Source organism: Crocuta crocuta, unplaced genomic scaffold, assembly GCF_008692635.1.
Source record: "Crocuta crocuta isolate KB4526 unplaced genomic scaffold, BGI_CrCroc_1.0 scaffold1177, whole genome shotgun sequence".
Classification (NCBI taxonomy): Eukaryota; Metazoa; Chordata; class Mammalia; order Carnivora; family Hyaenidae; genus Crocuta; species Crocuta crocuta.
The window spans coordinates 252,397-313,518 of record NW_027527921.1 but is presented as its reverse complement, the minus strand read 5'-3'; the positions used below and the strand labels follow the sequence as shown (position 1 = coordinate 313,518).

Below are 61,122 nucleotides of genomic sequence, written 5' to 3'. Positions count from 1 at the left end.
TCTTTTGTGGTTCCATACACATTTTAGGAAAGTTTGTTCTAGTTTTGAGAAGAATGCTGGTGGCCTGCTTCACCAAACAGGAGTGACGACCACCATTCACTAACCAATGGGAAAGTTTTCATTCTTGGTCCCCCCCTACCCAGCCTAAGCTTTCATGCCCAAGTGACTTTTGGGACATTTCACCAGGTTATGAGCCAAATCTTACTTTGCAGAATCTCGCCTTTCTCCATGTGTAGCAACATGGATGGATCTTGAGGGTGTTATGCTGAGCGAAATAAGTCATGCCGAGAAGGACAAATATCATATGTTTGCATTCATAGGAGGATTAGGAGGAACTGAACGGAGGAACAAGGGGGAGAAGAAGGGGGGAAATGGTGGGGGAAAGGGAGGAGGCAAACCATGAGACTCTTGAATGTTGACAAAAACTGAGAACTGATGGATGTGAGGGGGAGGGGGGATGAGCAAGGTGGAGCACACTTGTGGGGATGAGCACTGGGTGTTATGTGGAGACTAATTTGACAATAAACTATTTGTAAATAAATAAATAAATAAATATGAAGAAAAAACTAATCTGACCTTTCAAAGTGCGATCATTTGTCACTCTTTTTGAGGGCTTACAGTAAGTCACTATGCTGCTAGTAAGCAGAGAGAGTAATGGAAACATGGTCTCTATCGTATTAGAGAATTTTGTCCCAGAAGAGAAAATATAGGAATTTATTCTAAACATAAAGGAGAAATCTGGGGTGGTTATCCAGATCATTCAAACTAAAGATTTTTTTAATTGGCCTCAATTATGAGAAACATCCTTCTAAGTGCCCAAGGATGCAGGGTCTCTGAGTAATGAGTACATATTTTGGGATTCTTCCTGTAGTGCTCTCATTGAATTGGGAAGTCCTCACCCAGTTTTGTCCCAGGATTAGTTGGGACCTAAGTTTAGCCAAGGTCAGAGGACTGGTAAGGCGTCTGGTCATTCCTAAAGAAACCCACTGTTCCTTCTGTTCTGGGAGCCATACAACATGCAAAGTTATCCAGGATGCTTTGATCTTTTTCCTTCTTTATATTTTCTTTCCATTTGTTCTTTTGGATAATTTTATATTGTTTTTAATTAGGAAAGTGTTACATAAATAAAGAATAAGTTACTATTCTTCCCCCACCCATTGCCATCCCTCTAAGTCGTGTATCCCTCCCTTTTCTCAGTGCTTAATCAAACATGCAGACACTGTAGAGTTTTGTGTTTTGTCTTTATAGAAGATGTGATCATATTGTACACATTACTTTGCAGCCTGCCTTTTCCCTTACTTACTGTATATGGAGCGAGTCCTTCAGGTCAATAGAGATCCAGTTTATGTTGTTATTAACTCCCTAGTACTCCCACAAATATATAGTATCCAGCTCTTCCTTACTAATCTATGACTGTTGCCAGGTATTGGTTTTGATGCCAGATATTGTTGTGTTGGTACTTTTAATCTGCTAATCTGTGTAGCATGGATTCCCAAATTTGGAACTACTGGGTCAGAAGTATACATTTACTTGAAATTTTAGTGGTTATTACTAAACTTGTTGAGATTTACTTTTTTCACAAGCAGAATAGGATCATGCTCTTTTCCCCAAGACATGCTCATTACTCGTGTGTGTTTGTGTGTGTGTGTGTGTGTGTGTTGCTAGCCTGATGGGTGGACAGTGGTATGTTTTTTAGCTTTGATTTGTACTTCCTAGACTACTAGTGAGCTTGAGCATCTTTTTATGAGTTTATCATCCATTGATTTTCTTCTTTTGTGAATAGCGAGTTTATTTGCCAATTTTTAATCTGTGTTCTTTGCTTTTATCAACTTCTTGGTCATTTGACTTGCTCTTATGTTTTCCCCAAGCTATCATTTATCTAAATCAGTGTTTACTTACTGATTTTTGGGACCAGATGATTCATTGTGGGCATCTGTTCTGTGCATCATAGGATGCTCAGAAGTATATACCCATCTATAACTGAAATTTTCCCAGACATTGCCAAATATCCCCTGGGTGTTTAGGGAAAAAAATCACCTTTGGTCAAGAACCACCGGTATAAACTGTTAATGGTATCTTTCTATCATTTGAGTTTTTGTTCACTTTAAAGAAGTCAACTATTTCTTTTTTCAAGAGCATCTTCTATATTTTCTGCCTTAAGAAAGTTTTCTCCCATCCAAGTTTGTACAAATAATATCCTAGATTTTATTCTAATAGTTTGTAATTTTTTCATAAGGAAAGTCATTTCATTAGAGTTTGCTTAAGTGTTAAGCAGTTTCTTCCCAAAATGTTTCCATTAACTAATTCACTAACCATTTATTAGGTAACGGGTATATACAGAGTGTTGTTCTAGGTTCCAGGACACAAGTGGGGAATAGACAGGCTTGCCCTCTGGAAACCCACCATCTAGAAAGGGAGTTAGATGTATATCCAGCCAATTTCATCATGTTACAGTGCAAGACAACAGTGAGTCTGGTAGGTGGTGCACAGACCAGATACTGATGAAAGGTAAGTTCAGGCTTGCTAGGTGGAAGTGGTAAAAGACAGGGAGTCTTCTAGAGGTAGGGTTATCTAAGCAGGATTTGGAGGTGGAGTAGGTGTTTGCAGGGAGAGTGTGAGGCCATCCCAGGCAGAAGGAGCAGCATATGCCAAAGCTTGGAGGTGTGGGACAGCATGATGGTAGATGCAGGGAGGCAGGGTAGAAATATTTCGTGTCTTTTATGTATTATTCATTATTCAAAGTGATTCCATCCAAAAAGAGTGCCTCAAAACCCCCACAGCAGAAAAGGCAGCTTCCTGTCTTTGACCCTGTACCCAGGATAGAATGGGTAGGAGTGCCCCAGGAGGAGGAAGATGTCGGTCACTAGAAGGGCCCATCCTCTGAAGACCCAAGCCAAGCCTGAACCAGGCCTGCTTTATAACTTATTTTGTAAAAATGGGGGCACCTGGGTGGCTCAGTCGGTTAAGTGTCCAACTTTGGTTCAGGCCGTGATCTCACAGCTAGTGAGTTCAAGACCTGCTTTGGGCTCTGTGCTGACAGCTTGAAGCCTGGAGCTTCCTTCAGATTCTGTGTCTTCCTCTCTCTCTGACCTTCCCCAGCTCATGCTTTGTCTCTCTCTGTCTCTCTCTCTATCTCTCTCTCAAAAAAAAATTAAATAAAAATTAAAAAATTATATAAAAAATGTACATGCATTTCTAGCATGGGAACACAAAATACGTTTAGGGAATTCTATAAGAAGCAGCACTTACTAATATTCTTTGCCCCCAAATGTTACCAAGTCTTATAGCAAGATTTGTTTTTTCACACTGAGGTAGCATTTCAAAGAGAGAAATCTTGTCTCAGGAGGAGAAACTGCCTTTATTCAAAGGGAAAAAGAAACTACACTTACTTACTTTAATGGATCCAACAACTTAGCAGTAATGTCTTTGCTTCTTAGCTGAGAGATTTGGGGAAAAGCATTTTCCTGGTATTTAACTCTCTGAATTATACTTGAATCTTCTACTTTTTGTATACCTGCTTTAGAAAGAGATTGAAAGCAGCAAGAAGATATTTGCAATGCCTCTCCCACCTTAGTTTATTTTTCTGCAGAAGATTCCAACAGCATAACCTATTCCTGGGTTGTGTCTTTTGCCTGAGCCACTTAGACCTGAAGTCGTGTTTTATGTACCCAGAGAAATGGCAATCCGCTTCCCACATTCCCTTGTAAAACTGACACTTGTGGTGGTTTTCAAAAGACAGAAACCTCCTTTAGCCTCGCAATGTTTATGTATGTTATGATTTATTAATTTCTTTGCTGTGACTTCTCTTTTCATTGTTAGGGTTATTGCTTCATGAAGAAAATATTTTATGGTATTAGTAAAGGAAACTAAAAGAATGATTTTTGCCACTTTGGTTTTCTTTCCTCTTCTATATTCTTATTAGCAGATACGTGATGGGTATTGATTGCTCTTGTTGAGGCCTTCCATGTGACTGACTGACCTTTCTTTCTCTCTCTCTCTTTTTAATTTTACATGGCTTATTCTTTTTTTTTAATGTTTTTATTTATTTCTAGGGGAGAGAGAGAGAGACAGCATGAGCAGGGGAGGGTCAGAGACAGGGAAACACAGAATCTGAAACAGGCTCCAGGCTATGAACTAGCTGTCAGCACATAGCCCGACGTGGGGCTCGAACCCACAAACCATGAGATTATGACCTGAGCTGAAGTTGGACACTTAACCAACTGAGCCCCCCAGATGCCTGCTTTTGGTCTTTTTTTTTTTTTTTAGTTTATTTATTTATTTTGAGTGAGAGAGCGAGCAGAGTAGGGGGGAGAGAGGGCGGGGGAGAGAGAGAGAGAGGAAAAGAGAGAGGGGAGGGGGGAAAGAATTCCAAGCGGGCTCTACACTGCCAGCACAGAGCCTGACACAAGGCTTGAACCCATGAACCATGAGATCATGATCTGAGCTAAAATCAAGAGTGGATACCTAACTGACTGAGCCACCCAGGTGTCTGTAATGCTTTGATCTTGCCTGCTTCTTTATCTTATGTCAATATTGTCAATGCTGGGGTGTCTGTACATAAAAGGCTTCATTATTTTCAATCTCTTTTGATAATTTGGTTTTAAATCTAGCTCATGTCAAAAGCATAATAGTTGGATTTTGGTTTTGAATGGAGTGGCTATCTCTACTCAATTAAAAAACTTACTAATGTAGGAGGGATTTTGTTCATTTTCATACCTTCAGGAACTTTTTCTTTTGAAAGAAACTGATGCTGAATGTAAAAAGCCCAAAAGTTATCATCTAAGTATAGAACTTGAAATTTTCTCCTCATTCCATCTCTATAACCATAATTCCAGAAATATTTTGTTATATATATATTTCCAGAACCACTCCCATGCATATATAACCATATATCTGTGCAAGCATAAGATACATATGTAAATTTTTAATGTGATTATATTATACATACTGCTTACCTTATTGTTTAATGAAAATCTCCTTTATTATTTCTGTATGCTACTTTGTATTTCACCACATTCATGCACTTTAGTATTTTAACCAGTCTCTTGCAGCCAATCAGTTAACTTATTGATATTTTAAAATTACTTAGAAAATGTTGAACTTGCACTCTGCTAATATTTATGCATTTAGGGAATTGCAAGTAAGCTGGTAGAGCATCTGAAAGGTGGCAAAATAAAAATGGCCATTCTTCCTTTTTTATATTCTCCTTTCTCACTTGGCTTCTAACTTGTAGGTAGGGTGTTTGTGTACAAGAAACACAAATGGGAAATCTGCCCAGGGAATAATCCCTTTTGAGAAAATGGAAAATTCAGTTTACATTTGTGAAAATGAATTCTTGGAGCTGGACTGATAGTTCTGCTAAGTAATCACCTTTTGATTTTCAGATAGGCGCTTCTTTTTTTGCCTCCAGTATTGTCAGTGGCCACTTCATAGGCCTGGCTGGCATAGCAGTGATATCAGGGATTGCTGTTGGGACCTTTGAGTGGAATGTAAGTAATACCCTGTGCAGCAACTAACCTCCCTCTTTATCATTGTCCAAATAAAACTGCTACACATAAAACTTGTTTTCTCTCTCTGGTAAATAATGAAAACTTCTCGAGAAGTCATGGAAAAAAGAACCAAGTCTTTGACTTTCAAAATTGTGCTAGTTTGCATTCTTCTTAGTTAATGAAGTTAATGAAAAGACAGAGAATGTTACATCCCAAAGGCCATAAGAATACAATGAACAAAGAACTTTTTGGAGACTAGCCAGGGAGCGAAAAGATAAAAGACCATATTAATATTTAAATATATGCATACATACACATTGATGTTTAGATATGCATACAGATATATACGTTTTTATGTGTATACACACATATGTCTCCATATGTACATGTGAATATGCACGTGTATATATATGTATATGCCTATGTATGTATTGCAGTATGTATTGAGAGTGGGCTCTACTGTACTCTTCAAGATATTCAACTAATTACTACAAAACTCTTAATTGACCTACTAAGGTATACAAGATTTCAACCATAAAACCTATGAAATGGATTATTTATTTAATCTGTGGAACACATTTGTTGTAAGACCTAGAATTTGGTCACCTAAATATAAGTGAACTTATAGTCTTGGGCTTATTAACTTATCTCTATAAAAATCATCTGACTTTTCTGGATAAATCAGAAAGCTCCCTACCTTCTGAGTCTCATCTTTCTTCTTGTAGACCACAAAAATAAAGGCTACTTCTAGCAGAGATGATTTCAAACCAAGCCAAAAGCCCTGGCCTTTACCACCATTTACCTCTCAGAATTTACTAGCATCTCCTTTATAAATTCAATTTCCCTTACCCTTTCTTTGTAAGAAAGCCAGAGCCAAATTTATTACTTAATTTTAATAACTTTAATATGAAATTTTGGTAGTATTTCGTCTTCATTTTTCTGAATGGTTTCTGATATTCTTTTCTTTTTTTAGCTATAATTTATATATTAGCCACCTTTATTTCTATCTGGAAGTAGCTAAACAATAAATTAAAAATAATTATGTGACAACTTGCTCAGCTAAACCTCACCCCACCAAATTAAGAAAACACTTTTCCATAGGCAAAGATCATGTGCCTGTAAGTAATTCATTGTACTGGAAGGTATGTGCTTGGGCTATTTATAAGGTTCCCAGTACTGATACATTTGTTAGTCTCAAAACAGAAGTCACTGAGCTTGCATCTCATATAAGAGCTTGCCCTAGATGGAACTCTGACATAATTCTCTTTCTTGGTTTCAGGCTCCATTTCTGCTCTGTGCTCTTGGTTGGATATTTTCTCCTATTTACATTAAGGCTGGGGTGAGTAGCCATTATCAGTTTTCTATAGAATTTTTTTCTTAAAAATATTGCATATGTACATAAAAATACATGTAGAGGCAAGTTAAACTTCTCAGTCTTTTGATCCTTTTACTGACTTCCCTAAACCCTGAGAAATGCCTAAAATAACATCACTCAGCCTTGGATACACAGAGGTCGGTAACTGCTTGCTCTTTCCCTCTAGACCTTATTCAAAGGTTCACTTTTTAGGGCTTTTACAGAAAACGTTTGAAAAATTTATTTAAAAATAAAACCTAAATAAACGAAGAGCACAACTATGTTAATGACTAGAAGACAATATCTTTAAAATGTTAGTTCTCTCCAAATTAGTCTGTACTTGGAATGAAATTCAAAACAGAATTTTTTTTAGAAACTTGACTTGCTGATTCCAAACTATATGTAGGGTATCCAAAATCTATAAAGAACTCACCAAACTCCACACCCGAAAAAGAAACAACCTCGTGAAGAAATGGGCAAAAGATATGAACAGACACTTCTCCAAAGAGGACATCCAGATGGCCAACAAACACATGAAACGATGCTAGCATCCCTCCTCATCAAGGAAATTCAAATAAAACCACACTGAGATACCACCTCATGCCAGTCACAGTGGCTATACTGAGCAAATCAGAGAATCTAGATGTTGGCGAGGATGTGGAGAAACGGGCACCCTCATACACTGTTGGTGGGAATGTAAACTGGTGCAGCCCCTCTGGAAAACAGTGTGGAGGTTCCTCAAAAAATTAACAACAGAACTCCCCTATGACCCAGCAATAGCACTGCTAGGAATTTTCCCAAGCGATACAAGAGTGCTGATGCATAGGAACACATAGACCCCAATGTTCATAGCAGCACTCTCAACAATAGCCAAAACATGGAAAGAGCCTAAGTGTCCATCAATGGATCAAGAAGATGTGGTTTCACTGAGATACCACCTCACACCAGTCAGAGTGGCTAAAATGAGCAAATCAGAGAACTCTAGACGCTGGCGAGGATGTGGAGAAACGGGCACCCTCCTACACTGTTGGTGGGAATGTCAACTGGTACAGCCCCTCTGGAAAACAGTGTGGAGGTTCCTCAGGAAACTAACAATAGAACTCCCCTATGACTCAGCAATAGCACTGCTAGGCATTTACCCAAGGGATACAGAAATGCTGAGGCATAGGAGCACATGTACCCCAATGTTCATAGCAGCACTCTCCACAATAGCTAAAACATGGAAAGAGCCTAAGTGTCCATCAACAGATGAATGGATCAAGAAGATGTGGTTTATCTATACCATGGAATACTACATGGCAATGAGAAACAATGAAATCTGGCCATGTGTAGCAACATGGATGGACCTTGAGGGTGTTATGCTGAGCGAAATAAGTCAGGCAGAGAAGGACAAATACCATATGTTTGCAAGTATAAAAGGATTAGGAGGAACTTAACGGAAGACCAAGAGGGAGAAGAATGGGGGAAATAGTGGAGGAGAGGGAGAGAGGTAAACCATGAAATACTCTTGAATACTGAGAACAAACTGAGGACTGATGGGTGTGGGGAGGAGTGGGGAGACGGACATGGAGGAGGGCACTTGTGGGGATGAGCTCTGGGTGTTATATGGAAACCCACTTGACAATAAACTATTTGTAAAAGAAAAAAAGAAAAGAATGAAGGAGAAGGAAAGAAAAAAGAAATGAAAGAAAACAAGCACAACCTTAACAGCTTAAAACAAAAAAAATTTTTTAATTAAAAAAATAAAAAAGATAAATAAATACATGTTTAAAAAAGTAAAAATAAATAAATAAAATGTATGTAAGGGACAGCTGGGTGGCTCAGTTGGTTAAGTGTCCGACTCTTGATTTCAGCTCAGGCCATGATCTCATGGTTTGTGAGTTTGAGCCCTGCATCAGGCTCTATGCTGACATTGCAGGGCCTGCTTGGAATTCCCTCTCTTCCTCTCATTCTACTTCTCTCTCTGCCCTTCTGCTGCTCATGCTCAGGGTCTCTCTTTCTCTCCAAAATATATAAATTTAAAAAATATTTTAAATAAAATGTATGTAGGAAATAAGGGGGTAAAGACATGCCAGTGTCCAGCTGAGAGAGAACAGAGACCGTCTAGCCTGTACATCTGTGAAAAATGTGCAGTAACATCATCAACATGGTGGAAAAAGAGCTTTCTACCATCTTTCCTCAAAGAAAACCAATTTAGTAATCACCCACAGGTAAGCTGGCCTTTGTGGAAGACCAGAAATCCACTGGAGAAGTTCTAGCACATGTTCTGGGAAAAGAAAATCCAAGATTGGATGTAATGAAGAGAGTGAAAAGAAGAGTTTCAGTGTACTTATGTCCCACCCCTTCCCCAAGGTGGCACAGCTAAGTGCCAAGAGAGACCTTCTCAGCCTGAAATTGCTCCCACAGGGGAAATTGAGAGCATGGGAGTAAGTGCTCAGCTCTCCAGTTGTGCAGAAGTCTGCCAAGAAGACCCACTGCTTTCTCACCCCATCTAGAAAATGGAGGTGTGCTGCACATTCTGGGGGGCTGGGGAGTGGCTGAGAGAACAGCAGCCATGGCTCTCAGATGGCGTTAGAAGAACATGAATCCTACTAAGAGATTTGCAGACTTAGGAAACCTACCAGTGAGCCACTGGGGTCTCCTCACCTACATATCCCCTCAATTGGCCCAAAGGGACCCCAACATGCCACACATCTCACCCACATACACCTTCACCCACTGGCCAGCTCCCTTTATGCACCTCTGATGGTGGCAAGAGCAAGTTTTGTGTGGTTTTTGTTTGTTTGTTTGTTTTTGTTTGTTTTTTTTTTTGCAGAAAGTTAGTATTCACAGAAAGCCAGACTGACTCTGAGATTGGCAGAAAGCACAGAAACTAGAGCATTCAGCCTTGCCCTAGGTAAAGCAAGCAAAGGGAAGGCTGTCAGAACCTGGCCTGGCTTTGCAGGATCAAGAGAAGACATATAATCTTAAAAAGGATTCCCCCAAAAAAGGAACAAGAAGTGTGGAGCAGGTATATGCATAGAATAGGTCTGAAAAATCCTCAGAATTTCTAGCAGGGCTTACAAATGTATTTTTCTCCAAAAGCCAGTCAGTAAAGATGAAGAGACGACTACTACCTGAAAGACAGCAATACACAATTTGAGAAACATGGGGCCACCTAGGTGGCTCAGTCAATTAAGCATCCAACTCTTGATCTCGGTTCAGTTCTTGATTGCAGTTCAAGCCCCAGATTGGGCTCCACACTGGTCATGGAACCAACTTTAAAAAAATATTTTTTGAGGAACATGAAAAATCAAGAAAACATGGCACCACCAGAGGAGTACAGGTTTCCAGTAACCAACTCCAAAGAAGTGGAGATCTGAGATTTGTTTGATAAAGAATGCAAAATAGTTGTTTGAAAGAAGCTTGGTGACGTACAAAACACAGAAAAACATTAAATAAAGTAAGGAAAGCAATACATGGAGGAAAGAGAAGTTTAAAAGAGATCATGAAAATAATCAAACAGAAATTCTGGGGCTGGAGTATATAAAGAATGAAATGAAAAGTGCAATAGAGAGCATGAATATCAGACTGCAACCAGTAGAAGAATCTGTGAAGTAGAAAACGGTTCATTTGAAATAATTCAGTCAAGGGAGCCAATGAAAAAGAGATAAGAAAGGGTATGAGACTATGGGATACCATTAAGAGAAACAACCTACACATCAGGGGCTCCCGGAAGGACAAGAGAGAAAGAAAGGGACAAAAAGCTTATTTCAATAAATAGTGGCTGAGAACTTCCCAACTCTGGGAAGAGATTTAGATTTCCAAGATTATGAAGCCTCTAGGTCCCCCTACCAAATTTCAACCCCAAACTATATTCTCTTTCTTATAATGAAATTGTCTAAAATCAAAGAGAAAAAAATTTAAACAAGAGAAAAATCTGCACGTACATGGGAACCCCCCATAATGCTATCTGCAGATTTCTTAGCAGAAGCCTTGCAGGTCAAGAGAGAGAGATGATATAGTTAAAGTGATTTAAAAAAACCTGTCTACCAAGTATACTTTACCTGGTAAAGTTATCCTTTAGAAATGGAGAGGAGTGTTTAGGTGGCTTAGTTGGTTAAGTATCTGACTCGATTTTGGCTCAGGTCACAATCTCACGGTCATGAGATTAAGACCCGCATTGGGCTATGTGCTGGGCATGGAGCCTGTTTAAGATTCTCTCTCTCCTCTGCCTCTCCACCACTTGCTTGCTTTCTCTTTCTTGCTATCTCTGTCAAATTAATAAATAGTAAAAAAATAAAAATAAGATGAGGGGCAAGATGAAGTAGAAGTAGGGAGCTCCGTACATTGCACTCGCCCTCATATCTCTCATGGAGAAGGCCTGAAGCCATAGGAACCCTTACAGAATCCAGGACTTTGGGAGGAAAAGGAGACAGAGTCTGCTGAGAAAACCTTCTAGTGTGAGTGTGAACTGGTGAAGATAAAATCAGGCCAGGATCAGAGACACAGAGGGATGAAGCAATCCCCCTCTGCGGGGAGTCTAGAGGTGAAAGAGAGAAGCCAAAACTGTTCAAGACAATGTCCCTGTCGCTGGAGAAGAGAAAAACCTCCACTTGGGACACAGAGGGATCCAGTTACCTGCTTTCCAGCTGACCCAAGGCGGGACACACTCGTCCCAGGTGATCCCCAGGGAAACTGATGCGCCGCGGCCGCGCCTTTGTGCTTCTGGTTGGGCTGGATCCCCAGAGGGGAGGCGAAGGGCTTAAAACTGGGAGATTTGCCCGCGAGTTCGTGTTTTGGGAGATGGGACACAAGGGACCCGGTTTCCTGCTCTCCAGCTGACCCTAGGCGGGATGCACTCGTCCCAGGCGACACCCAGATGAAACGACTCCTCGCTCACCAACCCGACCTGGAGGAGAGAGGAGCACCGGCTTCTGGCTCAATCCCCAGGGGGAAGGCAAGAGGCTTTGGACTGCCCTGAGGAGATCACATGCGAGTTTGTGTTTCCAGCAATTTCAGTGAGATTCGTGGACTGGTATCTGGAAACGAGGCCTGGCCTGGGATATATAGCACAGCCCACCGTGGCTGTGCCCCCGGCACAGAGAGTTTACACACTCAAAAAAGTGAGTTGCAGCCCTTGTTCAAGAAGGGACTGGAGCACACCCAGTCTTCTCCCCACAACCGCCAAGGCAGGACTCCCTAAGGACGCATTGGACCAAACCATGCCCATTCCTGCTAGAGAGCTGCCCNAAGCCACCCAGGCGCCCCCCCCCCTTTTTTTTAACCGGACCAGGGGCAAGACCAATATGGATGCATTTCCCTGATTAATTCTGGTCACTGGCTTGCTTAAACAGTCACATTTAATCCATTCTCTACATGTAAATTCTACTCCTACCTACCTTTTCATATCTTTTTCTCTGGAGTAATCAGACTATATAGTTTCTCTGGATAACACCAGCGTCCTTTCTTTCACCTCTTCTTCAACCATATTCCACTCCTTCACTCTTTGAAAAAAGCTTCTTATTTCTTCTGCCTCCTCATTTCATTTCCAATTTCGCCTCATCCCCACCCTGTCATTTCTCTCTTTCTCTATGCTCTTCAACCAACACTGCATACACTGGCTATTTATTTGTCGCTGGGAAATCTGATTATATGCTATAAACTGTTCTTTGTCTGTTGGGTTTCTTCTTTTTTCCTCTTCTCTTTTTCTTTTTTGTGTATTTTTAGTTTTTATTATTCGCCTTCCCTCCTCCCTCTTTTTTCTTTTTCATTTTCTCCTTTGGTTTGCGTGTTTGTTGGATTTGTGTGTGCGTTTGTGTGCCTTTGTTCACTGCGTGTTTGTCTGTTTCCTTTTCCAGGGCTACCGCAAGAAACAAGCCAAAGTACACATGGTGGAGAGTCCCAAAAACCACTACCAGTAGGAAAATAAAATAACCAAGGTCTCAACAAGAGAGACCAAGAGATACCATTCAAAGAACACTTTCTGAAAGGACAGGACCTGGACAGTAAAAGAGCATTCTTTGGTACAAGAGCGCTCACAGGTGCAGAGAGCATAACAAGCTTTTAAAACTAATAAGAGATAGAAAGCTAACCAAAATGACTAAAAGGAAGAACTCTCCTCCAAAGAAATTCCAGGAAGAATTGACAGCTAAAGAACCGCTCAAAACAGATATAAGCAAAATAACTGATTAAGAATTTAGAACTATAATCATAAAATTAATCGCTGGGCTTGAAAAAAGCATGGAGGACATCAAAGAAACTATGGCTACAAACACTATGGAGCTTAAAAATAGTTATGATGAATTAAAAAATGTGATAAATGAGATACATAATAAACTGGAGGCGTCTAATGCACGGATTGAAGAGGGAGAAAAGAGACTAAGTGATTTAGAAGACACAATTATAGGAAAAGAAGAAACTAGAAAAAAAAGATAAACTGTTCCAGGAACATAAAAGAAGAGTTCGAGAGCTCAGTGATACAATCAAACGGAACAATATCCATATCATAAGAATCCCAGAAGAGGAAGAGAGAGGGAAAGATGCTGAAGGAGTCCTGGAACAAATTATAGCAGAGAACTTTCCCAACCGGGGAAGGAACTAGACGTTGAAATTCAAGAGGCACAGAAAACTCCCTTCAGACGTAACTTGAATCGATCGTAACTTGAAACGACATATCATAGTGAAACTGTCAAAATATAAGGAAAAAGAGAGTATTTTGAAAGGAGCTAGGGAGAAAAGGGCGCTAACATACAAAGGGAAACCTATCAGAGTGGTGACAGACCTATCTACAGAAACTTGGCAGGCCAGAAAGGAATGGCAGGAGGTCTTCAATGTGATGAACAGAAAATATGCAGCCAAGAATCCTCCATCCAGAAGCCTGTCATTTAGAATAGAAGGAGAGATAAAAGTGTTTCCAGATAAACAAAAATGGAAAGAATTTGTCACCACCAAACCAGCTCTACAAGAAATTCTGAGGGGAACTCTCTGAGAGAAATGTTGCAAGGAATGCAAGATACCAGAGACTCCACCACAAGTATGGATCCCACAAAGGACACAATGAATCTAAACCCATATATTTCAATAATAACACTGAATGTAAACGAACTAAATGCCCCCAATCAAAACAGATAGTGTAGCAGAATGGATAAAAAACCAAAATCCATCTATTTTCTGTCTACAAGAAACTCATTTTAGACAGGAGGACACCCTCAGATTGAAAGTAAGGGGATGGAGACATATCTATCATGCTACAGGAAGTAAAAAAAAAAAAAGTTGGAGTAGCTATACTTATGTCAGACAGACTTAACTTTAAAGACAGTAACAATGGATGAAGAAGGGCATTATATAATAATTAAGGAGTCTATCCATCAAGAAGAGCTAACAATTATAAATGTCTACACACCAAATGTGGGAGCACCTAAATACGTAAAAGAACTAATCACAAATAGAAACAGGAACACGACAGGGATATCCACTCTCACCACTGCTGTCTAACATAGTGCTGGAAGTCCTAGCATCAGCCATTAGACAACAAAAGGAAATCAAAGGCATCGGAATTGGCAAAGAAGTCAAACTTTCACTTTTCGCAGGCGACATGATACTCTACATAGAGAACCCAACAGACTCCACCAGAAGCCTACTAGAACTGATCCAAGAATCAGCAAAGTTGCAGGGTACAAAATCAACATACAGAAATAGGTTGCATTTTTATACACCAACAATGAAGCAACAGAAAGAGAAATCAAGAAACTGATCCCATTCCATGAGAGACTCTTGAATGCTGAGAAACAAACTGAGGACTGATGGATGTGGGGGGAGGGGGGAGATGGGTATGGAGGAGGGCACTTGGGATGAGCACTATGTTATGGAAACCAATTTGACAACAAACTATTTGTAAAAAAAAAAAAAAAAGAAAGAAAAAAGAAAAAGAATGAAACTGATCCCACTCACAATTGCACAAAAAAACATAAAATATCTAGGAATAAACCTAACCAAGGATACAAGAGATCTGTATGATAAAACTATAGAAAACTTATGAAGGAAAATCAAGAAGACACAAAGAAATGGAAAAATATTCCATGCTCATGGATTGGAAAAATAAATATAGTTAAAACGTCATTACTACCCAAAGCAATCTACACATTCCATACAATCCCAATCAAAATTTCACCAGCATACTTTTCAAAACTAGAACAAACTGTCCTAAAATTTGTATGGAACCACAAAAGACCCCGAATAGCCAAAGTAATATTGAATAAGAAAAACAAAACAGGAGGCATCANATAAGTCAGGCAGAGAAGGACAGCTACCATATGTTTGCACGTATAGGAGGATTAAGAGGAACTAAACGGAGGACCTTAGGGGAGAAGAAGAGGGGGCATAGTGTGGGAGAGAGAGGGAGGGAAACGATGAGAGACTCTTGAATGCTGAGAACAAACTGAGGACTGATGGGTGTGGGAGAAGGTGGTGTGGTGGGCATGGAGGAGGGCACTTGTGGGGATGAGCACTGTGTGTTCTATGGAAACCAACTTGACAATAAACTATTTATACAAAAAAAATATAACTTGTGGTGCCTGTGAGGCTCAGTTCATTAAGTGTCCAACATTGGCTCAGGTCATGACCTCGCAGTTTGTGGTTTGGAGCCACATGTCAGGCTCTGTGCTGACAACTCAGAGCCTGGAATCTGCTTCAGATTCTGTGTGTGTGTGTCTTTGTCCCTCTTCTGCTTATGCTCTCTGCCTCTCTCAAAATTAAACATTTAAAAATAATAAAAAATAAAATATAAAATATAGTTATAATTATTAATGGATACATAGTATAAAAAATATAAATTGTGATATCAAAACATAAAATGTTGAGGTGGTGAATAAAAGGTACTGTTTTTGTGTGTGATCAAATTTATCATCTTAAAATAAACAATTATATCTATGAGAAATTTTATGTAAATCCCATGGTAACAAAAAGCATAAGGTTGCAGTAGATACAGAAAAGATAAATAGAAAATGAAGGTATACTTCTATGGAAAATCATCAATTTGCAAAGGAAGACTGCATGAGGAAGAAAATTACAAGGGAACTATAAAGCTACCAGAAAGCAATGAGTAAGATAGCATTTGTAGTCCTTACCTTTCAATAATTATTTTAAATATAAATGAATTAAATTCTCTAATCAAAAGGCACAGAATGGCTACATGGATTTTTTTAAGTAGTATGGTGACTACCATTAACAATGGTGTATTATAGGGGCGCCTGGGTGGCTTAGTCAGTTAAGCGTCCGACTTTCGCTTAGGTCATGATCTCATAGTTCGTGGGTTCAAGCCCCACGTCGGGCTCTGTGCTGACTGCCAGCTCAGAGCCTGGAGCCTGTTTCAGAGTCTGTGTCTCCCTTTCTCTCTGACCCTCTCCTGCTCACGCTGTCTCTCTCTCTCTCTCTCCTAGAAATGGAGAAAACATTTACAAAAAATTTTTTAAAATGGTGTATTATATACTTAAAAGTTGTGAGAGGGTAATTCTTGAAAGTTCTCATCATTAAAAAAAAAGGTAATTATATAAGGTGATGCAGAAGTTAACTAACCTTACTGTGATAATCATTTTGCAAGTATATGTATATCAAATTGTGTTGTATACCTTAAACTTACACAATGTTAAATGTTATTATATGTCCATAAAGGTGGAAAAATGAAAATGTATGTAAAAAAGCAAAAGCATAAGAATAGCAAACAGTCTCCTATCAAAGAAAAATAAGGATTTGCCTTTAAATATGAATACTTACTATAAAGCTATAGTAATTAAGAAAATATGGTATTGACACAAGAATAAAAACATTAACAAGTGGAAAAGAGAAAAAACTCAAGAACACTCATGTACATGGACCTGATTTGTCATATCGATGGCACTATAGATCACTGAGGAAAGGAGGGTCAGTTGATTACCATATGAAAAAAATCATATTGGAATCTTATTCTACACAAAAATAATTTTAAATTGATAAAAGACTTAAATAGGAAAGGCAAAAGATTTTAAACTTTTATAAGGAAGTATAGATTATCTTTATGTCTTTGAGGTAGAGAGGGATTTTAAAGTAAGATAGAAAAAGCTCAAATCCCTGGCTGACCACCAAAGTACACATGCAATTATGAGAACACAGGGAGCCAAAAAATATATATATATATACAAACTAGAGGGAGCTCTATCTTACAGAGACAGAGCTACACCTGTGAGATCTGTGACTTTATAGTGCCTAGGACTGAGTACATTCCCCAACGCACACAATGTAGGTAGTGGAGGGCGTCTTACTCATAACAGAGGAGAGAAAAGGGGGCTAAGAAAGCAACAGGAAATTTATATGGAGCTCCAAAAAACAAGAGAGCCAAAGAGGTGATTATCCTTGAATATAAATCTGTGCAAAAATTCTGCATGAAACCTTAATGGACTGTGAGACTACTCAAGTGCAAGGAAAACTTCTAGAGGACCAGGCTAAATTAGCAGCAACTAGAAGCTGAAGAAACAAGCAGAGCAGCTATACACTGCAGGGTGGGAGTGGGAGGTGGGATGGCATAACAGAAAGATGTTACAGTTTGAGTCCAGGCAAGTTAATTGCCTACAAAAACCCCCCAATAAAAAAAAATGAAAATTACCCCCCCCCAAGAAACAGCAATCCTCAGAAGAACAAATCAGATTCTGGAATAGATCATCATATGATCTATCATGGCCAGTCTGCAACCAAGAATTATTAGACATACGAAGAAGTGGGAATATAAATATGACCCACACTCCACATTCTAGGAGAAAAAGCAGTAAATGGAAACTGACTCTGAGCAGGCCCAGATGTTGATTTAACAAACAAAAGACATCAAATCTACTATTATAAATATGTTCAAAGAAATAAAGGAAAATGTGATACTAATGAAAGAGCAAATAGAGTGTCTCAACAGAGAAACTGAAACTATTATAGAAGAGAACCAAATGGAAATTCTAGACAAAGCACAGTAGCTGAAATGAAAAATACACAAGAGGTGCTCTACAGCACAAACAAAATGACAAAAGTGAAAGTCCGTGAACTTGAAGATAATAAGAATTACCCAGGAGAAAGAACAAAAGGGGAAATTTTTGAAGAAAAAGAAACAAAACCTCAGAGACCTGTGATACAATATCAAGTAGTCAAACATACATGTATTCCTATACCAGAAAGGAGAGAGAGAAAGAGGCAGAAAAAAATTTTTTTTTAAGAAATAGCAACTGAAAGTATCCCAAGTGTGGTGGAAAATGTTAATGTACAGATGCAAAAAGCTTAACAAACACCAATGAACACAAAGAAAGCTACACCTAGTTTAACATCATAGTCAAACTCCTAAAGGCAAAGATAAAGAGGACATTTTGAGAGAACTAAAAGAAAAACAATTCATTATATGCAGGGAGGAAATGATAGAGTTAATAAATGAATTCTTATCAGATACAGAGGAAGCCAGAAAACATTCGAAAGGCATATTTAAATGCTGAAAGTAATAAAAATAGGCCAATCACAAATTCCATATCCAGAAAAAGTACTGTTCAAAAATGTAGATGAAATATATACAAATATCAAATAATTATTTGTACACCTAAAGCTAATTTTTAAAAACCTCATTGCAGAAGGAAGGGGGAAATAGTGGGGGAGAGGGAGGGAGGCAAACCATGAGAGACTCTTGAATGCTGAGAATAAACTGAGGACTGATGGGGGGAAGGGGGGTGATGGGTATGGAGGAGGGCACTTGTGGGGATGAGCACTGGGTGTTATATGGAAACCAAATTGACAATAAAATATTTAAGAAAAAAAACCTTATTGCAAAACAAAATAAAGAAGAAAGTGATTAAGTAGGGAAAGATTTCTTAGCCAGGACACTAAAAGCCTAAAACCATAAAGGAGGAAATTGATATATGGAACTTCAAAATAAAACTTTATTTTTTTAAGTTTATTTTTTTACTTTTAGGGGCACCTGGGTGACTCAGTTGGTTAAGCATCATACTTCAAATCAGGTCATGATCTTGTGGTTCATGAGTTCAAGCCCTGCATGGGGCTCTGTGCTGACAGCTCAGAACCTGGACTTTGCTTTAGATTTTGTGTCTCCCTCTTTGTGCCTTCCCCCACTCGTGCTCTGTCTCTCTAAGTTTATTTTTAGAGAGAGAGACAGACAGAGCACGAGTAGGGGGAGGGATAGAAAGAGAGAGGGAGAGAGGGAATCCCAAGTAGGCTGCCTATTGACAGCACGGAGCCTGATGTGGGGCTCAAACTCACAAACCATGAGATCATGACCTGAGCCAGTCAAGAGCTGAATGATTAACCGACTTAGCTACCCAGGCACACCTAAAAATTTTTTTAAGTTTAATTATTTTGAGAGAGGGAGAGAGAATGCATGTGAGCAGGAAGGGGGAGAGAGAGAGTCCAAAGCAGGTTCTGCACCATCACCCTGCAGCCCATCATGCAGCTCAGTTTCACAAACCGCAAGATCATGACCTGAGACAAGATCAAGAGTTGGAGGCGTAACCACTCAGCCACCCAGGTGCCCCATAACCTTTAACTCTGAAAGAGTTTTTAAAAAGAATCTTGTTTTTCTTTTTTAATTTTTAAATGTTTATTTCTTTCTGAAAGAGAGAAAGACAGAGAGCAAGCAGGGGAAGGGCAGCAAGAGAGAGAAGAGACAGACAGACAGAATCTGAAGTAAGCTCCAGGCTCTGAGTTGTCAACACAGAGCCCAATGTGGGGTTCAAACCCACAAACCATGAGATCATGACCTGAGCTGAATTCGGACACTTAACCAACTGAGCCACCTAGGCTTCCTGAAAGACTTTTTAAAAATATTTTTATTTATTTCTAGGAGACAGAGAGAGACAGCGTGAGCGGGGAGGGTCAGAGAGAGAGGGAGACACAGACTCTGAAATAGGCTCCAGGCTCTGAGCTGGCAGTCAGCACAGTGCCCGACGCGGGGCTCGAACCCACGAACCGCAAGATCATGACCTAAGCGAAAGTTGGAAGCTTAACCGACTAAGCCACCCAGGCACCCCTCCTGAAAGATATTTTTAAGAAAATGAAAAGTCGGGGCGCCTGTTTGAGTCTGTGACTCCCTCTCTCTCTGACCCTCCCCTTCTCACGCTGTCTCTCTCTCTCTCTCTCCTAGAAATAAATAAAAAACATAAAAACAAAACAAAACAAAACTGAAAAGTCAAGCTAGAGACTGGAAGGAAATATTTCTAGAATATATTTACATTAAAAGATTTATATCCACAGTATGTATTTTGTTTAAAAAAAACTCTTAAAACTCAGTAGCAAGAACGTTTGAGTATCTCTTTCACCAAAAAAATTACACAAATGGCAAATAATCACCTGAAAAGACGTCCAGTACAACTGATCACTAGGAAAATGGTACTTAACATACCACTGTACCAGAATGGCTAAGAGGAGAAAAGCTGGGGAGGGTGTGGGGCAACTGGGACTCATACATTTCTTGAGGGAATGCAGAATCACTTGACCATGTCAGTTTGGCAGTTTATTCATAAATTAAACCTGACCACCCAGTCAGTAGTATTAATACACTACTAGATATAGATCTTTACCAACCCAGAGAGATGAAAACAGATGTACACACACAAATTTGTACATGAAGCTTCACAGCAGTTGTGTTCCTAATAGCCAAATCTAAAAATAATCTAACTTGCAGTAGCAGAGTAGACAAACAACATGTGATATTGTATACTACTCAGTATGAAAGAGGGGTCATGCAACAGTGTGGTTGAATCTCAAGAGCATCAGGCCAGTGAAAGAAGCAGGACTTTAAAAAGTTATATAGCATATGATTCTATTTACTTAAAATTCTAGAAAAGCAAATCTGTGGGGACAACTGGGACCAAGGGTGTGTTGAAGGCCTCAACTGCAAACCCTAGGGGATTTTGTGCAGGGCATTATGAATAATTAATATTTTGTGAGGCACCTGGGTAGAGCAGTTGGTTAAGGATCCAACTTTTTTTTTTTGGTTCAAAGGCATTTATATTTTATTTTTTATTAATAATTTATTTATTTTTTAAATTCACATCCAAGTTAGTTGGCATATGGTGCAACAATGATTTCAGGAGTAGACTCTTTACTGCCCCTTACCCATGTAGCCCATCCCCGCTCCCACAACCCCTCCAGGAACCTTCTGTTTGTTCTCTATATTTCAGAGTCTCTTATGTTTTGTCTCCCTCCCTGTTTTTATATTATTTTTGCTTCCCTTCCTTTAAGTTCATCTGTTTTGTATCTTAAAGTCCTCATATGAGTGAAGTCATATGATATTTGTGTTTCTCCAACTTGCTAATTTCTCTTACCATAATACCCTCTAGTTCATCCATGTAGTTGCAAATGGCAAGATTTCATTCTTTTTTATTGCTAATATTCCATAGTAATATTCCATTGTGTATCTATACCACATCTTCTTTATAAACCACTCATCTGTCAATGGACATTTGGGCTCTTTCCATACTTTGGCTATTGTCAATAGTGCTGCTATAAACATTGGGGTGCATGTGCCCCTTTGAAACAGCATACCTATATCCCTTGGATAAACACCCAGTAGTGCAATTGCTGGGTCGTAGGTTTAGTTTTTTGAGAAACCTCCATATTGTTTTCCACTGTGGCTGCACCAGCTTGCATTCCCACCAGCAGTGCAAAAGAGATCCCCTTTCTCCACATCCTTGCCAACATCTGTTGTTGCCTGAGTTGTTATATTAGCCATTTTGACAGTTGTGAGGTGGTATCTTATTGTGGTTTTGATTTGTATTTCCCTGATAATGAGTGATGTTGAGCATTTTTTCATGTGTCTGATAACATGGATGTCTTGAGAAGTTTCTATTCATCTCTTTTGCCCATTTCTTCACTGGATTATTTGCTTTTTGGGTGTTGAGTTTGATTAGTTCTTTATAGATTTTGGATACTAACCCCTTATCTGATATGTCATTGGCAAATATCTTCTCCCATTACATCAGTTGCCTTTTACTTTTGCTGATTGTTTCCTTCGCTGTGCAGAAGCTTTTTTTTTTGGTGAGGTCCCAATTGTTCATTTTTGCTTTTGTTTCCTTTGCCCCCAGAGAAGCATTGAGTAAGAAGTTGCTCCAGCAAAGGTCAAAGAGGTTTTTGCCTGCTTTATCCTCTAGGATTTTGATGGCTTATGTTTAGGTCTTTCATCCATTTTGAGTATATTTTTGTATGTAATGTTAGAAAGTGGTCCAGGTTCATTCCACTTTTCCTTCTTGGAGAAGTGAGAGGGAAGGGATGCCGTCTGAGTGGTTTCTGAAAAAAAAAAAAAAAAGTAGTCCAGGTTAGGTTTTCTGCATGTCGCTGTCCAGTTTTCCCAGCACCATTTGCTGAAGAGACTGTCTTTATTCCATTGGATAGTCTTTCCTGCTTTGTCAAAGATTAGTTGGCCATACGTTTGTGGGTCCATTTCTGGGTTCTCTATTCTGTTCCATTGATCTGAGTGTCTGTTTTTGTGCCAGCATCCAACTCTTGATTTCAGTTTAGGTCATGATCTTACAGTGATGGGATCAAGATCCATGTTGGGCTCCACGCTAAGCATGGAGCCTGCTTGGGATTCTGTCTCTCTGCTCCTCCCCCCATAATAAATAAATAAACCCATCTTTTAAAAAAGAATGATTAATACTTTTAGTATGGGGGTGATTACATAACTGGATACATTTTCCTAAACTCATCAAACTTCACACTTAAAATGGGAGTGTTTTACTCTGCATAAATTATGCCTTATAAAACTGTTAACATTTTAAAATATTTGTAGAGAGGCATTAAAAATCTGAAAAGCTTATTTGCCATGTTATCTAACATCTGTAGTGGTGAAGCCATAATCCCAAGAAAATTACCTCAGATTATGACTGTATTTGGGGATGAGACCTTCAAAGAAGTAATTAAAATGAGAGATTAGGGTGGGCCCTAATCCAGTATGACTATAGGAAGAGGAAATTTGGACACAGACGTGTACAAAGGAAAGAGAATAGGAAGACACAGCGAGATGACAGCCATCAACAAGACAAGAAGAGAGGCCTCAACAGATCCTTCCTTCACGGCCCCTAGAAGGAACCAAGCCTGCTGTCACCTTGAATTTATAGCCTTCAGAACTGAGAGACAATAACATTTCTGTTGCTTAAGCTACTCTGTCACCCTCTGTGATGGCAGCCCACATGAGAATACTTGGGACAGAAGTGGGGATGGTATACATTTAACAAACATTTATTTACCTACCATGAGCCTGGCACTGTGCATAGGCCCAGGAATCTAATAAACAAAGAGACACACTCCCTTTCGTGGGGGTGCACACAGACTGAGACCGTGGAAGTCAAAATGAACAGAATTATTTGGAGCAGCAGCACACACATGAGAGCATGGGCACAGAGGACCAGGTTGAAGAGCTGTTGAGTCAAGTTCTGTCTCTCCTGAGTACTTGTTATATTTGTAGCATGTGATAAGGCATTTGAATTTGTTCTATGATTATTTCATGAAAGTGATTTGTCATCGTTACACATCTTCAAATAGCTAGATTTCCTTCTACTTTTGGGAGATTGCTTCTTGAAGACAATACTATTGCTTCCCCCATCTTAAGAGGTGGCATGGAATCCAAAGCCAGAGTGCATGACCTTGCTGCTCCTTCTATCCCTGCCCCCTCCCCCCCATCAGCTGTGTCTCTATGATGACCAGCACATTGTGATCAAGACACATCCCTGTGGGTCTGCCTCTTCTGGGACTCTGTCTGGTGGTGACTTCTCTTGTTACTTGTACAGGTAATGACATTGCCAGAATATTTGAAAAAGAGGTTTGGTGGTTTCCGGATCCAGCTCCTCCTTGCTATCTTGTACTTATTCCTTTATATCTTCAGTAGAATCTTGGTGAGTTGTGTAAAAGCCAGCCCAAGAAACAAATAGGAAAAAAATAGTTTAATAACACTTTGGAAAAAATAAAAGCAGGGGCATCTTATTTGTCTCCCAAGCCTAGGTTACAGGTCCCTCCTTTGAATTTCTAGAGAACCTTGGGCTTAGGTGATGTCATTCCTCTGCTTAAAACAATCCAGGAATTTCCACCTCCATTTCAAGAAAACCTAAGCCCCTTGGTATGACCTGTGAGCATGTCCTGTTCTAGTCCCTGCCTCTGCAGCTTTGTCTCCTGGTCTCCTCCCTTGCTCTCACCAGGCTCTGGCCACACTGCCTGCTTTCTGTTTCTCAAACCTGCCAACCTTATTTCCACTGGAAGCCCTTGACACTTGTTTTACACTGTGTCTAGAATGTCCACCCCCACCCCCAAATTTTCCAAATATCACCTCCTTGGAGAGGTCTTCCATGGACATACCTAGTCAATCTGTGCTCCATTACTATGTTTGGGGGGTTTTTGGTAATACTTGTTACCATGTGAGAGTAATTTATCTGTTTCCTTTCTGATTATCTGCCGTCTCCACTTGAGTGCAAGCTTGTTGAGGCCCTGAGCCTTGCCTGGCTTGTTCACTGCATTACCCACTGTGCTGAGAAAATTATTAGCACCTAAGGAACTTGATAATTTTTTTTTTAAAACCAGCTGAATGAAAGGCGCCTGGGTGGCTCACTCGGTTGAGTGTCCATCTTGATTTTAGCTCAGGTCATGATCCCAGGGTCATGGAATCGAGCTCTGTGCTGAGTGTGGAGCCTGCTTAAGATCCCCTCTCTCTCTCTTCCTCTGCCCCTGTCCCTCACTCACACTCTCTAAAATAAAAAATATAAATAAATACATGCATACATACATACATAGAAACTGAGTGAGTGTCACTTATCACACTACATAGAAATTGCCTATTTAGTTTCTGTCACTAAATATAAGCTTCTTGGGGACAGCAACTGAGTTTTAGTAATCCTGTGTCTTCTGAACCTTGTCGGCTATCTGCTATGCTGGTGCACAGTAAACATTTGGTGAGTAAATGGATAGGTGAATAATGGGAGGATCTCTGCCCATTGCATCCCTACATTGGAGATCAGAATAACAAGGCAAGAGATTAACCAATTAAATGATATACAGATGCTTTAAAATCAGTGCCAGCCAAACCAGGGATCAATAAATCCAGCCTACAGGCCAATCAACCTAATGTTCTGCTTTGTACAGTCCTTGAGCTAAGAATGGCTTATTATAGTTCTCAGTGGTTATGGAAAGCAGTGACAGTATGTGGCCTGCAAAGCCTATAGTATTTATCATCTGGTCTTTAAGAGAAAAAACTTACCAGCACCTGTTGAGCTGTCCCCTTTGCCTTTTTCTAATGGCAGAACTGTAGGAACAGCTAACTCTCTGAGCACACTCCCTGTTCTAAGGGTCTAGAGAGGAATAGGCTAAGTGTTGTATGAACTGAATTCATTGGATTGACCCAAGCCTTAAAGGTGCTGACCTTGGTTGAACTCATGGGGCATAAGCCTTTTTTCCCAACAGAATTTGCGTAGTCCTCACCCCGTGTCCTTTAGTGGGGGAGTGTATGTGCTAACCATAGGCCACTTCCTGAATATGGCTTCTAGGGTCTTTATGGTATTGCTGTTGATTGAACTGGAAATGAAAATGCAGCCTGTCTCCTTTGTATTTATTTCAGGTAGAGATCTGTACAGGTGCCATGCTCATGAGACTGGTTTTGGGGTTAGGTGTCTATCTGGCCACCATAGTCTTGCTGACAATCACTGGCATTTATACCATCACAGGTGAGGTTACTGTAACAACACAGATATTTATACTAACACAAAAGCTCTCTTTCTTATAGTGGAGTGCTACTAGACATTGAGGCAGATGGTCTCAGCTTTTGCATTTTCCCTAAGTCTCTAGATCATATTGCTAGGCCTGAGGGGATGAAGCAGTGAAAAGAATGGAGGCAGAGTGCCTAAGTGAGATACAACCTCTAGAAATCAGATAAGACCAGTGGGAGATTTCCAAGGGCACTGGCAAGAAAGGCTGTTATCATGTTTGGAATGGGCCTTGGTCTGACACTGCTGGTTGCCAGGTATAAGAATAGAAAGAGAAAAGGAATAAGGGGGAGGCAGCAACTTCAGTCATCCTGGTTACCTGGTAACCTGGTCAGGCCATAAGATGGGATCTTTTATGTAGGTAATTCTGTCCCAGAGTCTCTGCCTAGGTTTTGAGAGTGGGGGGCCCTCATCACTTTTTTTTTTCCAGCCACACTGCAAATCTTGGATGTTGGTGAGTGTCCTTGGCAGTTCATCACTGTCTGAGCGAGGAGGATCAGGATGGGGAATGGAATGCAATCAATTAATGGCTCTCAATGCACAAGGGAGTGGGATTGGGGGTTTCTTCCTAGGGGACATTTGGTAATGTCTGGAGACATTTTGGGTTGTCCCAACTGGGGAGGAACGGGGTGTGGTGCTACTGGCATTTAACAGGTAGAGACCAAAGATGCTGCTAACTTGCTTCCAAACTGAGATTTTGTGATTAAAGATGTACTTTTTTACTTAGGAAAACTACCAGCTTTTCATTCATCCAAAAAGTGGGAAGTACAGGGAAATTGGGACATAGAAGGGCAAGATAAGAATCCCACAAAAGATCATGAGGGATGTTAAAGAGAGAACACAGGATGTACCAAGACTAAGCATGTTATTGTAATAACTACTGACTTAAAGGTACAAAAGGTGTGAATGGAGAGATCTGGGAGGAGACAAGCATGTAGAATAGGCATACAGAAGTGACTTTCAACAGAGAGTCTCAAATGTTGGTTTTGTTTCTCTTTCTCCTACCTATTCAGGTGGTTTGACAGCTGTGGTTTATACCAATACCTTACATGCTGCTGTTATGGCTCTGGGATCAATCTTGTTAATGGGCTTTGGTAAGTCAGTCTTCGAAGACTGGACACCATGGGTGGAATCTTTCAGCCTGATTGCCATCTGGGGCCATTTCAGCACCTTCATCTTGCAGATGAGTAGACTGAGACCCTCAGAAACTTAGAGCATTGTCTCAGGTCACACAAAAAGTTGGGAGGTAAACCTCTGCTCACTTCAGAAGACATAGGAGTGACGATGACAAACTATAGTGCTTTAGGACAGTGGTCAACTGGCCCACCACACTCATCCCCCCACCCCCCGTGCCTCTGTCAGTGCTCTTCCTCTGCAGTTAGAAGCCTGTCTTCTTTTCATCCACACAGTTAAATCTACCTATCAAGGTCAACAGAAGACCCACCTCCAAAGATGTGATTCTGTTCTTATTCCATCTACATGTCCTTTGTTCCTCTGTGGATTCACATCACTACCACACACACCTTAATATTTTTGTGATGCATACCTTGATTGTTCATTTATTGTGTCACATAAATAAATCATATCCCTCAACTCTAAAACTTCTTAAGAACCAAAACCATTGTATCCTGCACACAGTATGCAGTCTGAGGCATATGTAGGCGCTTATTAAGTAGTAAGAATGAAAATAATATCTAGTAGGAATCGAGTATCAGGTACCATGTAGGCATTTATCCATATTAATCATCACATCATCGTGATGCATAACTACTATTTTTATCCCCATTTTGTAGATGAGGAAACTGAGTTATGCGGTTAAGTAACTTGCTCATGAGACACACCAAGAGCAGAGCTCATAGCTGAGTCTCTAAACACCAAATCCCAATATGTGAACTAACACATTACAATCCCTATAATGGCAAGTACATTTAACCTTAAAATGATAGTTTTCTTCCACTAGCTAAGATAATGACCTCAGCGAGGTTGGTGTTACCCACTGCTCCATGGATCAGAGATTGGTCTTACATAAATCTAGAAGGAAAAACTTTGGCTCAGTTATTGAAAAATTATTGAAATGGTATGTGAATACAGTTGAAGGACTATGGTTCCATAGAGTGTGTTGTTGAGCCCTGTTGAATGAGAAATGATAGAATCAAACAATCACATAGGCCTCAGTCTTACCATTCAGTAAGCATTAGTGTGGCATGAGGTGTACTCATAGCTATACTCAGATAAATTTTTTTAATGAATTGGGAAGCAATGACTAATTTGAATGACAAAACTCTAAACTATAGAACACACTAAGCCACTGTGTTTAGTTGTGTACTAGTGTTAAATATCAACATTTTTGAAATCTGCCACCCTCACCCCAATAGTTGAAAATGACATCCAACTAAATTTTAGTAGCAGGTGGAATATTCCATTTAATGTTAGCAATTATATCTCTAAGTAATTATATATTCTTTACTCTTATAGACTGAATGTTCGTCTCTCTCCCAAAATTCATATGTTGGAATCCTAACCCCCAAGGTGAAGCCATTGGGAAGTGATTAGGTCATAAGAGCAGAACACTCATGAATGGCATTAGTATCCTTATAAAAGAGACCCCAGAGAACCCCCTCACTTTTTCCACCATTTGAGGACACATTGAGAAGATAGTCTTCTATGAGCCAGGAAGGGGATCCTCACTAGACACCCAATCGACCAGCACTTGACCTCAGACTTCCTAACCTCCAAAGCCATGGGAAGTAAATATTTACAGTTTATAAGTCATTCAACCTATGGCATTTTCTTATATCTGCCTCAACAGACTAAGACATTTTCTGAGTAATGTAAAGAGATTTTTTTAAATTAGGGCATTCATGTTGGTAAGTAAACTATTTTAAACTAATGGAGTAATTGTTTTCTTTTAAAAATATATAACATCTTATACATTCAAATGAGTGTTGTCCAAACTAGTCGTCATGAGACCCCATGTACATCCATTTGCAATTTTTTATTTTTAATTTTTAGGTAGTGCACACATAAGGTAAACAAAAGAAAAAGATACACAGTGAACTACTCATTGCCTTCAGTTTCTCAGTTCAACTCCCCAGAGACTAGTATTATAAATTTTGTATATATCCTTCCAGATATATTCTTCATATATACAATCTTTTTTTAATCTATGAGATAAATATTTTAACAGAATCAAAACAAAATTTTGCAGCCTGTTATTCTACTGCAGGTATATCTTAGGCAAATTTCTATGTACATGAATAGAAATTCACAAAATCTTTTTGGTTTTGTATTTGTCGTAAACTTTATCAAAAAGTGCAAAGTNGACATTTGTGGGGATGAGCACTGAGTGTTATGTGGAAACTAATTTGACAATAAACTATTTGTAAAAAAAAAAAATATGTAGCTAGATGAAATTTCACAAAAGTGAACACATTCTGGTAACCAGTGCCCAGGTCAAGAAGTTATCTTTTTGTTCCCTTGCTTCCCAAACCTTATACCTTTTTTTTTTTTTAATGTTTTATTTATTTCTAGGAGAGAGAGAGAGAGACAGCGTGAGCAAGGGAGGGTCAGAGAGAGAGGGAGTCACAGATTCTGAAACAGGCTCTGAGCTGGCAGTCAGCACAGAGCCCGACGCGGGGCTCGAACCCACGAATCGCGAGATCATGACCTAAGCGAAAGTCGGACGCTTAACCGACTAAGCCACCCAGGCGCCCCAAACCTTATACCTTTTGTTTCTTTTTCTTGCCTTACTGTATTGGCCAGGGCCATTAGTACAGTGCTGAATAGAAGTAGAGACAACAGGCATCCTTGTCTCATTGCCAATTTAGAGAGAAAGCTTTGGCTATTTCACCATTAAATAAATCATTTGCTGTCAATTTTTGGTAAATATTCTTTGCCAGACTAACAAATTCCCTTCCAGTGCTAGTTTGCTAGAATTATTTATAATGAACAGGTTTTTTTTTTAAGTTATTTACTTTGAGAGAGAGGAGGAGAGAGCAAAAGCAAGAGTGCACCAGTGGGGGAGGGGCAGAGAGAGAGGGAGAGAGAGAATTGTAAGCAGGCTCCGTGCTGTTGGCACAGAGCCCGACATGGGGCTCAAATTCATGAACTCTGAGACCCAAATCTGGGTTGAAATAAAGAGTTAGATGCCTAACTGACTGAGGCACCCAGGTACCCCTATCACTAACACGTTTTTAATTGTACCAAGTGTTTCTTCCACATTTACTGAGATGATTATATTATTTTTCTCCCTTATTCTGTTAACATGGTGAATTATATTGAATTGGTTTTCAATGTTAACTCAATCTTGAATTCCTGAAATAAATCCAGCTTTGTTGAGACATACCCTAAATTCTTCTCCAAAGTGGCTGTATTAACTTCTAGTCTCAGCAATATATGTCAGTTTATGTGTTCCCTACCCTTATAGCCAATAATTGATGTTTTAAGACTTTTTAAAATTTTTCCAAAAAGGGGAAGGGAACTCAAGTTCATGAATATATTCTGTTTTTTTCCTAATAACTTTGTAGTTTTGTATTTTACTTTCTTTTAATCCACATGGAATTCATTTATAGAAGTGCCATGAGGTGTTTTACTCATTTTATAGTCACTCAGTATTCTTTTATTGACTACTTTCAACCCTAAATTATTCTGAATGCATTTCAATAATCAAGTCTATATCAAAGGAACATGTTTTAATATGCCAAAATAAAATGATTTTAGTGAAGTAAGTGGAAGTACGAGTGTTTTGTGCCTTTTAAAAATATTTTAATGTTAATATTGTATACTACTTAAGATATTGACAGATGAATGCCATAGACTGAGGATAATTTCAAACATGACATTTTATAAATGAAAATTTATAAATGAAAATAAAAGTGAATTGGGGGCGCCTGGGTGGCTTAGTCAGTTAAGCGTCTGACTTTCGCTTAGGTCATGATCTCACGGTTCGGGGGTTCGGGCCCCGCGTCGGGCTCTGTGCTTACTGCCAGCTCGGAGCCTGGAGCCTATTTCAGAGTATGTGTCTCCCTCTCTCTCTGACCCTCCCCTGCTCACTCTGTCTCTGTCTCTGTCTCTGTCTCTCTCTCCTAGAGATAAATAAAAATATTTTTAAAAAAAGAAAATAAAAGTGAATGTTAATATCTAGTCTAGCCAAGAGTTTTAGAAAGCTTGTGATAAAACTTTAGCTTAAAACTAGCTAAGCAAGTAAGTACCTTTTTGGCTCATGTAGGTAAAAATTCTAGGAGCACAGTATCTTCAGTGATGCCTAGATCTAGGGTTCTGAATGAACCAGGTAGACAAAGGAGTTTCAAACTGCCAGACTAGCTCAGAACCCCAAAGAAAGGAAGCAGGCTTTTTGGTTCCTTTAAGCAGAAGATTCTTGGGACAGATTCTAATTAGCCCAGTTTGGGTCTCATATCTATTCCTGACACATCAGCTATTGCCCATGGGACAGAGAGCATTAGCCAGGCCTGGGGCACATGCCATATTGGAATGGTGGACAGTTTGATGATGCCCACCTAAGCCAGATAGAATGGAATGCAACTGGAAAGAGAGGTTCTGCTACCAGAAGCTGGAGTGGGGGGTTGTGGGCACACAACCAGCAATGTCCACTGTACTCTTATTTCTCTTTGAAAGAGATGATGTNATAAGTCAGGCAGAGAAGGACAAATAACATATGTTTGCATGTATAGGAGGACTAGGAAGAACTTAATGGAGGACCATGGGGGAGGGGAAGGGGAAAAATAGTTGGGGAGAGGGAGGGAGGCAAACCCTGAGAGACTCTTGAATGCCTAGAACAAACTGAGGACTGATGGGTATGGGGCGGAGAGGACGGGGGGTGATGGGCATGGAGGAGGGCACTTTTGGGATGAGCACTAGGTGTTATATGGAAACCAACTTGAAAATAAACTATTTAAGAAAAAAAAAGAAAAAGACTGTCTTTTCTTAGGCACATACAGTCTTGACTATACTTTAGTCCATTGTGCTTTTTATACTGGATACAGTCAATGAAACTGTGTCTTACTTTGTAATCTTAGGTCTTCAAACATATGTTATTGTGTATTTTAAGGTACTGATAAATTTTATGGTGTTTTAAGCCTTTCAGGAAGTGGGAGGACACCAGGAGCTAATGGATAAATACCCAGTGAATTAATGAACAAAATGTATATCCATTCATTGGAATATTATTCAGCCATAAAAAGGAATGAAGTACGGATACATACTACAACTTGAATGGTTCTTGACAAACATTTTACTAAGTGCAAGAAGCCAGACACAAAGATCACCTAGTGTAGGATTCCTTTTATAGAAATGTTGGAATAGGCAAATCCACAGATCTGGAAATCCAGTTAGTGCTTGCCAGGGCCTGGGAGAGAAGGAATGGAGGGAGACAGTTTAATGGATGTGGATGTTCTTCTGGGGTGATGAAAACATTTTGAAAGTAGAGAGAGGTGGTAATTGCCTAAGATTGGGAATGCACAGTAAGTGTTACTGAACTGTTCACTTTAAAATGGTTAACTATATATTATGTGAATTTTACCTCAATTTTGGGGGGGGAAAGCCACAGAGAGGCTTCTGGGGTACCTACAATGTTCTACCTCATTTTGGATGATTGTTATATCGTACGCTGTTAACGTGCTACAGTGTACTTCATATGTTATATCACAAGTTAAAAAAAAAGGTTTAAACATTTTATGGATGATGAAGAAGAAATGCTACAAATCACTAACCCAAGTATGAAACTGAACAACAAAGGGAGAGAACTTGCCAAACCAGATATTTAAACATCTACAAGGTAGCAATAATAAAAATAGTTAGAAATATACAAGAATAGACACACAGACTAATGGAACAGAATAAAGAGGTCAGGCAGATTTATATACTTCAAGGAATTTAATATGTATCTAAGGAGGCTTCAGAAATCAACAGGGGTGTGGGGTACCTGGCTGACCCAGTCAAGAGAGCATGCAAATTGTTGATCTCAGGGTCATGAATTCAAGCCCCAAGTTGGGCATGAAGCCTAACTTAAAATATAGGGAGGGAGGGAAGGAGGAAGGGAGGGAGGGAAGGAAGGAGGAAGAAAAGAAAGAAAGAAAGAAAGAAAGAAAGAAAGAAAGAAAGAAAGAAAGAAAGAAAGAAAGAAAGAAAGAAAGAAAGGAAGGAAGAAGAAAGAAAGAAAGAAAGAAAGAAAGAAAGAAAGAAAGAAAGAAAGGAAGAAGAAAGAAAGAAAGAAAGAAAGAAAGAAAGAAAGAAAGAAAGGAAGGAAGGAAGAAGAAAGAAAGGAAGAAAGGAAGAAAGGAAGAAAGGAAGAAAGGAAGGAAGAAAGAAAGAAAGAAAGAAAGAAAGAAAGAAAGAAAGAAAGAAAGAAAGAAAGAAAGAAAGAAAGAAAGAAAGGAGATACATGCTCTTTGTTAGAAAATTTGGTTGTTAGGGGTGCCTGGGTGGCTTAGCCAGTTAAGCATCTGACTTCGGCTCAGGTCATGAGCTTACAGTTCGTGAGTTCAAGACTGGCGTGGGGCTTTGTGCTGACAGCTCAGCGCCTGGAGCCTGATTCAGATTCTCTATCTCCCTCTCTCTCTGCCTCTTCCCTTCTCATGCTCTCTCTCTCTCTCTCAAAAATAAACATTAATTTTTTTAAAAAAATCTTAATTGTTAGAAAACCAATGGACTATCTGAAGTAACAAAACTCCCCCTAGCCCAGCACTTAGTACAAAGGTAGACTTCAGTCTTAATAGTTTATTGTCAAGTTGGTTTCCATATAACACCCAGTGCTCATCCCCATAAGTGCCTTCCTCCATGCCCATCACCCCTCTTCCCCTCTCCCCCACCCCCATCAGTCCTTAGTTTATTCTCAGCAATCAAGAGTCTCTTATGGTTTGCTTCCCTCCCTCTCCTCCACTATTTTCCCCCTTTCTTCTCCCCCATGGTCTTCCATTAAGTTCCTCCTAATCCTCCTATATGTACAAACATATGGCATTTGTCCTTCTCTGCCTGAGTTTTTTCGCTCAGCATAACACCCTCAAGGTCCATCCATGTTGCTATACATGGCCAGATTTCATATAAGTACTTTTTAATTTATTTTTTACTTTTTTAAAGTTTATTTTTGAGAGAGAGAAAGAGTGAGCAGGGAAGGGGCAGAGAGAGAGGAAGGGAGAGAGAATCCCAAAGGAGAGAGAGAGAATCTGGTCAGCATAGAGCCCAACAGAGATCTCAAAGATCATGACTTAAGCCAAAACCAAGAGTTGGATGCTTAACCAACTAAGCCACCCAGGGGCCCACACATATAAGCACTTTTTAACCAAGAGTACCGCAGACAAAGTTGACAGATGACAGATTAAGGAATATTATTGGATTTATCATGAATAAGAGACAATAGCAAATCCACAAGAGAAAGGAGCTCCAATAGAAATGTGGGCAAAAGATGACAGGCAATTTATAAAAAAGGAAATTCAAATATAAATTCTAACAAGCATATAACCCAGAGTTATCAGGTAAGCACAAGTTAAAACCACAAGGAGACTGGCCAAATTAGAAAGATTGGTAATGCCAAGTGTCAGGGAGGATGTGGATGTTTAAGAACCCTCATGCAGGGGCTCCTGGGTGGCTCAGCCGGTTAAGCACCCAGCTCTTGGTATAAACTCAGGTCATGATCTCATGGTTTCATGAATTCAAGCCCTGAGTTGGGCTCCATGTTGACAGTGTGGAGCCTGCTTGGGATTCTCTGTCTCCCTCTCTCTTGGCCCTTCCCCCACTCACACTGTATCTGTCTGTCTGTCTCTCTCAAAAAAAAAAAAAAACAACAAAAACAAAAACACAGAAGTTAAATACATAACTTCTAACTAGTAAAGAAAGTGACTTAAGAAAACGTTTACATAAAAGGAAGCCAACAATCTGAGGGAAGGAAAATTGTTAACTTTGGCCCACTACCATTTTTAAACAATAGTCCTCTCCTTGCCCCACTTTGTAACATATGACAATGTACAAAAGTGCTTAGGACTTCCTATATGGATGATGTACTGCCTTTCTGATCACTCTTGCTTCAGAATGAGAGCTGAATTTCTGTCCTTGCCCTCCTCCTTCATCCCCTCCCTTGAGAAATTGGCTCTTCTGTGTGTGGAGCTAAGCAAAGACCAGGAACCCACACGTGCTCAGCGGAAGCCCATGTTCACTGAGAGGCCAGCAACAGGATGTTAGTGGACCTCCTGAGAAACAGTACCTGTTGCGTACCTGAGCAGCTGGGGCTCTTCCTCCAATTACTAAAATGATGCATTTGGAAGGAAGGAAGGAAGGAAGGAAGGAAGGAAGGAAGGAAGGAAGGAAGGAAGAAAGAAAGAAAGAAAGAAAGAAAGAAAGAAAGAAAGAAAGAAAGAAAGAAAGAAAGAAAGAAAGAAAGAAAGAAAGGGAAAGGAAAGGAAAGAAAGAAGGAAAGGAAAGGAAAGGAAAGGAAAGGGAAGGGAAGGGAAGGGAAGGGAAGAAAAGGAAGGAAGGAAGGAAGGAAGGAAGGAAGGAAGGAAACATAAAGAAGAAGATGACTATCTTGTCTGCTAATTTTACCATGCCAGGATTAAACACTATTACCATGTCAGTTTATTCCTGTGCAGCTTTTTTGCGGTATAGAGTCATGGTGTACAGCCTGCTGTTGGATCTTGAATGCCTTTTATTTACCATCACACTGTAAGCAGTTTTCCCATTATCTAAATGCTCTTCAGAAACGTACTTTGAGCACATACATAATTGTATGTTGTTGTGATGCACTGGACCATGTCTTTATGTACTTCTTTAAGTCCTTCTCTGTCTGCCAGCTCTAGCATTCTGTTTGCCCTGAGTGCACACTGTTTCTTATGGCAGGAGCACTATGAAATGGGTTGTGAAGCATCTCCGAGGAGATTTTGCATTTTAAAGGTATATACTGGTTCATTTCAATTTAGACAAGTGAAGTCGGTCCCAGTTCTGAAAATTTGTTTGGTGCCAGAGACCCTTTGCTTTGATTGATGTCACAAGGGCCCTCTTCCTTCTGCTTGGCAGGGACAGTCTGTGGCCTCTAGGAGGGAGTCTCGTCCTTGCCAGGGGACAGTTCGTAAGCACTGTGCCTCCATAATTGGTTTACAGTACTAACAATGAGGCCAAGGTCATGCACACCATTCCTGTCCCCTGAGGCAAATGTGCACTGAGCAAAACATGCTCAATGGTCACATGCATCTCCTCTGGCCCTGCCTGCCCTGAAGATGCCTGGATGACTTGGGGGAACAGCTTATCAAAAACCCACCAGAGGGCACATCCTGCTGCTGCAGCAGGTCACTGTTATCCTGTCTGTGCTGCTGTGGCCCGGGCTTGATACACTCTGATAGAGCCATCACCCCCCTCACCCATCTGTGTTTCCTTGGCAGATTTGTGTACAGCGATGCTTGGCAGGGGAGAACATGTCTCATGTGAGAGGCGGCTGCATCCTTTGTGGGTACCTGAAGCTGCTGCCCATGTTCAGCATAGTGATGCCGGGAATGATCAGCCGCATCTTGTTCCCGGGTAAATTCTGAATTCTGATGTATTCACACTGCTCATCTTCTGTTTTCTTAGAGATCTAGAGGAAATTTGGGGTCATCAGGGCTCCCACACGATTGGGAGGTGTTGAGATGCCCCCAGATTCCTTTCTAGGGAGCTAAGGGGTTTGGATTAGGGATGGTGCTGAACAGAAGTCGGGCAGAGACCATGGATATAGGTGGCAAGAGAGATACCACCAGAGGAGTTCAGGCAGGGAAGAGATGACCAATGCTTCATGCAGCCAGAGCCCAGTCTCTGCCAGCACTTGGGGGCACAATCTGCAGGGATACTTACTTGCTCCCTTTGCACTGATGCATCATCATGGCATGCACGCCTGTGTGCCAGGCACTGTGTTGGGGATCTGAAAGATGCTGTCACCGCTCACTCAGACCTTGAGGAGGGCTTGTCAGAGGGGGAGCTTGATGTAATCCCCCAAAGTGGGTCTGACTCAGGCCCACTCTTTCCACTAAAATGCTCTTAAAGCATCTGTTTCCCTTAATGAGCTATCATAGTTCTGATGATGTATCTCATTCCCATTTCAACCTAGTTTTACTAGCTGTACTATCTCTCAAGGTACCAGGTTTGTTTATTCAGTAACCTTCGTGGAGCAATTTCTCTAATAGGTGCAGCCACTGTGGCAAAGCAGGTGGCTTCCACAGGAGTCTTCTGCTGCTGAGCTTTGACAGACCAAACAGAATGTAAAACACTTTTTATTGCTAAGTAACATGTGCAGGAGGCATCTCTAATCCTAATTCATCCTTAATTCCCTAATGAGGCATGTCTCTTTTTATTTATTTATTTATATATTTATATATTTATTTATTTATTATTTTTAATAGTTTTTTGTCAAGTTGGTTTCCATATAACACCCAGTGCTCATCCCAACAAGTGCCCTCCTCCTGCCCATCACCCCCCTAGCCCTCCATCAGTCCTCAGTTTGTTCTCAGCATTCAAGAGTCTCTCATGGTTTCCCTCCCTCCCTCTCCCCCATTATTTACCCCCTTCTTCTTCCCCACGGTCCTCCGGTAAGTTCCTCCAACTCCTCCTATACGTGCAAACATATAGTAGCTGTCCTTCTCTGCCTGACTTATTTCACTCAGCATAACACCCTCAAGTTCCACCCATGTTGCTAGACATGGCCAGATTTCATTCTTTTTCATTGTCATGTAGTATTCCATCGTATGGATAAACCATATCTTCTTGATCCATTCGTCCATTGGTGGACAATTAGGCTCTTTCCATGTTTTGGCTATTGTTGAGAGTGCTGCAATGAACATTGGGGTACAGGTGCCCCTATGCGTCAGCACTCCTGTATCCCTTGGGTAAATTGCTAGCAGTGCTATTGCTGGGCCATAGAGGAGTTCTATTGTTAATTTTTTGAGGAACCTCCACACTAGTTTCTATAGGGGTTCTACCAGTTTACATTTCCAACAGTGTAGGAGGGTGCCCGTTTCTCCACATCCTCGCCAGCATCTAGAGTTCTCTGATTTGCTCATTGTAGCCACTCTGACTGGCGTGAGGTGATATCTCAGTGTGGTTTTGATTTGTATTTCCCTGATGAGGAGGGATGCTGAGCATCGTTTCATGTGTCTGTTGGCCATCTGGATGTCCTCTTTGGAGAAGTGTCTGTTCATATCTTCTGCCCATTTCTTCACTGGGTTGTTTGTTTTTCGGGCGTGTAGTTTGGTGAGTTCCTTATAGATTCTGGATATTAACCCTTTATCTGATATGTCATTTGCAACTATCTTTTCCCATTCCATCCGTTGCCTATTAGTTTTATGGATGGTTTCCTTTACCGTGCAGAAGCTTTTAATCTTGATGAGGTACAAGGCATTTATTTTTGCTCTTGATTCCCTTGCTTTTGGGGATGTGTCAAGTAAGAAGTTGCTGCGGTGGAGGTCAAGGAGGCTGTTTCCTGCTTTCTCCTCTAGGGTGTTGATAGTTTCCTGTCTCACGTTCAGGTCCTTTATCCATTTTGAGTTTATTTTTGTGCATGGTGTGAGAAAATGATCTAGTTTCATTCTTCTGCATGTTGCTGTCCAATTCTCCCAACACCATCTGTTAAAAAGGCTGTCTTTTTTCCATTGGATATTCTTTCCTGCTTTGTCAAAGATCAGTTGGCTGTATACTTTTGGGTCCACTTCTGAGTTCTCAATTCTGTTCCATTGGTCTATGTGTCTGTTTTTGTGCCAATACCATACTGTCTTGATGACGACAGCTTTGTAGTAGAGGCTAAAGTCTGGGATGGTGATACCTCCCGTTTTGGTTTTATTTTTCAGTATTACTTTGGCTATTCGGGGTCTTTTGTGGTTCCATACAAATTTTTGGATAGTTTGTTCTAGTTTTGAGAAGTATGCTGGTGCAATTTTGATTGGAATTGCATTGAATGTGTAGAGTGCTTTAGGTAGTAATGACATCTTAACTATATTTATTCTTCCTATCCATGAACATGGAATGTTTTTCCATTTCTTTGTGTCTTCTTCTATTTCTTTCCTAAGTGTTCTATAGTTTTCATCATACAGATCTCTTATATCGTTGGTTAGGTTTATTCCTCGATATTTTATGGGTTTTTGTGCAATTGTGAATGGTATCAGTTTCTTGATTTCTCTTTCTGTTGCTTCATTGTTGGTGTATAAAAATGCAACCGATTTCTGTACGTTGATTTTGTACCCTGCAACTTGGCTGAATTCTTGGATCAGTTCTAGTAGGCTTCTGGTGGAGTCTATCCGGTTCTTTATGTAGAGTATCATGTCGTCTGCAAAAAGTGAAAGTTTGACTTCTTCTTTGCCAAATCTGATACCTTTTATTTCCTTTTGTTGTCTGATGGCTGATGCTAGGACTTCCAGCACTATGTTAAACAGCGGTGGTAAGAGTGGACATCCCTGTCATGTTCCTGATCTCAGGGGGAAAGCTCTTAGTTTTTTCCCAGTGATGATGATGTTAGCTGAGGGCTTCTCATAGATGGCTTTTATGATGTTTAAGTAAGTTCCTTCTATCCCTTCTTTCTCGAGGGTTTATTAAGAAGGGATGCTATATATTGTCAAATGCTTTTTCTGCATCTATCGACAGAATAATATGGTTTTTTACCTTTTCTTTTGTTGATGTGATGTATCACATTGATCGATTTGCGAATATTGAACCAGCCATTTAACCCAGGAATGAATGCCACTTAATCTTAGTGGATAATTCTTTTTATGTGCTGTTGGATTCTATTTGCAAGGATCTTGTTGAGGATTTTTGCATCTGTATTCATCAAGGATATTGGCCTGTAGTTCTCCTTTTTTGCTGGGTCTCTGTCTGCCTTGGGAATCAAAGTGTTGCTGGCTTCATAAAATGAGTCCAGAAGTTTTCCTTTGATTTCTATTTTTTGGAATAGTTTGAGAAGAATGGGTATTAATTCTGTTTTAAATGTCTGGTAGAATTCCCCAGGGAAGCCATCTAGCCCAGGGCTCTTATTTGTTGGGGGATTTTTGATAACTGATTCGATTTCCTCACTAGTTATGGGTAGCATGCCTCTTTTCAATCTTAATTTCCTTCCAGTTTTAATAGGCTTTGTTACAACATTTCCAGATTTAGTCTTTGGCTGTCAGGTGGCATTTTGGGGTCTCATAGGTGATGTCTCCTTATAGGTTAAGAAATACACTGCTAGGGGAGGAGGGGCAAGATGGCAGAGAAGTAGGGAGCTCCATGCATTGCACTCGCCCCCATATCTCACACGGAAAAGATCTGAAGCCATAGGAAACCTTACAGAACCCAAGAGACTGGGAGAAAAAGGATGCAGAATCCACTGAAAAAGTCTTCTAACGTGAGTACAAACGGGAAGATAAAATCGGGCTTGGATCGGAGACTCACAGGGACGGGGGCGATCCCCCTCTGTGGGGAGTGAGAGGGGAAAGAGAGAGGCCGAAACTATTCAAGACACAGTCCCTGTTGCTGGGGAACAGAAAAACCTCCGCTTGGGGCACAGAAGGACCGTGCACGCCAAATCCCTGCATGCCAGGGTCCCTGCCTGCCAACTTATCCTGGTGCGTCCACGTGCCCCACTGAAATTGCCATAGACACAACCTCCCAAGTGATCCCCTCATGGCAATTCAAGCCTCTTGCCTAGCCCTGGGGATGGAGCCAGAATCGCTGCTCCCTTCTCCTCCAGGTGGAGTTGGTGAACAAGGACGGGGGTTTGCCTCAGGACCCACCAGGCCCGCTGGAGAGCAGTAAATCAGGTCCCTCTGTGTCTCGTCACCCAAAACACGAACTCGTGGCAAATCTCCCAGATTTAAGCCCTTCTCCTTCCCTCTAGAGGTCCAGCCAAACGAGAAGCAGGGAGGCCCAGTATGCGCGCAGCTCCTCCAGGGGTCCAGCCAGCCAGGAGCACAAAGGAGCGGTGGCGCGCGGCTCCTCTAAGGGACCAGCCAGCAGGAGCACAATGGCGTGTTGTGCCTGCGGCCTCTTTAGAGGTCCAGCCAGCCAGGAGCTCAAAGGAGCTGTCGGCCTGGGTTAAAGAGCGTGACCCACTTTGGTTGCGACCTGTGCATGGGGAGTTTACACACCCAAAAAAGCGGGTTGCAGCGCTTGGTTCAAGAAGGGACTGGAGCGCTGCCACTCTCCTCCCCACAACCGCCAAGGCAGAACTCCCTCCTGACACATTGGATCACACCACGCCCATCACTGCTAGAGAGCTGCCCTCCTCTTTTGTTTTTGTTTTTGTTTTGTTTTGTTTTCTTTTTCTCCCCCAGGAACACTGACCTGATTAACTCTGGTCACCGGTTTGCTTAAACAGTCACATTTAGTACATTCTGTAGATGTAAATTCTACACCTACCTACCTTATCATCTTTTTCTCTCAGGAGTAATTAGACTATATAGTTTCTCTGGATAACACCAGCATTCTTCTCTCACCTATCCAACCATATTCTACCCTTTAGCTCTTTGAAAAAAGCTTCTTATCCCTTCTGCATGTTCATTCTATTTCCAATTTTGCCTCATCCCCGCCCTGTCTTCTCTCTTTCTCTATGCTCTTCAACCAGCACTGCATACACCCGGCTATTTAATTGTAGCTAGGAAATCCGATTATATGCTTTAAAGCATATTGGTTTTCTTCTTTTTTCCTTTTCTTTTCTTCTTTTTGACTTTTCTATGTATTTCTTATTTTCTATTATTCGCCTTCCCTCCTCCGTCTTTTCTCTTAACTTTTTCGTTTTCCCTCTCGGTTTGCATGTTTGTCGGATTTGTCTGTGAGTTTGTGTGCCCCTGCTCCCTGTGTGTTTGTCTGTCTGTTTTCTTCTCCAGGAATACCTCAAGAAACAAGCCAAAGTACACAAGGTGGAGATTCCCAAATATCACTATGATTAGGAAAATAAAATAACCAAGGTCTCAACAAGAGAGACCAAGAGATACCATTCAAAAAACAGAGCGTATCTGAAAGGATACGCCCTGGACAGTCAAAGAGTCTTCTTTGGTACAGCAGCGCTCACAGGTGCATAGAGCATAACAAGTCTTTAAAACTAACAAAAGCCAGAAAGCCAACTAAAATGATGAAATGAAAGAGCTCTCCTCCAAAGGATCTCCAAGAAGAAATGACAGCTAATGAACTGCTCAAAACAGATATAAGCAGCATAACTGAACAAGATTTTAGAATAATAATCACAAAATTAATAGCTAGGCTTGAAGAAAGCATAGGGGACATCAAAGAAACTAGGCTACAGACAAAGTGGAAAATAAAAATAGGCATGAAGAATTAAAAAATGCGATAAATGAGATACATAATAAATTAGAGGCTTCCAATGCACGGATTGAAGAGGCAGAAAGGAGCATAAGTGATTTAGAAGACACCATTATAGAACAACAAAAGGCTGACAAAAAAAGAGACAAACTGATCCAGGAACAGGAAAGAAGAGTTCGAGAGCTCAGCGATAGGGTAAAACGCAACAATATCCGTATGATAGGAATCCCAGAAGAGGCAGAGAGAGAGAAAGGTGCTGAAGGAGTCCTGGAATATAGCAGAGAATTTCCCCAACCTGGGAAAGGAAGCAAATGTTGAAATAAAAGAGGCTCAGAGGACCCCCTCAGATGTAATTTGAATCGATCTTCTTCACGGCATATCATAGTAAAAATGGCAAAATATAAGGACAAAGAGAGAATTCTGAAAGCAGCTAGGGAGAAAAGGGTCCTAACATACAAATCATACACCTATCAGAGTGGTGANATGCTCAGCATCCCTCCTCATCAGGGAAATACAAATCAAAACCACACTGAGATATCACCTCACGCCAGTCAGAGTGGCTACAATGAGCAAATCAGAGAACTCTAGATGCTGCCGAGGATGTGGAGAAACAGGCACCCTCTTACACTGTTGGTGGGAATGTAAACTGGTGCAGCCCCTCTGGAAAACAGTGTGGAGGTTCCTCAAAAAATTAACAGTAGAACTCCCCTATGACCCAGCAATAGCACTGCTAGCAATTTACCCAAGGGATATAGGAGTCCATCAGCACATTTACTCCAATGTTCATTGCAGCACTCTCAACAATAGCCAAAACATGGAAAGAGCCTAAGTGCCCATCAGCTGATGAATGGATCAAGAAGATGTGGTTTATCTGTATGATGGAATACTACATGGCAATGAGAAAGAATGAAATCTGGCCATGTCTAGCAACATGGATGGACCTTGAGGATGTTATGCTGAGTGAAATAAGTCAGGCAGAAAAGGACAAATATATGTTTGCACATATAGGAGGATTGGGAGGAACTTAACGGAGGACCATGGGGGAGAAGAAGGGGAGAAATGGTGGGGGAAAGGGAGAGAGGCAAACCTTGAGAGACTCTTGAATGCTGAGAACAAACTGAGGCCTCATGGTTGTTGGTGGGTGGGGAGAGGGATGATGGGCACGGAGGTGGGCACTTGTGGGGATGAGCACCGGGTGTTATATGGAAACCAACTTGGCAATAAACTATCTGAAAAAAAAAAGAATAAAGTCACAGAGCAGAAGGGAAGGGGTACTTCCTTCTGCATCTGCAAATGCCTTATTGAGTCTGAGTAACTAAGCTCAGTGGGGGGCCAGGTAAACCAGGTAAAGCCTCTTCTGGGATGGGTTAGTGATCGACTCTGACAGCCAGAAGGGGCTCCTAGAAGGAAAGCAGCTCCCAGGTCTGCCCTGTCCACTCATTCCATCAGAGGGCCTCTTCCTCCACCAGAAGAAGCAGACCAGGATGATAGGTGGCTCCTCCCATCCTGAAGAGCACAGGTTCCTGGACTCTTGGAACTGGAAGAAGCCCTGAGCACTTTTCCTCCTACCCCTTACTATACAGCTGAAGGACACTGAGCCCCAGGCAGGTTGTATCATCCTGTGCCAAAGCCACGCAAGCACACAGTACCAGAGCCAGAATTGAAATCCAAGGTCCCCAAGTGCTATGCTTTCCTTACCCCACATTCCACGTTCTGTCTCTTGTTGGAGTTGAACAACTAGGTCTCATCTCAGTCCATGGAGACCCTGGTCCCCAGCTGCTGACCATGACTGGGTAAGGTCCTGGTGACAGGGCCCTGGATGGTGGCATGCCCCCACTCTCTCTGCAGCTCCATCGGTCTGTTGGAGTTTACAAGACAGCCAAGAGGAAAGGGTAGATCTGGATGCAGAAATACAAGGGAGGAGACCAGCATCCCAAGCAAAGCCAGGTGAGAAGGAAGATCCAAATCCTGCAGTGGGTCCTGGTTGAGAGTGTTTTGGGTGTGTGTGGCCTATGCTGCCACTCCAGCACCTCTGCCCCATGGTCTCCCCTCCCAGAAATGCTCTCTCAGGCAGAGGCCCACTCTGGGTGTCTGTGAGGTTGAGATGCCTCTAGACATCTATGTCGAGACTTCTGGGCTGGGGAGAGGCAGTAAACACAGTGAGCCACTCTTGGAGGGGCGGGGCAGGAAGGGGAGACAAGGGGTCTGGCTTGGGCAGAAGCAAGAAGCACTCCAGGAAATGAGGAAGGGAGGCAAACACTGATATGTGAAGAAAGGTGGAGCCATTGGATTTAGCCACACAGACGATGCCCTGCCTTAACAAGAGAAACCTGGGGGGAGGAGAGGGAGTGAGGGTTCTGGGAAAAGAGGTCTGAGGACAGTTAGATTTCATTCCCAGGAAGCAGAAGCAGAATGTTCTGGGGAAGGGGGGTAGTGGAGGGACTCCAGAAGGCCCAGGGGAAGGTTTTCACCAAATGGGGTCAGAAAAGGAATGTTGGGGCCACAGGGGAGGGTGACCTGAGCTTCTTGTAGCCCTGACGCAAACAGGGATAAAGGCCTAATGAGATTAGTCCTGAGTCTCAGGCAGAGAGTGCCCAGGGAGGCTGTGAGTTTAGGAGAGGAGACGGTGATCTGCCCCCCCCACCCCCTACTGCTAGGGAAGTTCAGAGCCCAAAGAGGCCCCAAGCTCCCTCTTGTCATATGCAGAGGAGGCCCTGGGGCAGGTGCAGAGCAGAGGCCTAAGTAAGAGGTGCAGAGCCTCTCCTGAGTAAGATTGCCCCACACACCTGGAGGATGCAGGACTCCCTGGGAGTTTCTCTTCTCTTGGTGGGGGGAAACAGGCTTGTTAGGTGCCTGGTGTTTGTCCTTAATGCACCTCCCAGTTCCTCTTCTTCCTTCCTTCACAGTCATGGGTGGATGATGATGATGATAATGACAGTGGCTAATATTTACTGCCAACTTGGGATGTGCCAAGCGGTGTGATAGGTGTGTGTGATAGGTATAATTATTATTCCCACTTAGAGATGGGGAAGCTGAGGCACTGAACAGTTAAGTAACTTGCCCAGGTTCACAGATAATCAGGCAGAAGTGGCACTGCGATGTGAACACAGACAAGTTTGACTCTAAAATGTGTGCTTCTGGCCACTGGCCATCCCACTGCCCATCATATAGCCCTTGGGCTGTCATCAAAATGACCAGTTGCCTTTTACGTACAGTAGCCTCTTTGGGCCTGGCAGGTGCGTGACGATATGATAACATGGATGTTGAGAATGTGCGGCTCAGGACTTCTCAGCACTGGCAGCAGAGATCTGTGTCCCTGGTTTTGGGGTCCCCCGGATGGAGCTGTCCTCCCTGTGTAACAGAGGCTTCTCTGTCCCCAGCTGATGGGTTCTGTCATCCATGGTGCTACCTCAGCCTCAGGACACAGCTGACATATATGCTACCCAACAGAATGAGACAGAGAACAGGTCGCAGCGAATACTGTTGGGTGCCCACTTGAACTGAGATATGTTCCTCTGGTCATCAAGGAGGGAACTTTTTCCAGGCGGCCCCTGGACCCACACAGGTGTGCTGGAGCTAGCCGTGGTGCTGACCCGTGCCTGAACAGGCCGGAGCAGCATCCAGCAGGAGCTATACTGACAGACTGGGAGCAATTTTAAGTCCCAGAAAGGCACTCTCACTAATTTGAATGAAAACTTTCCTATAAATCCTAGACTTCCCTTCTTTGCCTCCTGAAATACATCAGTGATTTCCCTTTCAAATGCCCAGAGTGCCTTATTTTGGGCCAGGCCTTGAGACTGATACTTGCCTGAGGAAGATATTCTCTGCAAGCTTGTCAAGGAGAGCAGTGTCTAGAAATCAGGGGATTTCTTCTATCCTCTAGAGAGTAGCGACTGGGGAGGCAGATTCAGAGGAGAGTCACTTGTCCTAAACCTATCGAGCTGTGTTTGTCTATGCCTAAGACAGAGAAGGGTAGGCACTCCAGGATCTGGGCCCCATTGAAGGCTCTGCCAGTGGAAGGCAAGCATGGCCCCAGGCAGTTCCCACCCCACCCCCACTGCACTCCCTGAGTCCCTTATCCCACTCTCCCATTCTCTAGGATGGTGATAGATGTTCCATATCAGGGCCTGAGGACAGATCATATTAGAGAGAATATTTGGTCTTTCTGTGGGACTGATCGCTGAGATGTGACACTATATAAAGTCCTCCTTGTGTCCTGGCCTGTGCTCCTGACCTTTGCCTGTTCCCTCTGTTCCAGATGTATTTGAGGAGACCCAGGGCTGCTTCTGGAAAGCCTGGAATGCATTCTGAGGACTGGAGCCACAGCCGGGCCCCAAACTGGACCCAGAAGAATTAGCCAAGGAGAGTATGGAGTGTGGTATCATATCGGAAGGGACAGAGCACATGTTGGCAGGGACAAAGTGCCATGACATGTCTGAAGGGACAGAGCACTGTGAAATGTCTGAAGGGACAGAGCACAGTGCCATATTGGAAGAGACAGAGTACTGTGACACATCTATAGGAACAGAGAGTGGTGACATGTTGAAAAGGTCAGAGCATAGTAACATGTGGGAAGGGACAAAGCACAGTGACACGTGGGAAGGGATAAAGTATGGTGACACATCAGATATCCCCTTCAGGAGAGAAATCACCAATGCCAGTGGGTTCCTCTTGATATTGACCATAGTCCTGTTGCACATCTACTACTACTAAGGCATCTGGGGCCCGAGGGTGTCTGGGAAAAGCAAGCAAACCACAGCCTCTTCCAGAGTCCCTCATCATCCAGTAGAAAAAGTGTTTCCTACTGGGAGATCCATGGGTATGGGCCCAAGGATTACACTAATGTAAACACTCCCTCAGTGTCACAAATCAAGTGCCACCAGCTGCAGGGCATGCATGCTGAGGGGACAGGGTGAAGTCCATTTGCGACTCCAGAAACTATGCAAATGGGAACATCTGTTCCTTTACAAAATGAGTCATTTTCTCCAAATGGCTCTACTGCATAAACACTGACTTTCACTTTAAATTTAATTTTGGCTTTTTATTTCTAGATATATTTGGGATTTTTGCTTGTGTTTACTTCACTGTAACCATTTGCTTCCTATGCTCAACCTCCTTTTGCTTTGTTCTCTCCTCCTTTTTAAAGGTATATCCTGCTAGCAAAGATGCCATGTAATGTAAGCCTCACCCCCATGTGGGATTCCCACCTACAGGTGCTGTGCCCACTGCCAATGACCTCACAGACCAGCTGAAGCCAAGGCTGCCCACGGGTAGGACTTTGGCTCCTATCTGGACCAGTGGTGGAGCTGAGGAATAGGCCTCTCAGTGGAATAGGCCTCTCAAAAACAGCATTGTCTGGCTAAAGCCACTCCGCACCCCTGAAGGGCAAGTGGAGAGGAAAACTTCCTCCTTCCTGAGCTCTTCCCAGTCACCCCCCAGTCTACCTACAATTGGCATGTTATTGGGCATTGGGCCCAGGAGCTAAACTCTTTAGCTGTCAATTATAGGCCACTCTCAGGCTGTGTTTCTGCAGGGACTCCTTAAGCTGCTCCTTCCTCTTCCTTCTTCTCAAAAACAAATTACATGTGTCTTTAGATAAAAAGTTCCAGGTGCCTTAAAGTGATTTGACAGCACACCAGCATCACAAAAATCACATTCTGAAGGCACACTCACATGCAGTCTCTCCTCCCTAGTTTGTCCCTTCAGCTGACATTTTTGAGTGCCTACTATGTGCCAGCTGCTACAAGGAAATAGTTGTGAATAGAGCATAGGAAGCAGACAGTGAAACACTAGCCGTGATAGCCAGCATTTAATATGGCCTGCTGTTTTGTTGCCAAGGGTAAATGCATTATTACATTCAGAACCATCCTTTGTGGAAGGACTAGAATTAACCACATTTCACAGGGGGGAAGACAGGCTCAGCAAGGGAACTGAGTACATTGGGAATGCGCATACACTGGAACAGCCCTGTCTGATACCAAGGATACACAATGGCACTTCATGAGTTGTGTATACAGCAAGGAGGTCCACCTAGCCTGAGTCAGGGAAGGTCTCCCCTGACCAAAGAAGGAAGTCAGTGAGCTGGACAACAGAAGGGACAACATGTGGAAAGGCATGACACAAGAGTGTAAAGTATGGTTGAGGATACCAAGACATAATTTATTCATAGGAGAACAGTGGGAGGCAAGAAGGGCAAGGAGAGCATGGGACTAACTTGCTTATATACTTTGGGATCATAAGTTCTTGGGAGCTTCAGTGGGGAAGTGACAGGATCAGATTTTCTGGCTGTTGCCAGAAAGATGAAAGGGAAGCAGGAACACCCACTTGGAGACTGTTTAGAGCAACCCAGGCAAGTTAGTAGCAGAGAAAAGAGAAGGGAATGGCATCAAGAGAAGCCAGCAATAAGAAGTAATAGGACTTGAGTGACCAGACTCTACTGGAGCAAGAGGCCAAGGTGACTCTTTGGGTTAAGCATGTGGGCAAAGGGTGTACCAATTCCAAAGACAGGCCACACTGAAAAAGGAGTAGAAGTGGGAAAAAGGTTGAGCACCATTTGGGACATGTTGGGTTTGAGTTGCATGAGGATACTTATTGCCATCTTGACAGTAGTACGTCTTCTGTTCCGTGAACATGAAATGTCTTTCCATTAATTTGGGTCCTCTTTCATTTCTTTTAATAATGTTTTATCTTTTGTGCTCAAGTTTTGCACTTTTTTTTTTAATTTTTTTTTAATGTTTTATTTATTTCTAGGAGAGAGAGAGAGACAGCGTGAACAGGGGAGGGTCAGAGAGAGAGGGAGTCACAGACTGAAACAGGCTCCAGGCTCTGAGCCGGCAGCCAGCACAGAGCCCGACGCGGGGCTCGAACCCACGAACCGCGAGATCATGACCTAAGCGAAAGTCGGACGCTTAACCGACTAAGCCACCCAGGCGCCCCTGCACTTCTTTTTTAAATTTATTCCTAAGTATTTTATTCTTTTTGATACTATTATAAATGAAGTTGTTTTCTTTGTCAACTTTGCTGAACTCATTGATTAGTTCTAATAGTTTTTAAGTGTATTCCTTAAGATTTTCCTGTACAAGATCATGTAGTCTGCAAAAAGAGAGAGTTTACTTTTTTTCTTTCTAATCTGGATGCTTTTTATTTCATTATCTTCCTTAATTGCTTTGGCTAGAACCTTCAGTACAATGTTGAATAGAAGTAGGAGAGCATATATCCTGATCTTAGGGAGAACTCATCCAGGCTCTCAGCATTGAGAATGATGTTAGCTATGACTTTTTGCAGATGTTCCCCTCTATTCCTAGTTTGGATTTTTTGGGGTTTTGTTTTGTTTTTGTTTTTTTTAGAAATGGGTATTGGATTTCATCAAATGCTTTTTCTGCATCTATTAAGATGTTTATGTGATTTCTGGCCTTTATTGTATTTATGTGTTACATTGATTCATTTTCATATGTTAAGCCAACCTTGCATTCCTGGAATAAATTCCAGTTGGTCATGGTGTACAATGCTTTCTTAATATGGCTGGATTTGGTTTGCTGATATTTGGTTGAGTTTTTAGGTCTATATTCATAAAGGATATTGGTCTAGTTTTCTTCTTTTCTTATAATGTTTTTGTCTGATTTGGGTATCAGGGTCAAATTAGCCTCATAGAATGAGTTGGGAAGTGTCCCTTCCTCTTCTGTTTCTCAGAACAGTTTGTGAAAGATTGGCATTAATTCTTGCCTGGAGACATTTAAGGATAGGTGTTAAGTTGGATAGAAGGGTCCAGAACTCAGGAGAGGGGCTGGGGCTGCAGATCCAGATTTGGGGGAGACAAAGGCAATGGGCAGGCCTGGCTAAGAAGGGAGCCTGGTAGAGGAGGCCCACACCAGGAAGGTGAGATTGTGTTGCAGAGTGGGAGGAAAGTGGGCCTAGACAAAGCTGTGAGAAATGCCAATACTACTGGTCATATAGAGAAATAGAATTTTACAAAGGAGACCAAAGAGAGCACAGCCAGAACCTTGGAAGGTGGCAGGCCCAAGATAGCTGCTACAGGAAAGGAGTATCCATGCCTGGGACACAGCATGGATAAAACACAAAGAGCACAGGGTCTTGGCAGCAAGGCAGTCGGTGACCCTGGCCAGAGCTCTTTGGTGAGGCGGTAGATGTGAAGCCAGCTTGCCATGGTTTGAGGTGGGAAGGGGACATAAAGAAGTAGAGATCCTCAAGCACTTGTTTTACTGAGGGAGGTAAGTTTTCCTCCTATGGGGCCTATTTTGAGAATGAGACTTACCTGAAACCCCAGGTGGGCTCAGCAGGCCAGTCCCTTTTAGAGCAAGAGCACCTACTTGGGCTAATTCTCGAATCCCAGGGACACAAACTTCTCTGTTGCTTCTAGGAAAGTAAAGGTCCAGGTACTGAAAGAACTATAAGAAGCTGCTCACTTGAGGACTCTGGTTCTGTTGATAATGTTTATTCTGGGAAGAGTGGGCATTCCATGAGCCTGGGAGGTTCAGTCCCATAGGAAATATGGCTACAGGTTGGTGCTATAATGAGGAACACCTCATTTGAGTCAGGGAGCCTCAAAAATCTCCCCTGAAGCTGAGCTGTCCTTCTGAAGCTTCTCCAACAGAAGTTAGAACTGGATTGAGAACCATCATCTTGCCAGACCAGGCAGGGAAGTCTAGAGGAGATTAAAAGGTTCCTAAGCTTATATCCTCCACAGCCTCACTTCTCCAACCCCGTCAAGCTGTCCAGCTTCATTTGTCAGTTTCACTTGGGGGAGAAGAGAGGCATATAGAGGCAGGTAGAGGCAGCCTCTGGAAGGCTGACCAGAGGGCTGCTGTGGGGCTGCGGTATGGCTAGCCATAGGCCAGCTAGGAGCTTACTCTTAAGATTTCTTGGTTTGAGGGGAAGATCTCTGTCCTGGGCACTCATCCCTAAGGGGCCTCCTACAACTCACATTCCCTCTGAAAGAGCCCACATGGGCTGGCACTATGACCTTCCCTCCTGCCACCCATTGTGAGAAGGGGGAAGAACTGTCTGAGCATGGCAGTATCCAGCCACACCCAAGGGCCTGGTAACTCAATGTCCGAAGCTTAGATTGTGCCTGATCCAACTGTCTTCCTTCCTCCAATACAACTCCTGGCCCTTCCTTGTCCCTGGAGGGCCTAGCTCTGCTATCTACCTTCTGAGGGGACTCTTCGACCCAGCAGAGAGCCAGAATGCCACCCTCCTATCCCTGGGCCTTGGACTTAGCCCATCTCTCCTTGCCTGGCCATGATTACCCAGTCCTTTGAGGCCAGGTGTTTCCCCTTTGCAGGAGAGAGGGGAGATGTGACCACACTCCAGGAACATAAAGTGCCATTCAGACCCAAGATAAAGAGATTCAGTCCATTTATTCAGGCATGCAGCTTATCGGGTCGGGCCCAGTAAGAGGTTCAGGGTTTCCACTCAATGACTTTGATGGCAATCTGTGCTGCCCGCCGCACGGCCTCACTGGTGTCATTCTCCAGGACACGGAAGATGGGCACATGAGGTTGCAGAAACTTGCGGCCCTCAGGGGCCTCAGCCAGCATGGTGAGGGCCTTGGTGGCATTCAAGCGTGCCTTGCTCAAGGATGAGTCCAACAGGCCCAGGAGTGGTTGGATGGCTTCTGTGTCCAGGGCAGCATACTTCCCTGTGGGCCACCAACACCAAGCATTCCTCAGGGGGCCTCCTGTTCTAGCTCCTCTCACCCCAGCCCAACCCTGGCCTCCAACCTGTGCAGCCTCAGGGGAGGTGCCTTTCCACACTTTCTCACAGGTCTAGCACCTTCCTCTGCCTCCAAACTTGCCCTCACCTCCCAACCCTTCAGCACCTCAACTGGCTTCTCCCCAACTACCTGATGCTTGTCCTACAATTCAGTTTTCACAAGACACAAAAAGTAAAACCCAAGTTTTCATTTATGTGGCAAATGTTTCTTGAGCACCTACTCTGTGTCAGGCACAAAAACTCACATAGCTCTCTCCCTTCTGGTGCTTACAGTCTAGTTGGGGGGCATTAATGTGTAAAGAAGACATTGCTCCTTAACCTTCACCACCTCATCTCTGTCCTGGCCTGCTAAAAGGACAGATGGTTGCCCCCTGGCCCCCATCTTCCTGCTGTGCTCAATGTACTCTTCTCTTTGTGCTGGGACCTGTCCAACTGCCCTCTACCCTGCTGATTCCCACTGTTCCTTGGATCAACACTCATGCCCCTCCCAGAGGAGCCTCGCCCCTGCCCTGTACCTACCACATGCCATGCTTCTCCTCTAGATCACTAACCCTCTGCCACACCCACCAATGTTCACCAGAGGCTGAGATGTCTAGGTTCCTACCACCAAGCACAGGGCCTGGCACATGGCAGGGGCTTGGGGACCCTTGGCTGGAGTGCCAGCTCTGTGAAAAGTGGCCTTACATCCCTAGGTTCTAAGCTGTTGCCTGGACCCACTGTGAGTCCTCTGGCCCTCCAAGAACTCCCACAGGAAGCTCAAGTGAGACACAGCACTGAGGATACCCAAGAGATAAATGTCCAGGGGTGTCCCCTGCCCTGGTGGTCAGCATCCTCATTGCACAACTGAAAGGAGGCTCTGGCTCTAGGAAGGCCCCGACCTCTCCTCTTCTGGTATGTCTCAAATTCCACCTTTAAGGTCTACTGGAGATTGGCTGAGAAGCCAATTCTGGGGGGCTCTGCAGCATGCTGACTGAAAATCAGACCCAGTCAGTCCTCTGTGGAACACCAAGAAAGTATAGAGCATGGGGCTGGTACAGGCAACTGTGAACATGGGGAAGGACAGACAGCTTTCAAAGGTCATGTGGGATTACCCACCCTGGCTTCCAGGTGGGGAAACCAGCCCAGTAGCTCCCGTTAGCTCAGGGTTGGATGACTTAGCATAGAAGCCTGATTGGCTGGGGGGACCCCAGGTGGGAGAGGTAATCTCATACTCTTATTTGCTGCCCAATCCCACCCACTGAAAAAACACCACAAAAGCAAGGCTCCAGTTGTTTGCCTCAGCCCCAAGATAACCAAATCAAGGATGGAAAACTACGTAATTGATCCCAGAATCCAGGGTTACAAGGGTCCTTGGTTGGAGGTGGGAATTCCAGGCTCAGGGAACAGTCTGGGAGGAGGAGACAGAGATCCTAATGGGAGAGTGACCAGGGAGGGACCACAGGTAGGTGGCCCACTGTAGCCAGGAAGAAGGGGGAGGGTAGAACCTCAGGCCCAAATTTGAAAGGACTTCAACAACAGGCCAGAAAGTACTTTGGTGGGGCAGGGAGGAGACAGTAGGATGCTGAGAACAAAACAAGAGTTCTGGAAAGCATGCTGGAGGCTGCAGTAACCGCCACTGCCCAGTAAGCTCCACCACTGCACAGGAGATGCACCTGGCCAGCAGGCTGCCTCACCTTGGGTGGTCACCGTGGCATACATGAGGGCCCCAGAAGCATTGGCTTGCACCTCCTCCACCTTGTCCTTCAGCAGGTGCACCAGGATGGGGATGACATCATGCTGCCACACCTGGTTCTTGCCCTCCAGAGGGATGCTGAGCCAGAGAGGGAACAGCTATGTGGCTTAACTTGTGTAAGAGGAGGTGAACAGGGACAGGACCACCCCAGGGGACACCAGAAAGACTTGTGGTGGGACTATCCCTGGTGGTCTAGGCCTGGCCAATGGGTACCAGGGCACCAGAGAGCACTGGTATAAGGTTTGCGTCTCACCCCCATGCTCAGACAACCTGGGAGCATGGCCTGTGGCCACTGAAGGCAAAAACCACAGAGGAGCCAGGGCAGGGCAGGTGATGGAGCCTTGTCCTAAGATATCACATGAAAAAGAAATGAGACGTCTTCCCACCAGCCCAAAATGGGGAGCAGCAGGACCCAGGGGTGCGAACCACAGGGACACTCGTTTTGACTCCATGTAAGAGCCAGAGCTCACCAGGGATGGGCTCAGCCACACAAATAGCAGCGAGCTGCCAGGGAGACACTGGTACAGAGCCATGCTCAGGAAAGAGGACGCTGTAAGTCACTTCTAATCCTGGCACTGTACGAAGCTGTGAAAATGTACATGATGGACTCCCCACGATCTCCCCTTGAGAACTTGGTCAAAGATGCAGGGGTCTCATGTGTTTGTTCATTCCCACAGCCAGGGCTGACTGAGCACCTTGCAGGCCCTGGGGTTGCAAAGCAGGGTTGCTCTGGCTCGGCACCACTCACGCTTAGGGCTGGATGGTTCTTTTTCCAGGGGACTGTCCCCTGCATTGTGAGATGCTCAGCAGCATCCCCAGCTTCTACCCTCTCGATGCCAGGAGTGCCCCTTCTCCCCAATGTTGGAAAAACTAAAAATGTCTCCAGAAAATGGTGCCTTTTTCCAAGGGGACCAAAGGCCCCCCTGTTTTGAACCCCTAGTCCCAAGCAGCAAACAGGAGTCTCAGGGCTCCCCTTGGGGGTGACACACAAAACAGAAGGGAATAGTGAAAAGCACATGCAGGCCTAGTGGAGGCTGCCAGTTTCCAGAGCAGGTATGGTCCTTAGAGGCTTCACTGGAAAGGGACCTCTGAGCAGAGAGCAGATGGTGACGGGTCTGGGGTGAGGCCCCAGGATCTCCATGTTCACAAGCTCCCAGGGGTCTGGACTGGGGCCACACTTGTAGAAACGATGGCCCGGGTCTCTAGAGGAAATCCCAGATGGAGGGAAAGCCAGGCCTAGGAGAGGCAAGAGGTGTCAGGACGAAGGCAGGTGACTATATCTAAGGCATGGACTTGGGGGTGGAGGAACGGACCACCCATCCTTGGGGAACACCTCTGTGCAGGATCACATGCTGCCTCCCTCCCTTCCTCCTAGCTCTGAGGCTTTGTGTTTCCTCAGGCTCCAGGCCAGGATTTAGACTGTGATTCCATGTGACCATGGGTCACCTGTGCCTCCATTTCCTTACCTGTAAATGTAGATACTCACCTTCCTTGGAGTGTCTAAATGTGCAATTTGTAGGTAATGCCAGGCACATGGGGAGCATTTAGTGACCCTCATCACCACCAGTTCTCCTGTGCTTGCCCTTCTCACAGGGAGGGGGTAACCAACCATCTTGTGTTCCCAAGGACCGGGGGCTTCCTGGGATGCAGGACTGTGAGTGCTAAACCCAGGACACCCTCAGGCCAATAGGGCAGTGGCCACCCCAGAGGAGTGGGTCCTCCTCCTCCCCCCCACCCCGGGCACAAGCAGGCCAGGGGAAGCAGGCCCTGAGGTGGGCTCCCTGGACCTCTGGGGCAGGCTGGCTTGCTGTGGGACAGCAACCTGAGGGCAGCTCAGTTGCCTTCTCTGAGCCTCAGCAGAAGCCCCAGGGCTGGCTACTCCCACCTTCCCCGCTCTGTCCACGTGGACCGGGCTCACCTGACCGCAATGAGCACACAGGCAGCTTTGCTTCGAATGCTATCGTTGGCGCTAAGGAGCTTCTGCTTCAGGAAGGGCACCACACAGCTACTCAGCGCTTCAGTGGCATCCTCCATCAGGCAGGCTGCCAGTGTGTCCAAGAGGAGCTCCTGGATCTCTTCCTCCTCCCTCTGCAGCTTCCACACAAGAGAGGGTATCAGGCCACTATTGACAATGCCCTGGGCTCCTGCAGAACAGGAAAGGGTTCCTCAGCCACCCCTACCTGTTCTGGGTGGCAAGCAGGAGTAAGATTTCTGCAGAGCTGGTGGGGCAGGGGAGGTTTGCAAATGCCTCTGGCTGCTGGGCCCCTGAGCAGCTAGCAGGAGGCTGTAGATGACAAGCCAGAGTGGGGGCCACATTGCCCTGGAGGATCCCCAAAGGTGCCAGCCTTCAGTCACCTGTAACTGAGGGGGGACATCAGCCTTCAACAGGTGTTCAGTACCCTGAGAAGTGCGGCCATCCTGTGTGAGCACAACAGCCATCCCTGTGCGGCCATGCACAGGAGGAGCTTCCCTCTCTTCTCCACTCTGCACCAGAAGGAAGGAGGGGTGACCAGTCAAGCCCCTCCTTCCCACCTGAAACATCTCTAAGCTGCTAGAAACCCCAGACCAATCTGGCCAGCCCTTGGGGAAAGGGAAAAGAGTTTGTGATCAAGTCTGAGGTAGAAGCAAACAGGCTGGCATCTTACATACAAAAAGAGCTGTGCCTCCAACCAAAGATGACAGGAGATCCATGGACTTTGGCCAAGGGGGTCTAAAAAAGTCCCCTTAGGAAGGGAGGCTCCACATAGCAGCATGGCTGGGGCACCATGGTTGTGGGAAGGTGGTGTGGTGAGGCTCCCCAAGGATGGACTCCACTTCCCTTCTTCCCGCTAGCTCCTCCTCCCTCCCAGCAGATGTCCAGAGGGGAACTCGGAACCAGCCCAGGTGGCACCCCCAAGGGGCCCAGCTCCCATGTGCCCAGAATTGCTCCCATAGCAGCCATCACTGGGAAGTGAGTAGGGTACTGATGGGAAGGGCAACCCACCCTCTTCCCAGCCTGCCTCCCAGCCCTCTTCCCGGCCTCCCCAATGGCCCACTCTGCCCACCAAGAAGCCATATATAGCCCCTATGGAGGTGGCCAGCAACACCTCTCTCTTCCGCCTCCCCAGCTAAATCCTCTAATTTACTCTAGAGAGATAAACAAACAGGTTAATTAGCCGAAAGGTCTCTAAGTGCCAATTACCACTAGGGATTTCTTCTTTGAAGACATCACCCCAGCCTTCCTCCCTCACTTACTGAGGATGTCAAATGGCAGGTGCCCCAGGGTGAGGGGGTGGAGAGGCACAGATGCGTGTCCAGTGACTCCCCATGTCCTGGCCTAGTTCTCATTGGGGTGTCATGGTGGAGCAACTAGCTCTGCCCCATTTGTTCTCAGGGCATTCATGACACAGGAAAAGCAGTGTCCCATTGCTTGAAGAGTACTAGGCTTTTGGGGGCACCTATGTGACTCAGTTGGTTAAGCATCCGACTCTTGATTTCAGCTCAGGTCATAATCTCACAGTTTGTGAGATGGAGCCCCTCGTCAGGCTCTGTGCTGACAGCACGGGACCTGCTTGAGATTCTCTCTCTCAGCCCCTCCTCCACTCGCATGTATGCTCTCTGTCTAGCAAAATAAATACACATTTTAAAAAATATTTTTTAAATTTATTTCTAGGAGAGAGAGAGAGACAGCGTGAGCAGGGGAAGGCTAGAGAGAGAGGGAGATACAGACTCTGAAATTGGCTCCAGGCTCTGAGCTGGCAGTCAGCACAGAGCTGGACGCGGGGCCCGAACCCACGAACCGTGAGATCATGACCTAAGCGAAAGTCGGACGCTCAACCGACTAAGCCACCCAGGCGCCCCAATAAATACACATTTTTTTTTTAAAATAAAGAGTACTAGGCTTTTTAAGATTTAATACACACAGATTTCCAAAACTGCCTAGCTTGGACTCCTAAATATATCCAGCTGTGTTAGACAAGTTACTTAACTTCTCTGAGCCTGATTTCCTTATTATTGAAACCAGCCTAGCTGGCAGAGAGTTGTGCAATGCCAACAGGTAGTGGGGGGGGGAGGGGGGACATGCTGTCTGTTAGGGTCTATCATCATAAACCCAAAACAGCTGGACCTACCATAATAAGGAACTTCACCAACTCTGAGACCCACCTAGAGGAGTGGATGCAAAGACAAAAGCTGCAGTTCCTGTCCTGCAGGAACACAGCCTCTGTCTCTCCCCTTCAGCCTCACCCTCCCTATAAGGGCACTGCCAGACCACACACTTGGCCTGCCCCAGGTCCATTTTCCACCTGCCATTTCCCAGGTATCTGCCCACAGGCTCCCTACCTGCCATAGCCCTGTGTCCAACTCAGACACAACATGACCTAGCTCCCCACTGGGGAGGTGACAATTTGACTTTCCAAGGATTTTGTTGACTGGAAAGATTTTTCATAGAGGAAGAAAGTTCCTAGCTAGGAACCTGAGCAAAGGGCTGGGGATGAGGAATTCTTGTGCATCATCAAATTGGGGCTTGACTGTGGCCTCACTTGCACCTAGGCTTTCCAGGGATCCCCTCCTCCCAAAGGTGTTGGACACAGGCTGTGGGGAGGAAGGGCACAGGAAGAGAGTCGAAGTCCAACTGTTGGAGGTGATCACTTCCACTGCTCCCTCCTTTGGTGAGGAAACCAAGGCCCAGAGAGGCAACTCAAGTGCTCAAGGTCACATGGCAGACAGTGGCAAAGCCATGGCCCCAGCAGAAACTCCTAGAAATGCTGAGCACCAGGACCCCGGTTCATTCTGAGACAGAGGGAGAAGATTAAAAATAAAACGCGTGCCGGGTGTGCCTCTCTGCTCGTTCACTTTGCTTTTCAGCTAAAAGGAGAGTTGCAGGCCTGGCTATTTATAACTAACCCAGATCTTCAATGGCTTGTTCAAGTTGGGGCTGGAGGGTTGCACACACCCCAAGGAAACAAACTGGAGAAACCCACTCAGCCCCGCCTGAGTGTCTGAGAGTCAGCCAGCAGGGCTTGGGAGAACAGGTCAAACCAGGAGAAGAACAGGAGGGTGCTGTTGCCTGCATCCAAAGACTAGCAAGATGATACCACTCCCATCTTTGGGTAGTGGGGAGACCAATGACAGAGTCTGCCTGGGACTGGTCATGACAACATAGGTTCATAGTCGCATAGGTGAGGAGTTCCAGCATCCTAGGCACTCTGGGCATGCAGGAAGGGAGGCCCAGGGGAGCGGGGCTTCGTGGGGCATAAGGGCAAAGGCATGAGGGCTGGGTGTATTTGGGGTGGGCCCCCAGTCTGGCATGGCTGGTGTGCTAGGAAGGATTCAGTGGTTGATGAGCCAGAAAGCTCCACCAGTTGCTCTGGAATTCAAGGGACATGATGCCCATGGCATGGAATGCTCTGTGACCGAGTTTTGGTCATTTCCTGGAGATGGGTTGATACTACTTGGAAAGGTCACTCCTCAGCCATCTGTCCCTGCTGGATTGAAGTCTGAGGCCTAATCACTAGGGCCTCCTTCCTCTTTCCACCACAGAGCCCCAAGCTAGTGTCTCCTGGTCCTGTGAGGTTTGAGCACCAGCCCCAGCCCCCAGGGCAGCCACACCTCAGTAAGACTCACTTGTCCAGCATTAGCCTCATGTGGCCACCATGCCCTGAACTGCTAGCACACTGACCCCCAATTGTGCCTGCCTTTGCTCAGGAGGACAAATCCCTGTCCTTAGCTTACTGGGCTTCTCAGTAGCATATGATGTGGCTGACCCCATCTTATCTCTCAAGACACTCTATTCCCGCAGCTCTGGGACCTTCTACTTGCTGGTTTCCCGGCTACCTCTCCTTAATGGTCCTCCATCTGCTTAGCAAGCACCACCCTTTCTCCAGCATCTCCTCTCCTGGGGGGCTCTTCCTTGGCCCCCACCCTCCCCACTCTGTGTCCCCTGCCAGGGCCAGCTCCCTGTCATGGCTGCAGCCAACCACATGGCCCTCTCCTGACACACTCTCACTTAGTGATCCTGCAGCCCTTTGCTGAACTCAGCCTTATGGAGACTCTCTGCTTTCTTATTTTCTCTGGGCTGACTAGTTGAAATTTTTGTTATTTGATTTTGCATATTAAGACAACCTACACCATCTCAGGCGCCTGGGTGGCTCAGTCAGTTAAGCGTCTGACACTTGATTTCAGTTCAGATCATGATCTCAGGGTCATAGGATTGAGCCCCATATCAGGCTCTACGCTGAGTGTGGAGCTTGCTTGAGATTCTCTCTCTCTCTCTCTCTCTCTCTCTACTGCTTTTTCTCTCTCTCTCTCTCTCTCTCACACACACACACACACACACACACACAAAATTGCGGCACATGGGTAGCTCAGTCGGTTGAACATCTGACTCTTGGCTTTAGCTCAGGTCATGATCTCCCAGTTTGTGGGTTCCAGCCCTGCATCAGGCCCTGCACTGACAGTGAGGAGCCTGATTGGGATTATCTCTCTCCCTCTCTCTCAGCCCCTCCCCTGCTCATGCTCTCTCTCTCTCAAAATAAACTTAAAAAATTTTTAAATAAAGCCATTAAAAGCTAGGGGCGCCTGGGTGGCACATTTGAGTGTCCAACTCTTGATTTCAGTTCAGGTCATGATCCCAGAGGCATTGTGCTGAGCATGGAACCTGGTTAAGATTCTCTCTCTCCCTCTGCCCCTCTCCACAACTTGTGCTCACTCTTTCTCTCTAAAATACAATAAATGACTAAATAAAATTTAAAAGTGAAAATAAAATAAAAAGTTAATCTTAAAACTCTCCAGTGGTTCTTAGGTCAACATCACCAATCTCACACAAGGGTCACTAGCCCAGTGGACTGTCCCCAGCTCCACTCCAGCTTTGTATTCTGGCACCCACCCTGCTTGCTGGCTCCAGCCACACATCTTCCCCAGGTTCCTCCAACCATCATGGCTCCTTCACATCCAGCACAGTCCCCACTTTGGAACATGTTTCTTTCCTTCCCCAGATGACAGGCCACCTCCAAACTGTTGTCCCAGTGCCCAGTTCTCCCCCTACACGTGTGCCCAGGGTTCTGGGGAGGGCTCTCCTCCGTGAGGCCTCACACAACTGTAATGGTGGATTACTGCCCCATAGACAGGAAGGTCCACCAGGGAGGGTCAGGCCCATCTAAATCCTAGAACTGTGTCTGTGCAGAGGAGGTCATCAGCAAATGACTGCTATATAAAGTATTATAATCATTAGTAGCCCCCAGGGTCAGATAAGGGAGGTAGCAGCCAGTTCCACTGGGCTGCTTCATGGGCTAACCTCTGATCTCATGCTGGACTGCTGTAGAGGGTCATCTACACCAACATTTAGGTTGCCCCTGCAAACAGCTCAATTCTGACCCTGATCCTACAACAGAAACTGCCCTCACCCATCTCTAAACATGTGTCTACATGCATTTCCCCTCAGAATCACTAAGGACAGTCTATTAGTGTCCCCTTTGACAGAAAAGTAAACTGAGGCTCATCCAGGTGAAATAACTCACCCAAGGGTGTACGGGCAGCAGAGCTGTGTCTGTGCTTCACCCTTAACCCCTCTCACCTCTGATCCACACATCAGGGCAGGACCTGTGCACCTCCTCTTCCTGGTATCACACCCATTGGCTTCTGGGTGGTTCTGTGGGCAGAGGCCCAGCCTGACCCAGCCTGGGGGTTTGAGGGCATGCACCCAGAGGAGCCCCACAATTTCGGCCACCTTCCTCTAGTTCTTACTGGCCACCTCCAGCCAGCGCTGTGCCAGGTCTAGGTTCACCTCAGGATGCCCATCACCAACATCTGTCCTGTCCCTGAGAGTTTGGGCAACTTCTTCACAGG

The 61,122-nt window shown here is 43.7% G+C and overlaps 2 protein-coding genes across 3 annotated transcripts in view; one reads left to right on the top strand and one right to left on the bottom strand.

The window, feature by feature from the left end:
* Positions 1 to 5,384: 5,384 nt before the first annotated feature.
* On the top strand, positions 5,385 to 46,547 carry LOC144219315 (sodium/glucose cotransporter 1-like; the record flags this gene model as incomplete). The annotated part of the gene is given in 9 exon segments (XM_077749311.1): positions 5,385 to 5,489; positions 6,769 to 6,828; positions 23,622 to 23,726; positions 25,436 to 25,541; positions 26,594 to 26,674; positions 31,676 to 31,722; positions 35,966 to 36,101; positions 43,683 to 43,781; positions 46,093 to 46,547. Coding segments are annotated over 9 exon segments (1,194 nt in total), but the record flags the coding sequence as incomplete, so codon positions are not given.
* A 4,663-nt stretch (positions 46,548 to 51,210) lies between these two features.
* Positions 51,211 to 61,122, bottom strand: part of RSPH14 (radial spoke head 14 homolog) — a 100,106-nt gene continuing 90,194 nt past the window's right edge. For both annotated transcript variants that reach the window (XM_077749262.1, XM_077749257.1), the window contains 3 exons: positions 55,217 to 55,442; positions 53,240 to 53,376; positions 51,211 to 51,492 (listed from right to left, as the gene is read on the bottom strand). In XM_077749262.1, coding sequence (XP_077605388.1) covers positions 51,254 to 51,492; positions 53,240 to 53,376; positions 55,217 to 55,442 — 602 coding nt within the window. In that variant the 3' untranslated portion in view covers positions 51,211 to 51,253. The remainder of the gene's footprint in view (positions 51,493 to 53,239; positions 53,377 to 55,216; positions 55,443 to 61,122) is intronic.